At 46.4% G+C, this 62,362-nt stretch overlaps 1 protein-coding gene across 1 annotated transcript; it reads right to left on the minus strand.

Annotated features, from left to right (window-relative positions):
* Window positions 1-22,366: 22,366 nt before the first annotated feature.
* Window positions 22,367-60,071, minus strand: LOC132394812 (uncharacterized). Its single transcript, XM_059971219.1, has 14 exons — window positions 59,630-60,071; window positions 58,511-58,606; window positions 54,845-55,078; window positions 48,804-48,826; window positions 47,722-47,840; window positions 46,272-46,794; window positions 44,862-45,042; window positions 35,173-35,310; window positions 34,107-34,724; window positions 32,507-32,602; window positions 30,944-31,177; window positions 29,224-29,246; window positions 26,048-26,166; window positions 22,367-24,225 (listed from the first exon to the last, which is right to left on the minus strand). Exons 1-14 carry the CDS (start codon window positions 60,029-60,031, stop codon window positions 23,699-23,701), a joined length of 3,333 nt encoding a protein of 1,110 aa, XP_059827202.1. The 5' UTR covers window positions 60,032-60,071; the 3' UTR covers window positions 22,367-23,698.
* Between the last annotated feature and the right edge of the window lie 2,291 nt (window positions 60,072-62,362).

Below are 62,362 nucleotides of genomic sequence, written 5' to 3' on the forward strand. Positions count from 1 at the left end.
GGATGCTGCCTGGGTCAGAGAGCCTGTTATATAGGTGGAGTATGCTCGGGCTTTTCTCTTTGGAGTGAAGGATAATGCGAGGTGACTTGATAGAGGTGTACAAGATGATAAGAGGGATAGAGGCTTTTATCTTTTTTCTCCAAGTTAGAAATGTCTAGTATGTGGGAGCATAATTTTAAGGTGATTGGAGGAAAATATCGGGGGGGGGGGGTAATATCAGAGGTACGTTTTTTTTACACAGAGAGTGGTGGGTGCATGGAATGTGCTGCCGGGGTGATGGTAGTAGAAGATACATTATGGGAATTTAAGAAACACTTGGGCATATGAATGATAGAAAAATGGAAGGCTATGTAGGAGGGAAGGTTAGATTTACTACGAAGCTGTGTATATTTGAAACTTGTGATTCACGTTTTGATGCTGTGCCTTTGGGCTGACTGAGTGATCTGACACTTTGCTGCTTCTGAGGGCGTCCCATGAGGTTTGGCTTGGGGTGTGCAGCCTGGAAACCTGAATATGGGGCAAGAGCGCAAGATCGACTCGGCTGCTTCTCACTGATTGAGGCGTCGGGCAGGGTTGAAGTCAACAAGGATGAGAGCAGAGGACAGGCAAGTGTTGAGCACCATCTGCCTGCAGCTGACCTGTCCTCCTCTCCCTCTCACGAGATGACGTCGGAGGGAAGTGGGTCCATGTGGCAAAGGTTGATCAGTGAGGTTGTGGATGTGCTTTGGGGGAATCTGAGGTCCATGTTGCATGTGTCCCTGGATCCTGGATACTTTTCTTTTGCCGATTTTGTGTGGCTTGATCGGGACGATCGATGTGGACTGGGGCACTTCAGCGAAGAATGGCTCTGCAACCTGCGGTTGGCGAGGGGCGAGGTGCTGAACTGAACTAAACGGAACACTCCTGGTTTAATGTTTGATATCCTAAGTTTTCTGCCATTTGCACAATTTGTTCTTTCTTCGTGAGTTGGGTGTTTTCTTGAACAGATCCTGTGGTGTTCCTATGTTCTCTTACGGCCTGTAGGAAGACAAATCTCATAGTTGCATTCTGTATACATACTTCTATAATATATGTACCTTATATCCTTGAATATTTGGTTTTAGTCTAGGTTAAAAGGTCGGCATAAAACACTGAACCGCAGGGCCTGTACTGCGTTCTATTTTCCATGTTCTAAAACGTGCTGTGATAAGAAAGCTAAATGAGGAGATTTGCATGTATGTGGATGGCTGTCATCATTCTCTCAGCCCATGAACTGGAGAGGCTCAAGGCAAGACAACTTCCATGTTTATTCATCCAGCGAAGGCTTTATTCAGTCTTTTTTAAAGATCCTAGAAGAATCAAAACGATCAGGTTTATTGCCACTGACATACAGTTTGCTGTGAAATTCATTGTTTAGTGACAACATCCTTGCTGGACTAACTTGAAGAAATCACTGCCCAGTTATCACCTTTAGCACCTGAGGACCCAACATGCCCAGTCACTGCTACAGTACCATCAAGAACGCCTTAGCCACATTTTGGGAAATCTGGGATTCTGGCTGTCCACCTCCAACTTGTATATTGGCAGAGGCTGAAGAGCAAGGCACCAGAGGTAAGGGCAACAAAGAGGTGATCACACGGGGCAGATAGATGGTTATGGGATTGCATTGAGTCAGTGAACTGGGCCATGTTCAAGAACTCATCAGAGTACCTGAATGAATATGCTATGAATACGTCCCCAGAAAATCATCCTGTCTTACCTATCCAGAAGCCCTGGTGAACCAAGAAATTCAAGATCTGCTGAGGGCTAGGTTAGTGGTGTTCAGGACTGGTGATCCAGGAAAGTAGAAGAAGTCCAGGTATAACCTCTAGAAAACCATCTGACAATTCTCGGCCAAGCATAAATCTCAGAAAGATGCTCGAAAGCTGTGGCAGAGCTTGAATGCCGTAGCCTCCTGCAAAGCAAAACAAAGCAACGTAAATGACAACAAATGTTTAGCTCCCAGATGAGTTCAATGCCTTTCATACTCACTTTGACCGAGAAAACACAGAGGCACCTTCACAGCTCCCGAGATACTGTAAGTGCATGGATAGCGGCGGTATCGAGGACTAAGGTCCAGGTGCAGGGCGATGGAACTAGGTAGAATAACAGTCTAGTGTGGTCTAGATGGGGTGCGGTGCTCTGTGAATCTATGGCTCTATGACCCGCTGATCTCAGTCTGAGGCTGACGTGCGAGCATCTTTCAGAAGGGTGAATCCTCAGAAAGCTCCCAGCCCAGATGGTATAACTGGCCAAGTACTGAAGACCTGTGCTTACCGACTGGCTGGAGTGTTTACCGACACTTGAATCGAACCTGAGTGACAGGTTTTCCCACTTTGCTGAAAAGTTGTCTCTCAGGTCTCCTTTAATTTTTCCCCTCACCTTTAATCTATGCCCTCGGGTTCAATCCCCCCTTTTCCTGGGGAAAAATAAGATTCTATCTCTCCTATCTATGCTCACAATATTATAAACTTCTAGAAGGTGATGCTTCAGCCTCCCTGATTCCTATGTGAATGTAGTCAGTCTATCCAATCTCCCTTTATAACGCCAGCTTTCCATTCCAGACAACATCCTGGGAAATCTCTTCTGCATTCTCTCTATTGTGACCACGTGGTGACCATAGTGACCAGAACTGTGCACAATACTCCAGCTGTGGTCCCACCAACATTTTGTACAGCAGCAAGATGATACCCCAGCTCTTACTGTCAGTACGTCAGCCCATGAATGCCTTCGGCAACACACACACACAAAACACTGGAGGAACTCAGCAGGTCACACAGCATCTATGGAGGGAAATGAACAGTTGACATTTCAAGGCAAGACCCTTCATCAGGGTTATCCACTGCCTTTTAAACTACCCTATCCATCTGAGTCACCATGGTCAGGGACATATGGACTTCCATCCCACAGTGCTCCCTAGGTCCCTGCCATTTAACCTACACATCCTTACTGGAATTTGACCTCCCAAAGTTCATTACCTCACACTTGTCTGGATTAATTTCCAATCTGGATCTTTCTTCCCCACGCGAACATAGACAGGTAGAGGATGGCAGAGTGGTACAGCAACTACAATGGCTACCTCCCAGCTTCAGTGGCCCAGATCTCCAGGCCTATCGGTGCTACGGAGCGTATACCTTCTCCCTGCGGCTCCACGCTTTCCCCGGCTGCTCCGGTTTCCTCCCACATCCTAAAGGTGTGTAATGGAAAATAGTTTTGTTCTTTGTTCTTTCCTCAACAACAAGAGATACCGGCAATAAAAGAGGCCCTATACACAAGTTATCAAAGGAATGAAATACTGAATGGAAGTAGAATAATTAATGCCATAAAGAAAAGAATAAAATAATACAGATCAACCCATGAACTGACTCATATAATGTCAGCAAACCTCAGGTACCTGACAGCCTTTCTGAAGTCTCTCTCTCTTTCTCTTTCCTTCTCTATCTATCTCTTAGCACCAGGCTCAACCCAGCCTAAGAGAAGGTTTGAGCTTGCCCCTTTTTGTACCCTTCGAAACCCTAGTATAATTCTTATACCATCACTTCTCCTTTCAGTCGTGGTACCACTCTGCATCCCCTTTCTCTTGTGACTCTCGGCACTGGCGCATATCCCAAACAGAGTGACAGTGGGACATTCATCACTAGTGTCTAGTATCAAGAACGTGCACCACAAGTACATCTTCAACGTATTGGCACATTCAAGCTGACAACATTTTGTCCTACAACCAGCATTTGTTACACACTTTGCACATAGAGGAATCAAATTTCCCTTTTGTAAACTGTTCTTCTGATTGTAGGTTAGTTGGTTGGAGTGGGGAGATGGGTTTAGAGTGCTCACTGTTCGGTCTGGATGTGGTGGGCTAATGGACTGGTTTCATGTTCAATGTCTCTCTGGCTCTATGTGTAGGCGAGTGGCTGGAAAATGGGAGGTGATGGGAATGTGGGAAAATTTAAATAGGATTAGCGTAGACAGGGATGACTTCGTGTAAGATTGCCGGTGCTCCGACAGGCTTGTTTCCATGCTGTGTGAAGCTATGAGCTGGAGGTCTCCAGGGGTCAGAGGGAATATTGTGTTTCTTCGGGAATCTGGTGTTGGCCACGTGAATAAGGTGCACGTGAGTGAGCTAGACCATCTCGTTGAGTGGGGTCAAGAGAACACACACCAGTCCTCAGTGAGAGGCCAGCCGTGTAAAGGCTGAGCAGCTTCAAGTTCTCAGAGGACCCAAAGCACTGAGGCAGTCAATGAAGAAGGCACACCAGTGGCTCCACACCATTAGGAATTTGGGAAATTTGGTACATCGCCGAGAATTCTAGCAAATTTTTACGGCTGATGTTGCAGAGCATTCTGACTGGCTGCATGACTGCCAGGTGTGGAGGATCCTATGTACCTGAAGGACTGCAGAATGTTGTAGACTCATTTGGTTTCATCACAGAACAAGCCTCCCCACCATCGAGGATATCATCGAAATGCAACGCCTCAAAAAGGCAGCATACAACATTAATGACCCTCACCATCTGGGACTTGTCCTCTTCTCTTTACTACCATTAGGGAGGAGGTGCAGGAGCCTGAAGACACACACTCAATGTTTTAGACACAGTTTCTTCTGCTCCACCGTCAAGTTTCTGAATAGCCCATGACCTATGAATGCTATCTTGCTAATTTCTCTATTGCACAATTAATTTATGTATTTCCTTGTTTGTTTCTTTCTTTATTCCAATTACTGTAGTTTTTTATGTCTTGCATCATACAGCTGCCAGGCACAGAATTACATGACCTCCATCGGCGATGATAAACGTTGATGTGGCCTGTCCAATGTAGTGCAATGAGTGCAGCTCGGGCTTCATGCTGGAGATACTAGATTGGCAGTGGACGCTGAAGTTGGGTCATTTATTTTTCCTGTGGATATGCAGAGGCAGTGTTTTAGTGATAATGTCGCAATGCCCTAGCTTCTGTAGGTAACTCAGTGCTCAGAAACAACCAGGACAGTAAGGATCAACATTGTACGTCCACAGCTTAACAACCCTAACCCCTCCGACTTTGGAACGTTGGAGGAAACATAGTCACGAGAGAACATACAAACTCCTTACAGACAGTTAACCCGTTTGGTGAATGCCGGACAAGATTTAGAAATTTATAGACTAATTTCATTAGCCCACATATCACTTGGCTACATGATTAATAACTGTTGACAGACCAGCAAGAGGTGACAGTGAGAAATATGCCGAACAGGAGGAGGATGTGGGGAGGAAGTGGAAGTGAAACCTGGAGTAGCAATACAGTACACAGATTAATACATTTACTGGCAATGAAAATCTTCGCATCACTATTTCTACTATTCTCAGAGGCAAAAGAAATCCTGCTCAAAGTTCAAAGCAAATTTCTTACCAAAGTACCGTTCATACATACACAACAAATAACCCTGAATTTCAGTTTCTTCGGGCATACTCATGAAATACAAAACTCACAGTGGAATCAATGAAAGACAGCTGCCAACAGCGCAGACAGGCTTCCAGTTGCAAAAGACAACAAACTGTGCAAATAGAGAATAAATAATTAATAAATATATAAATAAGCACTAAATATTGAGAACATGACATAAAAAGTCCTCAAAGGTGGGTTGATAGGTTGCGCTAACAGTTCAGTGATGGGGCAAGTGAAGTTGAGTGAAGTGCTACATTTTGGTAGGAATAATCCAATTAGGACATACATGGTAAATGGTGGGGCACTGAGGAATGCAGTAGAACAGAGTGATCTAGGAATAATGGTGCATAGTTCCCTGAAGGTGGAATCTCATGTGGATAGGGTGGTGAAGAAAGCTTTTGGTATGCTGGCCTTCATAAATCAGAGCATTGAGTATAGGAGTTGGGATGTAATGTTAAAATTGCACAAGGCATTGGTGAGGCCAAATTTGGAGTATTGTGTACAGTTCTGGTCACCAAATTATAGCAATGATATCAACAAGATAGAAAGAGTACAGAGGAGGTTTACTAGAATGTTACCTGGGTTTCAGCACCTAAGTTACAGAGAAAAGCTGAACAAGTTAGGTCTTTATTCTTTAGAGCATAGAAGGTTGAGAGGGGACTTGATAGAGGTATTTAAAATTATGAGGGGGATAGATAGAGTTGACGTGGATAGGCTTTTTCCATTGAGAGTATGGGAGATTCAAAGAGGACTTGAGTTGAGACTTAAGGGGCAAAAGTTTAAGGGTAACATGAGGGGTAACTTCTTTACTCAGAGATTGGTAGATGTGTGGAATGAGCTTCCAGTAGAAGTGGTAGAGGCAGGTATGATATTGTCATTAAAAAAAAATTGGATAGGAAAGGAATGGAGGGTTATGGGCTGAGTGCAAGTCAATGGGACTAGATGACAGTAAGCATTCGGCACGGACTAGAAGGGCCGAGATGGCCTGTTTCCATGATGCAGTTGTTATATGGTTATATGGAAGTTATCCCCTCTGGTTCAAAAGTCTCATGGCTGAGGGGTAATAACTGTTCCTGAGCCTGGTGGTACGGGCCCTGAGGCTTCTGTACCTTCTTCCTTATGGCAGCGGCGAGACGAGAGCATGACCTGGGTGATGGGGTCCGTGATGATTGATGCTACTTCCTGTGATGTCGCTCTGAGTAGCTGTGCTCAGTGGAGGGGAGGGCTTTACCCATGATGGACTGGGCCACGTCCACTACTTTTTGTAGGACTTTCCATCCAAGGGCATTAGTGTTTCCATAGCAGGCTGTGATGCAACCAGTCCGTACACTTTCCACCGCATACCTATAAAAGTTTGTTAAAGTTTTAGATGCCGTGCCGTGCTTCCTTCACCATTCCACTTACTTCCTCAAGGCAGCTGTTGATCCCAGGGCCTCTGGTGGACTGGGTTAAGAAGCATCTGCTGTGACTGTGGGACAGACAGTCCTTGCCACACTGTGTACAGCAGAACACTGAGACAGCTCTGTCATCTTGGGCATGGAGCTTTCGGTGGCCTCTCTTTTCCTCTGCTTGCTACATCAGCGTGGTCTTATACCTCAAGAGATGCTTTTTCAACTCCCGCTTCCAGGCATACCTGTCTGAGGCGATTGGTTGCCATGTGTTGGAGCTAGTAAAGGGCCTCCCTGTAGCGCAGCTGGGGTCTTCCTGGTGGCCTCTTTCCAGACTCCAGCTCCCCAAAGAGAAGGTGCTTCAGTATGCGCCCATCTGCCATGTGCAGGACGTGGCCTAGCCAGGGCATACACTTCTGTTTGAGGAAGGTGAAGATGGAGGTGGTGCCGGCTCTCTCGAATCCTGTGTTGTTGGTAGACCTCTCTTCCCTGGTGATATCAAGTATGCGCCTGAGGTAGAGCATATGGAAAGCGTTGAGTCACTGCTGTTGTTTTGTGCTCCGAGTCCAACTTTACACCTGGACTTTGGTGTTCGTGGTGAGTCTGTCGTTGGCCCAGACTCTCTTGGTCAGCGTTGAGAAGGTTGTGTCTGCTTTTCCAATGTGCTTGTTGATCTTGCTTTCAACTGACTGGTTATCCAAGATCGTGGAGCCTGGGTATGTGAATTCGTGGACGACTTCCAGCTCATGGTCTACAACGCTAATGGACGGCTTGTCATCAACGTCTTGCCCCAGCACCTGTTTCTCCTTCAGGCTGATGGTCAGGCCGAGCTCTCTGCAGGCTTCCACAAAGCAGGCCATGAGATTGTTTAGCTGCTCCTGCTGTGAGTGAGTTGCGACAGCTGCATCATCGGCACTTGCAGGTTCTTCTCGCTCAGAGAGGACTTGTACGCTGTCCGTGCTTTTCTCCTCCTCAGTCAGAGGCAGCAGCACTTCAGAGTGGGCCTCAAACCAGTCAAAGCCTTGACTGTCTTTTTTCTGAAGGTGGGTTTCCCAGTGTTGTAGATGGTGTCCTGCAAGTTTTCCCATCTCTTGCTGACATTGGTGTCGGGAGAGACAGGCAGAGCTTCCTCCAGGGCTTGCACAAACTCAGCTATCTTTATAAGTGCTGGTGTCAATGCGTGGCCTTCTGGAATGATGGAGTCTTCTCGGCTGAAGTTTCACCGTGGGGCACACAAGGGAGTGAGCAGGGTCGCAAACTGCAATCTGGTAAATGCGTGTCGACTTGACTGCTGCATCTTGTCAGGATGACATCAAGTTGGCGCCAATGTTTGGACTTCGGATGTCTCCATGACACTTTGTGCTGGGGTTTGGTGTTGAAGAAGATGTTAGAGATACAGAGGTATGAAGGCAGCAGAGTTCAAGGAGGTGCTGGCCGTTTTCATTCATCTTTCCAGTTCCGAACTGTCCCAAACAGGAGGGCCAGCTGTGGTGGTCACCGCCAGCTCCTGCGTTAAAGTCACTGAGAATAAATAGTAGTTCTTGAGAAGGGACTTCTTTGATGCCAGTGCTGAGTTCATCATAGAATTTGTCCTTAGCAGAACCTGCTGTCTGCTCCTCTACCTGAGGAATCCTTACAACTGCACTCCTCTTCTCTTTCCTTCACTTCTGCTTGCCCCTGGTGGTCGTTTCCCCCAACAGTATTTAAACGGTATACGTATTATCAAGGCAAGCTGCCACTGCGGTCCTTGGCACTGTCTATCTATTCCCTTTACCTCCCCTGACAGTCACCCAGGTATCCACCTGCTGTAACCTAGAGGTGAGTACCTCCCTGTATCTCCTGTCTATCACCTCCTCGTTTTCCTGTATGAGTTGAAGGTCATACAGCTGCAGTTCCAGTTCCTCAGCACCCTCTCTAAGGAGCTGCAGCTTGATGCACTTCATGCAGATGTAATTATCAGGGAGACTGGACGTCCCACAAATTTCCCACATCTCACACAGGGGGCATACCTCTAACTCCAGATTCATTCTCAGTGCACTACCTCCATGTACTAACAGAGGGAAAAAGTTACTGGTAACTTTCTTACTTACCCAGAACTTCTGTTTGTGCTTGCCCAAGCCCGTTCCCACCCAAGCGTGTTGAGCCAAGTCCAAACTGTGGAACTGAGAATATATTAAAAAATCATTTTGAACCTATGTAACCTCTGGCTAAAAGAATAATTGGAACTGAACAGGAATTTTTGAACTGGAGTAAACTCTGTCTTCAGCAGTTCGCAAAAAATCTGGCTTATACTAGTTCTCTCTTAATTTGCAGAGAGGCATTGAGAATTTGATAAATTGTACATTGTACCCTCGTTTGAGTAGGCAGGAGGAGGACTCACCGATAACAACAGGAATGAATATCCATCTGTAATTAAGTCAGGGTCTAGCAAAAGGAATAACTGATAAGGACTGGATAACACATCCATCTGTAATTAAACCTTGATTTAACGGACTCTCTTATCCATAACTAAGTTTTGCACCAAAAGACTTGGTGGGCGTACCAGTTCAAATGACATCTTGCTACAGTAATGTATGGGACTTACTATGTATAAATATACAGCTGTAACCAGAGAGAAGTCATCCTCTTGTCAGATAGTGGCAGTGCTTACGTGCCTTCCCTTTGACAACTGGGACTCAAACTCCAGCAGGGGAGTGTGCAATAAACGGTGGTGACGATAAGAAGCTGGTCTCCCGGGTTTTATTCAGATTCTACTTTACCAGAACCACTCTAACATTGCAGCGCTCACACAATGGCCACTCTGCTTACAGCTGCTCACTTTTTACTGGCCCCAGGCTGATGACCACCATTTCACCAATGAACGACCTCTTACGCTTACACCAGTCGGCTGATATCTACCGGAAAATCTGCTGCTGTGCGCCCAAAGACCCGGGATCTTTGGGAACAGAGCTCGGAAAAAGCGGTGTAACTGGCTTTTAACATCGTAAACCAGTGGGTTGTAGTTACGTCTCCCGCCCGCTGGGGAAAAAACGGAGACACCTCCTTCTTCCTTATCAGGGAGTGAGAGAACCTGCGGTATGTCAAGTGTCGTGTGGAATGCGAAGTCTCTGGGGTAACTGCAAGTCTGTGTCTTTGCTCACACATGTGCGCGGTGGGTGCCAATGCTTTTTTTTGCTGGTGGGGGAATCGTTGTTCGCTGCCACTTATGCACGGGGGGAGGGGAGCTGGGGGGGGGGGAACTTTGGGGTTCTTAAGTTTAACTGTTGTTCGTTCTTTGGGGCACTCCTCTGTTTTCATGGATGGTTGCAAAGTAAAAGCATTTCAGGATGTATATTGTATACATTTCTCCGACGTTAAATTGGACCTTTGAACCTTTGAACTTTGGAAAGTTTTAAGTGAAACAGTTCTTTCTGCACTTTACGTGAAAGAGCTCCCCCTGCATTTTGTGTGAGAATATTCCTCCTGTGTTTTGTGCGGAAAAGTCCCTGCCACAATTTGTGCGCAAGAAATCACCCTGCATTTTTGGATTAAATATTCCCCCAAACATCTTGTGTGAAAGGGTTCTCTCTGCATTTGTGTGAAACAACTCCTCCAGTGATCCACGTGAAAGAATCTCCTCCAGCATCTCGTGTGAAGTTCCTCAAAAAACTGTATGTGACACCATTTCACCTGCATTTTGTGTGAAACAGTTCCTCCTCCATTTTGTTAGTGTTGACCCTTCACCCCTGTGTCCACACTGACCATCCACTAACACCATTTCATTCCCTCCGCATTACGATCAGCTCCCGTTTACCTACCCTCTGGGGACAGTTTACAGTGGCCAATTAGGCTACCAACCAACATGCTTTTCAGATATTTGTGGGTGGGGTGGGGGAAACCAGGTGGGTATAACAAGAATGCCAAACTCCACGCAGACAGCACCAATAAAGGTCTCTATTGAACCCTGGGTCATTCAAGCTGAGCTGCAGCAGCTCTACTCACTGTGTCACCGTGCTGCCCCACCCACACCAGCCCAGCCCTGCGGAAGTGCTGTGACTGTAATAGACAATAGACAATAGGAGCAGAAGTAGACCATTCAGCCCTTCGAGCCTGTACTGCCATTCTTAGATCATGGCTGATCATCTACTATCAATACCCGGTTCCTGCCTTGTCCCCATATCCCTTGATTCCCCTATCCATAAGATACCTATCTAGCTCCTCCTTGAAAGCATCCAGAGAATTGGCCTCCACTGCCTTCCGAGGCAGTGCATTCCAGACCCCCACAACTCTCTGGGAGAAGAAGTTTTTCCTTAACTCTGTCCTAAGTGACCTACCCCTTATTCTCAAACCATGCCCTCTGGTACTAGACTCTCCCAGCATCTGGAACATATTTCCTGTCTCTATCTTGTCCAATCCCTTAATAATCTTATATGTTGCAATCAGATCCCCTCTCAATCTCCTTAATTCCAGCGTGTACAAGCCCAGTCTCTCTAACCTCTTTGCGTAAGACAGTCCGGACATCCCAGGAATTAACCTCGTGAATCTACACTGCACTTCCTCTACAGCCAGGATGCCTTTCCTTAACCCTGGAGACCAAAACTGTACACAGTACTCCAGGTGTGGTCTCACCAGGGCCTTGTACAAATGTAAAAGGATTTCCTTGCTCTTGTACTCAATTCCCTTTGTAATAAAGGCCAACATTCCATTAGCCTTCTTCACTGCCTGCTGCACTTGCTCATCCACCTTCAGTGACTGATGAACAAATAATGCATTGGAACCACCTCCCTCTCATCTCCACCACTCCAGCACAGTCCAGCTGCCTCAGAGGAACGAAGGTTAGAAAAGACCCAACTCAGGTAGGAAAAGGGAGGAGGTCCTGCAGAGAGAATTTTGTCAGCTATGTCGAAACCTGAAAAACAGGACCTCCAGGGTAGTAATCTTTGGATTGCTGCCTTTGTCACACGCCAGGGAGTGTCAGAATAAGATGATTTGGCCGATTAATGTGTGGCTGAGGAACTGGTGAAGGGGGCAGGGTCCCAGATTTCTGGATCATCGGGGTCTCTTCTGGGGAAGGCATGACAGAGGGTTGGTTACACCTGAATGAGGGGGACCAATACCCTTGCGGGCGTGTTTGCTGGAAGTGCTGGGGAGGGTTTTAAGTAACTTGGCAGGGGAATGGGAAACTGAGTGAGTGGGCAGTTGGTATAAGACAGAGGCAGTGTATAGTGAGACTGTCAGGAAGGGCAGGCAGACAAGGGAGAAAAATTGCAGTCAGTGGAGTGAGTGCAGTGTATCAGGGGGACAAAATCATAAAGGGTGATGAATATTGATGGTGATTTGAATGCACGCAGTAAACGGAATAAGGTAGATGATCTTGTAGCACAGTTACTGACTGGTCATTATAACAGCATAGGTATCACTGAGTCATGGCTAAGAGGTCATAATTGGGAGCTCAATATCCAAAGGTACATATTGTATCGAAAGGACAGGCAAGTAGGCAGAGGGGAGGGGGTGGCTGTGTTGGAAAAACAATTCAAACAAAACCTTAGAAAGAGGTGATGAGATTGGAAGATGTAGAATCCTTATGGGTAGAGTTAAGGAACTCCAAGGGCAAAAAGACCCTGATGGGAGTTACATACAGGCCTTTGAGCAGTAGTCAGGATGTGGGTTCAAATTACATTGGGAACAGACAGGGGTAGGGAAGGATGGGGAGAGGAAGGGAGATGAGGTAAAAGGAGAGTAGGTTTGAAGGTTGCTTTGGTGGAGATCTGATCAGAAGCGGCCAGAGGTAAAAGCAGAGTTGGACATTCCACAGGAATGTGGGACTGGTTTTTGGGAGAAAGGTATCTGGAGAGGAAAGACATTATCTGTGTTTGTGTGGGCACGGGTAACAGGGCGGGTTTGCCGGTGTGAATCAGGACAGCCCATTTCCCCACTGGCTTGCAAATTTCTCAGTCAGTCCGGATCAGGAGCAGCATCTCCAACACCATCACACTGAGCATGGGAGCTCCTCAGGGCTGTGTGCTCAGTCCACTGCTGACCCACGACTGTGCAGCAACACACAGTTCGAACTACATCATCAAGTTCACCGATGACACGGTGAGTCTCACGGTGAGTGGTGGGTCTCATCAGCAAGAACGACGAGTCAGCTTAGAGAGAGGAGGTGCAGCAGCTAACAGACTGGTGCAGAGCTAACAACTTGTCTTTGAATGTGAACGAAACATGGAGCGACCACTCCCCACTGAACATCGACGGCTCCTCGGTAGAGATCGTTAAGAGCACCAAATTTCTTGGTGTTCACCTGGCAGAGAATCTCATCTGGTCCCTCAACACCAGCTCCATAGCAAAGAAAGCCCAGCAGTGTCTCTACTTTCTGCGAAGGCTGAGGAAAGTCCATCTCCCCCCCCCCCCATCCTCATCACATTTTACAGGGGTTGTATTGAGAGCATCCTGAGCAGCTGCATCACTGCCTGGTTTGGAAATTGCACCATCTCAGATTGCAAGACCCTGCAACGGATAGTGAGGTCAGCTGAGAAGATCATCGGGGTCTCTCTTCCCACCATCACGGACATTTACACTACACGCTGCATCCGCAAAGCAAACAGCATTATGAAGGGCCCCATGCACCCCTCATACAAACTCTTCTCCCTCCTGCCGTCTGAAAAGACACCGAAGCATTCGGGCTCTCACGACCAGACTATGTAACAGTTTCTTCCCCCAAGCTATCAGACTCCTCAATACCCAGAGCCTAGGCTGACACCTTACTGCCCCATTGTCCTGTTTATTATTTATTGTAATGCCTGCACTGTTCTGTGCACTTTATGCAGTCCTGGGTAGGTCTGTAGTCTAGTGTAGTTGTTGTGTGTGTTTTTTTCTCTGTGTTTTTTTTTACGTAGTTCAGTCTAGTTTTTGTACTGTGTCATGTAAACCATGGTCCTGAAAAACGTTGTCGCATTTTTACTATGTACTGTACCAGCTGTTATGGTCAAAATGACAAAGTAACTTGACTTGACTTCTGGCAAGAGCCAAGAGAAAACCCATGCGCAGACAGGAATTATGCACAAACTTCTGCTAGGCTACCATGGTGACCCCATGGTAATTATTTGGGCTGAATCAATCCTCACTCACATGGTGCTGAGGTCGCCATCTGGTGCTACATCAAGGAACTGCACTGGGATTTCCACACCTGACACATGATTGGATTGTTACCAATGGCAGAGGACCATCTCAGTTCCAGCAATCACACAGGGGTCAATCCCAGGGCCGAAAAGGAAACGGCAGGGTGTGAAACACCGCTGCCTACGCCTGAATGTTTTGGACTTTCTACTGAAGTAACTGTACTTAGGAAGGTGTTTTGATCTTATTTGCCAAGATAATTAATTTCACTCACAGTTATTTAAGACAGTTTGTATCCCCCAGACAAGGAAGTACCCTGAGGAGCACTTGGAGATCTTGAAATTCCAATGTCACTTTTACATCTTGTATTGCTCCTTCAAGAAAAGAGATTTCATCGACAGTTCTCTTTAAATTGTTTCCCAGTTGTGTTAGGATTTTGTCCGCTTCTCTCCGCAGCTCTGCTTCCATCTGCTGTTGCTTCTCATGCAGGAACTGGTGCATCTTCTCAAATCCAGCCCTGATCTCACAGCTCCGTCCATCCACCTGGTCCTGGATCACATCGGTTGTCCCATCTTGGATGGAGTTCCAGTAGGTCTATGGATCACAACCATTTACAGCCAGAACCCACAAATAGATGGTTAAGGAGATTTGGGTCTCATAACACCGACAAATCTAAAGAAATGTTGCAACTGCTTGATCCCAACAATCCTACACAGAATGAGGCATGGGTACTTAGGAAAATGATCAGAGCATGGGAGAAGGAAATGCGGGAGGTAGATTTTAACTTTAGGAATACTCTTGTGGCAGCTAAAGTGTTTTCTCTTTGAGAAAATACACGGGATATCTTGGGGGATTATGCAGGCCAGGACTGAAGCCAGCAGAGAGAAGCAACACAACACTGGAGCGCACCTTCACCCCATCAGGGAAGCTGTTGTCGGGGGCAGTACAGCCCTGAAATCTGCTGTTTCTGATGTGGTCAAATGGGTCATTATGCCCAGAACTGTAGAGCTGACAGTTCCTGTAATTTAAATCCTAACAAAAATCAGAGATTGGAGTCACAGAAGGGTCAGAGTATGTTGGAAATTTGGTAAATACTTCAAACTTGTTGAATGCTGTTTCCATGTGCATGATGAATAACTTCCGACATTTCTTTGTTTTAAAGGCTTGGAGGCATGCATTTCCTCAATGGTATCAGATTTTTACCGTACATTCTGGCAATGGTTTAACACTTAGGAACAAGAGATTTTCTGTAATGGTTTAAAGTGTGAATGGTTTGTATGCTTTAATTTTGTAAAATGTGGCCACATGTGGGTTCGAGAGAGAGTGTGTGTTAGAGAGAGGGACGAAAGAGGGAGGGAGCAAGGGAGACAAAAATCATGAACAGGAGCTGTTTTAAGAGACCATGCCCTTAAGAGATTGAATCAATGTGTTAGTGTGTCAGGGCCCCCACCAGGCAGTTTTTTTTTTCTTCTCCTTGTTTCTTGGAAAATGTGTAAAAGTTTTTCATAATGGGAATTAACTGCTTGTTCCAAGTTTTGCTGTTACTCATGGAAGTTTCTGAAAGAAGAACAGCGCAAGCATAGATTTTTGGAGAGGGGTAAGGAGATTAGAAAGCAATACACAAGAAAAAGTCAATAAACAATGGGTAAACACAAAGGAAAAAGCCCTGCTTTAATTTTTTTGTAATGGCTCCTCATCAGTACCGATAGGAGAGATGAGAACTGGGGGCAGTGTATATGTAGAGGTTGAAGATCACCAGGACAGGCCTGGTATAACCTCAAGGTTAATCAACACCATGAGTGCACAGGCAGCAGAAGTGACAGGTGCACCAGATGTGGTTAGCACCAAAAATATTCTCTGCTCGAATCTGTCATACTTTCTGATAGCATGTATGTTTGTAATAGCCTTACAAAAACATTTGCCTCTTTGGGAAGTAAGTGGGTTTGTTTCAGCCAACAGAAATCCCCTTCCATCTGCTGCTCTGCTGTGGTATGCACTTAAAGAAGCGAAGGGGAGTCATAAAGGTGAAAGTCCACTCAAAATTATCCCCTGTGGGGAATAGGAAGGCTGATGAGTTAGCAAAGCAAGGTGCTTTAAATGGGCAGAAATGGCAGCTGCAGATTGGGGAGATGGGAAGGCAGAAAGAACAACAGGTTGAGGGTATGGATTTAACTGAGTAAAAGAAAGATAAAGAATTTGAAAAAGCAGAAGGAGCATGCTCAGAAACATACAAAGAGCACAAGGGTGCACATGTTAACGATGGAGTAGTCCTGTATGAAGGAGAGCTTGTGCTCCCACAGGGAGGAAGAAATCAGATGGTCTATTGGTACCATGATCTATGGGGACACCAATAGCACCCTGGAAAAGAGAAGGAGGTGTGTTGGTGGCCAAGGATGAAGGACAATATGGAACACTATGTCAAGACTTGCTTGATTTGTCCACAATATAATCCTGATAGAAATGTAAAGAAAGGAGCCCTCCAACATACCACACTGGTGGAGGGTCCTTGGACAATTTACAGATATATTATGTTGGACCTTTGCCGCCCACCCCAGGGTGGTACAAGTATCTCGTCATGGTAGATTCTTTCACCAAATGGGCGGAAGCTTTCCTAATTAAGACTAACATGGCCAAAGCCATGGCAAAAATCTTATTGGAAAGGGTTTTCCCTCACCGGGGATTAACTCAGTCTAGAATCAGATCAAGGCCCATATTTTACAGCCCGGATAATGCAAGATGTCATGGCACTGTTAAGGATCAAGGTGAGATTTCATGTACCCTGTTGACCACAGTCTGGAGAAATTGTGGAAAGGATGAACTGAACTTTGAAAAAGTATGATGGCCAAAACGGTGAAACAACATGGTACAACAGGGTAGGTAGTTTTGCCTTATAATAAGGAATACAGTGGCATCATCGACAAGTTACACCCCCCATAAATTCATGTCCAGAAAAGACATGAGAGGGTTGGAGGATTTGTTTGGATCAGACTTGTGGGAAACTGAATTAGATGGGAATTTGTTGAAAAAGTGGTTACAGTAATTGGTGGAGATAGTGAAAGAGGCCAATTATGTGTCAGCCCATCAATTATGAAAGACAAGGCCACAGAGTAAGCCTATTTTGACTCAAGTCAGTCCCATAGAATTAAGTCGAGGACTAAGTGATGATTAGAATACAATAACCTTTTTAAATCCAAGGTTTGCAGGGCCATAAGAAATTATAGACAAAGTCCATCAGTATACAGGGTACTGAGTTCTCCAGAAAAAAATGGATGGTACCACATCACACAGTTGAAATTGGTGGGGGAGAAAGAGGGAATGTTATCATCATTGGCACGTAACAATCGATGTACATGATGGTCCCAATATCAGAGACCTGACAATCGATGTACATGGTAATCCTGGTTTGGAAGATTTGAGACTGGAACAGCTGTTCAAGTAGATTGCAACAGAGTTGACCAAGGAGGAATAATTTTCATTCTGACATTCTGAGAATCAGGGGAGTTTGTAAAGAAAAGGAAAGAAAAAGCATGTTGGTTCCTGCCTCCCCTGTCTGGAAACAAAATTAGGTAGGGGAGAAAAGATGGGTGGATTGAGTCCAAAGACAATTAGGACTGCATGGAATAGAATACAGACAGAAAATATGGACTTAAAATGATTTATGATTGAAACTTGAAACTGGAAATAAGAGCAGAAATTACCAGGTGTGTTACAGGTTTAATTCAATAAGATGAGAGTAATGTAAAATTGACTACCTGCAACTGCAAGTAGCTGGAATTACACCAGAGTCCAAATGCAGTGAGATCCAGTGTAACACCAAGGGGGAGGATTAGTGTTAGAAGATACAGGGGAAGTTGTCACTTTGGTGCCAGGGTGCCAGCATATGCAGGTACTTTGTAATCTAACAGAAATAATGGTGTTTGAATGGTGCTTGTCCACAACTAGACGGCTATTTACTCATTTCCTTGGGAGACAACAAAGGGGGAGTGAGTTTGAACTCAATCAAAAATAGAAAAAGAGAGAACTTTTGGAATTAGTGGAAATATGTCATGCATCAAGGTTTGCAATGGCCAATACTTCAGATATAGCAGAGCTAGGAAACCAGATAACGCCCCTTCTGCAGAAAATGCAGGATATTACTGAAGAAAATTATCAGAATCAGAAACAAACTAATCAAATTAGTTTGTAGTGCATCTCTGGTAACTCTGGATTTAGTTAAATTTCTGAAGTCCCTTCAAGATGCCACAAATCTGATAACTGGCCACACAGACCTCATATCTAAGGGAACGCATAAAGCTGAGATCTATGTTACATGTACTGGTTGGTTGTTTGACTTCGTTGGTATGGCTCAATGTACATCAAGTACAAAATTGGATATCAGACAAGCAACTAAAAAGGGGTTGGGGAAAAGTGCCCTTGTGTCATATCAGAAGATTTACACTAATCAATAGAGTACACTAATCAATAGAGTACTGGGTATGTGTAATGATGGTAAAGGGCAGTTCTACGTCGGTGTGGTATTTTCCTTTTCTGACACGGAAATAATCTGACCTACTCTTTGAAAAGGGTTCACAATGTGGGCAAATATCATGAGAGTTCTTGGATATTTTTGAGTAATGCACCAACACATGCTATTGTTGTGAATGGTCCCAGGAAAGGGATAAATTTATCAAGATGTCATCAAAGGCCCCTACAATTCGCCTACTGATGGAACCGGTCTATTAACTGCGCCATAGCCACAACACTACACACCGTCCTCACTCAGCTGGAGAAGAGCAATGCATACGTTGGAATGCCATTCCTGGACGTCCCAGAATGCCATCCCTGGACGTCCCAGAATGCCATTCCTGGACGTCCCGGAATGCCATCCCTGGACATCCCAGAATGCCGTTCCTGGACATCCCGGAATGCCATTCCTGGACATCCCAGAATGCCGTTCCTGGACGTCCCGGAATGCCGTTCATCATTCAACATAAAAGTTCCCTCCAGATTTGACAGGAAGCTCAGAGGCCTCGGCCTACACCCCACCTTGTGCAGCTGAATCCTAGACTTCCTACTGGATCACCGACAGGTCCTAAGGATGGGCTCCCTCAACTCCGCCCCTCAATGCAGGTGCCCCCAGACTTGTGCCCTGAGCCCCCTCCTCTGCTCCCCATACACCCACGACTGTGCTGCCACACACAACTCCAACTGCCGATCAAATTCGCAGATGACACGATTTTGATTGGCCTTATTTCTAATAGTGACAAAACAGCCTACAGAGCTACCCTGACACAGTGGTCCCAAGATAACAAGCTCTCCCTTAATGTCCAAAAATAATGAGCTGATGGCCCCGAGGGCCAGATGGCCTAGTTCCGCTCTGATGTCTTATGAGAAGAGAGAAAGTCTGGCGTGTGGCTGGTTGACCAGTGGCATTATCACAGAAGGAAAGTTGTTAATTCAAGTCTGGGCACCAGCAAATTTCCTCGCATTCCCAAGGAATCTCCTGCAAACTGCTGATTTACTAATCTGAGACCTGTCTGCATTGTGAGTGGGTACTGAAATCCATCTTGGCGTAAATTCTGACATTGTCCCCAGTGTCCTGGCCAACAATTATTACACTGTCAGACCTTGTGATAGCCACACCACATTCTGTGGGGATTTGCAGCCCAGAGAACAGCAACATCCCAGTCCTTTTCCCCAGGGGCAGCAATGACCAATATCAGAGGGCATCTGTTTACGGTGAGTGGTGGAAGCCTACCCGAGATGTCTGTTGTCTATCTGTACACAGAGAGTGGTCAGTGCCTGGAATGCATTGCCAGAAGAGGCTGATACAATAGGGACATTTATAAAACACTTCTATAAATCCATTGATGTGAGAAAATTAGAGGACAGGGTTAGATTATTTGTCGACTGGTCTTACTTAGGTTGGCACAACGTGCTGGGCCAAAGGGCCCATACTGTACTATACAGTTCTGTGTTCTGTCTCTTCCATAATCACCTGGACTTTAAAAGTAGCTTCACTGTGTGTGAAGCACTGAGATGCAAACTGAGGAGGGGAAAGGGGCTATGGAAATGAAATTTCCTTTTTCCTTGTATTTATTCTCATTTTCGTTGAGTGCCGTCAAGTCGTCATCAATTCATGACGGATATAGTTTTCCATAGGATTCTCATTGCAAGATTCGGAAGTAGATTGTCAGTTCCCTTTTCCACATTCCTGCTACCCAGGTTGGGTTCCGGCTGGTCTCGAACTCGGGACCATCTACCTCCACTGCTAATGCCGCTACACCACCAGCCTGCCCAAACCAAAGGGAAACCCTAGTTCAGATTTTATACGTCTTCTCAAATGGGAGAAAACTGGGCTCGGAGCATTAGTAACGACAAAGGTTCTCAATGTAAAGGTGGATCATCTGTTTCTTCCTGTCTCCTACACCTTTCCCTCCAGCATCCCAGTAGTTTACTTGACGGATGCCAGGAAGAAGTGGGTTCAGTCGGCTCAGAATTTCAAAAGTAAACACAGCACTTTCTGGAATTCTGAAATGAAAATGGAAAGTGGCATCTGTGGAGAGAGAAACTGGTTGAATATTTCTGATCAGCTTGAGTGTTTGCAGCATTTTTTTCATTTCTCTTGGACGCCCTAGGCTTTAGTGCAGAAGCGGGAGAGGTGACTGGATTGGAATTGGTTTATTTTTCTCACATGTACTGAGGTGTACTGAAAAGTGTGACCTGTATACTGTCTATACAGTTTAAATCATTACACAGTGCATCGAGGTAGAACAAGAAGAACTACAAAGAAAATCCAATGCAGGTAGACAATAAGGTCCACATGGATTGACAGTCACAAACCAAAGTCCAAGACAGGACACCCTCTGGCATCAGATGCTGGTGTTTCTGTCTGCCCTTTGTGCCATGTGGAGCAACCAAAGGAGTTCCAAGTGAGTCCCCCGGCCATCCAGTCAGGATTGTCACTGGAATGGAGAGAAGTCTGTGGGTTTGTCATTCTTGGTGGTGCCCAAAGATTGGCACTTGCAGAGCTGCATGGGGTTGGGGATTGGCATTGATGTTCTCCTCTTGTTAGAAGAATGGGAGGTTGGAAGCATAGAGACTGTGGGAAGGAAACCCAGGGCTTAGAGTGCGGGTGTCTGAAGATATTGATGAGTTGTTGGACTGGATGAGCTTACAAAATAGTGAGGGGGTGATGTTGAGGAAGGGATTTGAAATTAAGAGTTTGATGAATCACTTCTAATCTAGGGGGCAGTGTATCCTGGTGAGAGGAGCAGTGATGGGTGAGGAGGATTTGGTGGGTGTTAACTTCTAAGCAATGGAATCTTGACCAGATCCAGTAAACGGAGAGTGGGAGGAGGAGATTGGCTCAAAAAGTTGGAATCTGGCAGGGAAGAATTGGATGAGAATCTGAACAGATGGTCTGAATCGGAGTGTGGAAAGGGACGGCTGGTCAGCTGGAGGTACTAGGGGTCTGAGCTCAACTGTCTATCTCAGAGTGAGATTGGACAAGGACTGCAGGACCAGGGTACCTGGTTCAGTCTCAGGTGGTTGTGGTGTCAGGAGAAATGGAGTTGGGAGGCAAGGAGAGGGGCTTGTGTCGGGCATCAGAAAGGATGGATGGCTCAGATCTTGCCTTTTCCCAGCTGCAGCAGTTCACGTTGTTACAGCGCTGGATACGGGATAAGCCATGCAGTAATCGAACAACAGGGCAGGAACAATGACAACGGTGGTGTTGTGAGGATGGTTGTCCCCTAACTCTGGATCCAGATGTTGTCACTAAGTTGGTGCGACACAAGAGGAGTCTAAGTACTGAGTCTTGCAGGGATATCAGAAACAAGGTGTGTATGTTGTGGGAGTGGGGGGGTAAGAAGACATTGATCACAGTAGTTATAGATCCAACTTTGGAAGTCTACAGACCCTCACTTGCATCTGTTTTACAAGCTTCACTCCTTCAGGTGTCTTATCTGTGCAATGGAAGAAAATGTGTCCTCATTCATCGGCTCATGCTCTTCATACCTCCACTGACATCTGGAGATATTTCATATTGGGATCGGAATTCTGGAGATACTGGGAATTGGGGAGTATCTTCTCAATGTCCGTTGTCCAATTACCCACCTTCTGATTTATACACAGTGAACTCTCCCCATCCTCAGCTCCAACACTATCCATTGGGAAAGAAACCTGTACTGTGGAGGGGTAAGTCAGCTTTGTGAGGGTAACACAGGCTGCTAAACAGTTATTGGTAAATCTTTGGGTGCAATTGGTGGGGGTGGGGTAGCGAATAATTCAACTCAGAATGAGAAAATGATCTAATAGTGTTAATACTGGAAAAACTTCCCCATCACTGGAGAAACTGAGAACAAGGGAGAATTCCTTCTTGATGGAGACGGTCAGCAACGTCTAATTCATATGAGATGACTTATCCTAGGTTCAGCACATAAACACAATCACGGGGAAGTTGTGTCATTGTCTTTACTTTATTTAGAGCTTCAGCGTCACCAAACACTTTAACAATGTTCTACAAAAGTCCTATTGAAAGTGTCCTGACTGGTTGCATTATGGTCTGGTAGAAATAAGCGAACATACAGGAGTGTAAAAAGATGCATCACTAGCATACCCCACCCCACCCACCTTTGGAAGTATTTACATGAGGCACTGCCTCAAGAAAGCAACATCTAGCATTGAAGATCCTTGTCCAGGCCAAGTCATCTTCTCACAGCCACCATCAGACAGAAGGTACAGAGACCTGAAGTCCCACACCACCAGATACAAGAACAGTTACTTCCCTTCAACCAGTCAGTTGTTAAACCAACCTGCAAAACACTAATCACTCCAGATTAGCAAAACCTGACTCCTCTGATCAATTAACACTAAAATGGACTTTGCTTTTCTTGTCTTCATATTGTATTCTTTCCTGTAAATGTTCTTTTCTTGTGAAAGCCGTTTCTGTGATGCCGTGTGCCTGTGATGCACCTGCAGGGTTTTCATTGACCCTGTGCAGACATGTACTTGTGCATGAGACAATAAACTTCACCTTGACTTTGAGAAAAGTAGTCTTCATACACCGGGACTGGTTCCCATTACGTTTCTTCCTATACAGCATGCTGAGGTAATCAATGATCATTAAACCCAATTTAAACTGACTTTCTGAGATCCACATTGCCTTCTCCGGGAATTAAAGAGTGCACTGTTTAATTGGACCAGCCCCTCTGCTTTTCATAGACGCGCAGGATCGAGAGCATGTCTCTTACAGAGCGAGGCTGCAATATCCCCAAAAACTGAGAAGCAATGACTCCCCGCTCTCCCTCCAGCACGGAACCCGAGTAGCCATCTCCCATTTTGTTCCCATTCCATTCCCTGTTTCCCCAAAGTTACCAGCTCAGACACACTGTTAGTTCACTGTGCAGGTTAAGTGTTTATGACACAGAGAATATCTGCACATATTCATTCTGATTGCAAGGTTCAGATATCACAATTCCTGGGAACAGTCCACTTCACTGTATTCTAACACCACGTGCGCCTGGTCTGCAGTCGGTAGGAGAGAGAGTGTGACAGAGCTGGGAAGGAGACACTGAGTCAAATCTACAGATTAGACGTCAATATAAACATCCTCACCTGTCAGTAGCAATGGCAGAGAGTCAGTTCTCACATGGTGGTCTGGACCTGAAATATAAACCATGTTTCCCCACTGCTGAGTGCTCCGGCTTTTTCTGGATGTATTTCAGAGAATCGGTGCAGTGAGATCTGCTCAGTGGGTCCAGAGAAATCTGAGACCTCGGAGAACGTGTCCCACTGTGTTACGTTGTGAGCAGAGTGAGTGGTTCAGAGTTGTCACCTGTGTTGTTATTACATGGGTTTAAGATGAGATGAAGCTTCTCAGTGAAACTGTCTGTGTAAGTGTGGATGTGACACATGTTGTCAGCATTGTAAAATGACACTTGACCCCGCTCGTAATCCAGGTAAACCCCCAGTTTTCGTAGTTTTATTTCCAGCTGGGAGTTGACCTTTGGTATCATCACTGAATTAGAACAGACATGAAGAACCCAGTATCCCTCTTCCAGTGTGTAGGAAATGTTTCTATCCCTGCTTACAGACTCTCTGCAGACACCCACAATCCAGCTAGTCTTATTTCCAACATACACCTCCCAGTACTGCCTCCCAGACATGAAATTCTGTGAACTCAAAACACAAAATTCTCTTAGGAATCTTTTCGGGTGATCCTGAAGATTTTGATTCCTGATCATGTACTTCACACTCATCAGATCCTGAGAGAGGACGAGCCGATTGGCAGCTGTATCCGGGTCCAGCGTCAGCCGCTCTGGCACTGAAACAAAACGGTTACGATAAGAAAACCAGGTGGAACGGCCAGGATCTGAGCTGACAGTGATGAGCATCGTCTCCTCCCTCAGCCCAGGAAGTGTGGAGCCCCTGGAGGAGATTTCAATCCCCACTGCTCCCTCCGTCCGGTTTAACACCGTACGTCACAGTGATTTATTTGTTACAGGCAGTTCAATCCCCTTCCTCTGCCCAGGAAGTGTGCAGCCCCTGGAGGAGATTTCAATCCCCACTGCTCCCTCCGTCCGGTTTAACACCGTACAACGTCACAGCGATTTATTTATTACAGGTAGTTCAATCCCCTTCCTCAGCCCAGCTGACTGGATTCTGTGATGTTTTATGTGGCTGCAGTTCTCTTTTTAAAAGCTAAATGGGACAAGCCATGACAGATTCATTCCTAGTGACGCAGCAGCCCGTGAGGGGCCAGGGCCGAGTGGACTTCTATTATTTAAACTGCAGATGCTGGAGACGTGAATCCAAAACAGAAATGTATCGGTACAGGCAGCGTTTCCCATGGGAGAGTGATCAAAAACAAGAGGGTGGAGGTTTACGGGGAGAGGAAGGAGATTTAAAGGTGATCTGTGGGGTAAGTGCTTTACACAGAGAGTGCTTGCTATCCGGAACATTCTCCCAGAGGAAGTGGTGGGACCAGATACAATTGCCAGGTTTAAGAGGCATTTAAACAGACATGTGAATAGGCCAGGCAAAGAGGGGTATGAGCCAAATGTGGGCACGTGGGATTAATGTACAGTAGATGGCCAGAGTGGACTGAAGGCTTGCTTCTACACAGTAGAACTCTACGACTCTGTGAATAACCAGGACTGGGTGACAAAATCTGTGCTCAAATAAAAATCAAAAAATGCAGATGCTGGAAATTTGAAATGAGAACAGAAAACTCTGGAATCATCAGATCAGATTGGAACTGTGGAAAGAGAGAATTGATGTTTTAGGTTGTAACAAAGATCTGCACTTACAAGTTGATTTGTGGCAAATTCAACACCAGATATCAGATGGTGTCACTACTTCAAAATACAGGTCAGTGTCAGAATAAGGGGCAAAGCCTTCAGATTTGAGAGGAGGAGAAATTTCTTCCCTCAGAGGGTGATGAACCTCAGGAATTCTTGTTTTGCAGAAGGCAATGCTGGTTCGGTCACAGAATTTCTGAAGGATGGAGGTGGATCAATCTCTAGATATGAAATATATATTGGGGGTAATATGAAACATGACAGATGCTGAAGCAGATCTGATTGGCCGAGTGGCCTAATACTATTCCCATTTTTTATGGTCTATTAAGAGAGAGCAGGACCAAAGATTTGAGACTGAGGATCATCCAGTGTTATGCGTGTGGATCAGCGATGATGTTCGCATGCTCCAGTGTTTGCTCACAAATGTGATGGTTTGCTGAGTTGGGCTTCTGAAGGTCCTGAAGGTTTCTACTGGGCTGCACAACAAGGTGCAATGGGTTCACCTGTAAGCTGCCTCATTGGAGGCAAAACTTTGAGCGATATATATTGCCAAGGGTGAGTTATCCATCAGCTGAGTGTCCCAGTCCATGGATCAGTGATGGAGGGAATTGAAGCTGCCTCAACTAGGGTATGAGTTAGGGAAGGGTGTAGGGGAGGTTCTGGACACAAGACGGTGCATATGTCAGGTTGTTGGTGTTAGAAGCAGAAATGTTGCACACTCTGAACACATGCCTGATAAGGAATGGTGACTGATAAATGTAGAGAGTTGCATCTGGAGTTTCAGGAATTCCAGGGGAGAAGGTGGGGCAGTGGGAGAAGGGGAATCACAGAGAAAGAGGAAGGTACCTGGTGAAACCACGGCTCTCATTTCCTTCCACACTTTGAGATACCTCAACCTTCCTTCAGCCACATCCTCAGGAAGATCGACAGACACCACTCCAGGATGGGAAACCGGCAACTCACACCTACAGAGTCACGGACAGGAATCAGTGACACACATTACCAAAGACTCTGTCTGCACTTCTCACTGCCTCAGCAAAGCAGGCAACGTCATCAAAAACCCCACCCACCCCGGACATTCTCTCTTCTCCCCACCCCTCCCTTCAGATAGAAGGTACAAAATCATCAAAGCTCACCTCCAGGCTCAGGGGGAGATTCTATCCTGCTGTTATAAGACTATTGAACAGCCCCTTGTGTGATATAATGGACTGAAAACCTCACCATCCATCTACTACGTCATGGCCTTACACCATATGGTCTGCCTGCACTGCACACTCTCTGTAACTGTGACACTTTAATCTGCATTTTGTTGTGTTTTCCATTGTAATACAATACTGTGCATAAGCTTCTGGCACATTTACAAAGCTAGAGTGCCTCAGACTTTACACAATACTACAGTAACTTTGGGTATCACATTGCACTGCTGCCGCAAAAGAGAAAACACATTTCACCAGCTATGTGAGTGATGATAAATGTGAATCTGATATGGGTTTCTGTTGTGGACTGCGACTGGGAAGGGGGCAGGGGGAGGGGAATCCCTGTTGGGAATGGGGAAGGGAGAGGGAGGGACTGGGAAGCACCAGAGAGACATTCTGTAATGATCAGTCAACCACTTGTTTGTAATCAAATGACCTTGCTTGGTGTCTCAGGGCTGGGTGTGTCTGTGCCCGTGCTATAATTCCCCCCCCCCACCCTCAGCACCCCTGCTGTCCCACCTACGCCACACACTTCCCATGACTCTCCACTCCCAACCTCCTTTGCTGCCACCACACTTACAAACTCGCTCTCCACTCCAAATCTCAATACTCTGTTGTAAGGAAATAATCTGCATGGAAGACATGTAAAAGGAAGTTTCATGTAACAATAAATCAATTGCCAATATATTTTCGAGCAGCCTTTCTCAACCTTTTTGCCCTGGAGGAATCCTTGAAATACTTTTCAGGTCTCAGGGAACCCCTGCATAAAAATTATTATATTTAGAGCTCACTGTACATTGACGTGATCAATAATCCAAAAATAATTGTCAATGCTCTTTTGAGTAGAGAATGAATTTATAGCCAACTTTTTGGGGGGAAAAAACAGAGTTAAGCTTAGCTTAACTTTCTTGAAATTACTCTTTCTTTCTCTTGCAAAAATTTTTAAAAACTCATAAGGCAAGCATAATAAATTTCTCAGTTCTGGGTCGAACTTGAGATCAGCACAAACGGATTTCACCTTCAGCTGAAATGAGACAATCTCTATCCTTGCTCATGATGCTTGTTCACACATGTAAAAAGTTGAAAACTGTAACAAAATGTTCCTTGCTCTCCTATGAATGGCAGGATACTCTTCTTTCACAGAAATCCGGAACTTGTCCAGGGGCAGGTCAGTAAATCCCATCTTGAGTGCACGATCAGACGGCATCTCACAAAGATCCTCCTCTTCTCTCAAAGTCAAGTTCTCAGGCTGAGCAGGAGATTCAGAGAAAGGGTCCCTCACCCAGTCATACACTTGTGTTGAAAGGGAGGAAAAACACTGTTCAGGTTTGTTCTGCAGTTATTCCAGGGGGTTTTCAATAAGACTCGAGACTTTCTGATCCTTGCTCACTCTCAAGCCCAAACAGCAGTGGAAACATTTCAAGGTTTCCTTTTGCAACATGATTTTTCCAAAGATCCAGTTTCCTTTTAAATCTAAGATTCTTGTCACTTGAAGTCAAAACATTTTCTCCAGCACTTTGCAGAGACTTGTTCAGCTGGTTCATATGATGAAAAGTGTCTGCTAAGTAGACCAGTTTCTGCAGACATTCTTCATCTTCAAGGCACTCAGCAAAACCTGGCCTACTAGTTTCTTGAAAGTACTCCTGCAATTCAACATTCTGCTTAAACACTCTTTTGAGAACTCTTCGTCTTCTAAGCCACAGGATTTCTACACATAACAGGAGACTGGTTTGCTCTTTGTCCAGGTTTTCACACAGTTCTTCAAACATTCTTGAGTGAACTAGTCTTAAAGCTACTAAATAATTTGCTTCTTGTATCATTTTACTGACCGTGACTTTATATTCAAAAGATTTAAAATCTTTGATTCCAACAGTCATTTAAAATAATCAGCACTCTTACGTGTCATATGGTTGTGATTTGTAGTTGGGTGTCTTTTCAATGTTGCTGGAGCCATTGCTACATTTGTAAGCTGTTTACCACAGACTAGGCACAATGGAACAGGACAACTTGGATCACCGGTCCATGTTTAGACTCCATCTTTAGAATGAAAATTTCCCACCAATTTTCTACTGCACTGGTACATTTTTGCTCCCGTCAGTCAGTTGGCAGCACGTCAGGGGAAGTTGCGGGAGGTAATTCAGGAGGGAGAGGCTGACGTCACAGCCCAAGTTCGGGGAGTCTATTCAATGCTTGGAAAATGCACTTCACACTCAACAAACTACCGTCCTCCCCTCTGTGCAATACACGCTCACTAATTATCAACCTAACGTACTACCCTCCGTGTAATACAGCGCTTACCAACAATCGGCCTACAGTCCTCCCCTCCGTGCAATACGGTACTCAACAATTATCAACCTACCATGCTTCTCCCGTGCAATACAGTGCAAACCAATTATCGGCCTACTATCCTCCCCTCCGCACAATGCTGCACTCAGCAGTTACCAGCCTATCATCCTTCCCTCCGTGTAATACATCACTCACTAATTATCAGCCTACCGTCCTCCTCTCCGTGCAATACAACACTCATCAATTATCAAAGACCTCCCTTACCTTGTGTTAAAAACTGAGAATGGACTCAAACAAATAAAAATAGCCCTACTGCACCTTGCCATACTGGGCTGAACGACCTATAACAAGATTGCTAACAGGCGTGCTCAGTCACTGCCCACCACTGTGAGCACGAGCATCGCGTGTTGCACTTTGTTCAAAAAACAAGGTTTCTTTTTACGTGATCTCTTGCCAAATCCTAGTGAACCCCAGTTGAGAAACCGTGCATTAGAAATACAAAAGCGCCTGGCGTCAGAATTTCAGCTAAAATTTGCTCACCTTTTCAAAAGGGCTTGAATATCCTGAGGGGAAAGAGAGAGAATAGAATTGAGTGAAACTGTTGCTGAAAATCTCTGGAAGGGTTGGAGATTGAAGGCTGGACATTCAACCAGAGGAAAGACTTCGAAACTAATGTGATTGTTTTCCACAGCAAAACCCTCCACTCTGAGGTTATTTCTCTACGTCCTCCAATACATTCTTCTCTTCTCAAAACCGAACTGTTGAACAGCTACTTCCCTTCAAGCATTCGGTTGAAATCAGCAAAACCTGAATCACTACAGTTTATCATCACTGCGACCACTTTGATCCCTTGCAGCAAAATGGACTTTGTTTTAACTATATTCTTCCTTATAAAAATAGTGCATAATTTATGATTCAATTATGTTGCAAGGAGGGGCCACTTTCTAGGATCAGAAAAGTCTGCAGAAGGTTGCAAACCCAGTCGGCTCTGTCACAGGAACTTGCCTCCCCAGTATTGAGGAGTTCTTTAAAAGGCAATGTATCAAAGAGATGGCATCCATTATTGAAAAAAACAAAATGCTGGTGGAGTGTCTCTGTTAGTGAGGCATCGCCTCTCTCTCTCTCTCTCTCTCCCCCCCCCCCCCCCATGCAGTGAAGGGGAATGGGAACTAGCACGGAGTCTGCTGTAGGCTGCAATGCACAGTGGGGAGGGACTGAGACTAGGCCTGGAATGGGGACAGGTGGGAGGATGAAAGGCAGGGTAGTGGGATGCAGTGGAGGGGAAAGAAGAGGCAGAGGGTCCAATGCACAGTGGGGAGGGACTGAGACTAGGCCTGGAATGGGGACAGGTGGGAGGATGAAAGGCAGGGTAGTGGGATGCAGTGGAGGGGAAAGAAGAGGCAGAGGGTGTTTTAGGGAAGAGTGAAGCACAGAGAGGGGGAAGAGGAAGGGACGATGGAGGTTGGGGAGGGGAAGGGAGAGAAAGGTGGGTGATGTGAGACTGCATTGGTGGTGATATCATCGGCAGCAGCCAGGGGCAAATACAGCGTGGGTTGTTACACACGGGACCGGTTTTGTGAAAGGAGCATTTGGAGAGGAATGACATCATCTGCGTCCGTGCAGAAATGGGAAACATGGGGATGCCATTGTGATTCAGGACAGCTCATTCCCGGCCCCATTTCCACACTTATTTATTTAGACACACAGTGGGGAACAGGCCGTTCCAGCCCAGTGAGCCGTCCCACCCGGCAACTCTCCAATTTTAACCCAGCCTGAACTGGCCTACTTACTGGTATGATTTTGGACTGTCGGAGGAAACCCACATGCACATGGGAAGAATTTCTTTCTTACAAAGGACACTGGAATTCAACTCTGAACTCCAACAGCCTGAGATGTGATCGTGCCACTCTCTTCGCTACCAAGCCACCCCTCCCGAATGGTATTTATCTGGGCTAAATCAATCCTCACTCACATGGTGCTGCCGGCGCCATCTGGTGATGCTTCCAGCAACTGCACTGGGATTTCCACACTCGGGACAATCTCCATTACAACATTCACACAGGGATCAAACCCAGGGCCGGGAAGGCAAGGGCAGGGTGTGAACCCACCGCTGCCTAGTCTCTGAATGTTTCTGAGTTTCTATAGAACTGACTGCACTCGGGAAACCAGATTTAACCCTAGTTGCTCATATAATTAAATTCATTTACAGGTATTTAAGACAGTTTGGATCCCCCAGACAAGAATGTGACTAATCCTGTACCTTGAGGAGCCCATGGGGATCGTGAATTTCTAATCTCGCTTTTACACCTTGTATCACTCCTTCAATGGAAGAGATTTCGTCGACTATTCTCTTTAAATTGTTTTCCAGTTGTGTTAGGATTTTGTCCGCTTCTCTCTGCAGCTCTGCTTCCATCTGCTGTTGCTTCTCACGCAGGAACTGGTGCATCTTCTCAAATTCAGCCCTGATCTCACAGCTCCGTCCATCCACCTGGTCCTGAGTTAGAGTGAGGTTAGCAGAGAGTTACTGGCCAAACATAATTCATCGATTTGAATGATTTATTTTCTAAATAACAAATTCGGTGCTGCTTGGAGTGGTTATTTACACTGGGGTCAGGGATGCTTTATTTTTTAAGGTAAAAAATGGATGCTGATTGGAGTTTTGGTGGGAGTGTGGTCAGAGTAAACAATCATGGACACAATAATCAACCAAAATCCAATCCCGCGGATCTGACTGGATCTCTGGGATTGATCCCCATTCTGGAATCGAAGAGAGAACAACATGCAGTGATGAGGACAGTTCAAGTTGTCCTTTGGGAGTTCAGTAAAGTGTTTGACAAGATTCCACATGGGAGGATGTTTGGGGAGGTTACACCATAGGATCTGGGGTAAGGTGTCCAATTGTATCTATAAACTTGGCTTGGCACCAGGAAGCAGATTGTGTTGTTTCAGTGATTAGAAATTTGTGACCTGTGATGCATCACGAATATCGCTGATGGGTTTCCTACAGTTTTGTTCTGCAGATCATTTTGGATAGGAGTGTACAAGATATGATTTGTAAGTTTTCAGTTAACATGTAAATACTTGTGTTGATAGAGTGGAGAACAGTTATGGCCTAGAGGATGACATTGATCTGTTGGGAAATGAGGCAAAGCTGTGGCATTGGAATTTGGTCTTTGGATGTGTGAGGTGTTACAGGTAGGGTGGACTAGTAAGAGTTGGATAGAGACAATAAAAGCAATGTCTTAGAGATACACATTCAAAATGATGGAGGAACTCAGCAGGTCAGTCAGCATCTGGAGAGGAAAAAGAATAGTCAAGGGATCAGGTTGACTCTCTTTATCAGGACTGGGATATCTAGGTGTGAGTTACAGACTGGAATCTAATCAATAGGTTCAGGGTGGTCTATATATAGAAAAGTGGATCCTTGGATTATGTTGGAGGCTGGGATCTAATCAACGGGTTCAGGGCGGTCTATATATAGAAAAGTGGATCCTTGGATTATGTTGGAGGCTGGGATCTAATCAATGGGTTCAGGGTGGTCTATATATATCATTGTAGTTATTATTTACAATCAGCTGCTTACATTTTGCTGTGGGACAGCATCGTACAGCTGGAAGGGGCCTGTCACTGTCAGTCTCTTTACTTATTTATTGAAATGCAGCGTAGAAAAGGTCCTTCGAGCCATGACGCACAGCAGCCCCCAATTAACCCTAAACTAATCAGGAGACAATTTACAATTACCAACTGAAAAGTTTTTGGACTGCAGGAGGAAACTGGACACACAGCCCAGGAAACCATCCAAAAACACTCAATGATTCCTTACCTTCAGCCCCCGGATTGCAGCCTCCCCTTCCTGCTTATTCTGAACACTCTGGTTCATTTGCTCTTTCAGAAGCTTCAGTGACTCTTCCAACTTTTCCTGAAAGTCAGAAGATGCAGAAGAAGATCTGAGAAAGGAACCTTCCAAAGCTGCTGACCTTGAAACATAGAAAGGAGTAGGCCATTCGGCCCTTTGAGCCTGCACCACCATTCAGTATGATCATGGCTGATCATCCAACTCAGAACCCTGTACCTGCTTTCTCTCCATACCCCCTGATCCCTTTAGCCACAAGGGCCATATCTAACTTCCTCTTAAATATAGCCAATGAACCGGCCTCAACTGTTCCCTGTGGCAGAGAATTCCACAGATTCACCACTCTCTGTGTGAAGAAGTTTCTTTTCCATCTCGGTCCTAAAAGGCTTCCCCTCAATCCTTAAACCGTGACCTCTCGTTCTGGACTTCCCCAACATCGGAAATAATCTTCCTGCATCTACCCTGTCCAATCCCTTTAGAATTTTATACGTTTTAATAAGATCCTCCCTCAATCTTCTAAATTGGGGGGCTGGTGACTGGGGGGATAATTCCTGAACCCGTGGGGGAAATAGAATCATTCTTTCAAACCTTCCCACCAGTCATGTTCACCTCCCATTTACCTTCCATCTCCCAGTCCCTCTCTCAGTCCCTTCCTCAATATTGTCCTTACCCCACTCTGCCCCTCCCAATCATGCTGTATTTTCCCATTCCCCCCCCGTCCGATCGTCTCCAATCTGATTCTATTTGTCTTCTTTCTACCGCTGCCTCACCTCGACCTCTCCCCTCCACACCTCCCAATTCTGCCCTACGAAGCTCAAAATAAATTTATCGAAGTGTTTCTACATCTTATGTTAGCTTGAGATTGATTTTCTTAGAAGCATTTACAGGAAAATAAAGATATAAATAGAATTTATGAAAACCCACGAGTCCATTGGATGTGGAATCAGTTCAGTGTTGAGGTGACTGAGGTTATCCACGCTGGTTCAGGAGCCTGCCTGACCCGGTGACAGGTCGTACCTCTTGTACCTCCTTCCCAATGGCAGCAGCCAGAGAGCATGGCCGGGATGAGAACCCATCTCCCCTCCCTCCAGCCTCTCAGCTGTCAGACATCCCTCATCTCCACTCCTCTCCCCCTCTCCCCATTCCTTCCCTTACTTTTGACCTTTTCTTCGTTCCCTTTCTCTTGCCATATAGAAACATAGGAAATAGGTACAGGAGTAGGCCATTCGGCCCTTCGAGCCTGCATCGCCATTATTCTCCGATTTTCTTCCCGTTCAAAACCTCTTTCTTCGTTCTCAAACATCTCTCTTACCCTTACCCCGCCCTCCCCTCACCCACCCCCCAATGTTGTTAGTCCAACTCTGTCACACCCTCGCAGCGTCCTGTTTCTTAACGGGCCATTCCCCTTTCTCCTGCTCTGTGCCTATCGTTTTCCTTCCTCCCCGACCTTCATCGCCCTCTCTCTACGCTCTCCACCCTCTCAAAGTTTCCCTTCTCCGTTTCCCTGTACTTACCCACCCGCCCCTCTCCCCGACCGCACGGCAGGGAGGGCAGGCGGGTGATCTCGCACCTTGAGCGCCTGGGCTGCCTCCTTTATCGGGATGACATTGTGCATCTTGTGCTGCGCCGACAGGCCACACACCAGGCAGATCATCTCCTGCTCCACCAGGCAGAACAGTTTCAGCTTCTCGTCGTGCTCCCGGCAGACAAACTCCTCCGTCCGCTCGGCCGTCACCCTCAGCTGCCTGACCTGCTCTGCGACGTTGCTCAGGATGTGAGCGGGCCTGGTGTTCCTCTGGACGAAAACCTGCCGGCACTGGGGACAGGAGACATCCCCCGAGACCCTCCCCCAAACCTGAGAGATACACGCTCCGCAGAAGTGATGTCCGCACTCCAGGAAGACCGGATCGGCGAACACCTCCAGACAAATGGGACACGTTAATTCCTGGACAAGGTTTGCAGAAGCCATCTCGGTCCTCTCTCCCCCACTCGGAACTTTCACTTTCAACTCTGAGCGAAAGAGTCCGACTTCCTGTTTTGACCCCGTGGGTCCTCTCAGAGGCCGCAGACGTGGAATTGCTGTTGGTTTCTTTTGCCACAAGTCCCGAGCCTGTCTTGCAGACTCTTCACACAGATCAGACAATCTCACCGTGTATAGAGGTATAACAGAATGCAGAATAAAGTGTAACAGCTACAGAGAGAGTGCAGAGCAGGTAAGCAGCGTCTTTCTGCAGATGCGCAGTGGAGAGCGTTCGAACGTGTCGGTGTGAACGGTGTCGACTCTCCACTGCGGGGGGCAGAAGACTCTGTAAGGGTTTGTCAAAACTACCCATCGGCAACAGCCTACTCGCCATCAAGGACGTACATACAGAAAGGGGCCGGAATTATCGTGAAGGATCCGACCCAATTTGTCCCTCTCCCATGAAAGGGGGGGGGGGGGCTGCGTAGCATCCACGCCAGGGGCACCAGGCTCAAAAACAGTTACTTTCCCTAAGCAGGTAAACTGATCAACATCTCCACCCATTTACCCATATCTGCCCCTCCCCCATCACCACTATTTTTCAGTGATGGATCAGGTCCAGAGTAACAATTATCTTGTTCCCCTTTACATCTGTGTACTGGAAATAACATTAAACTATCGTGAATCTTCTCATAGCTGCGAGCCCGTTATTGATCTTTTCACTGCGGCAGAGAAGCTGTCCTGAAGCCTGGCGGTACATGCTTTCAGTCTTTGTACCGTCTGCTGATGAGGGCGAGGAGTTCCCGACACCATGCTGAAATTCAGAAGCATGAGAGAAGATCTTATAGCAGCACATTTTTCTTTTTTATTATTTATAGAATCATATTTTAACTAAATAAACTGTATTCGTGATAAAAATATTTACAAGATTGAACCCTGCGATGACCTTTCATTTGTCACATTTACTGTCAATACGTTCTAAACTGATGTCTATGAATGATATGATTTACATTCAGACGCACCAACAGCCCTGCGGCCGCTCCTGTGGCTCTCCGGGACGGTGTACTACCACGATAATTAAGGGGCTTCCTCTCCCCCGCCTGCCCCTCCCTCTCCAGTATCAGGAGACCCCTACACCGTGTTCCTGTCCCACCGGGCCCTTGCGGTGGCTACACCGAGTGTCAGTGCGTCCCTTAGCACGTTCCCCTGCGGCCTGGAATGTGCCGGTCGACAGCTTCACCTCATATACCGTCTGGGTCGTCTCCTGCCCCTTGGCATGAACATTGAATTCTCCAACTTCCAGTAATTCCCTCCCTCTCCCTTCCCCATCCCAGTTTCATCCAGTCGGCAGCTTCACCTCATATACCGTCTGGGTCGTCTCCTGCCCCTTGGCATGAACATTGAATTCTCCAACTTCCAGTAATTCCCTCCCTCTCCCTTCCCCATCCCAGTTTCATCCAGTCGGCAGCTTCACCTCATATACCGTCTGGGTCGTCTCCTGCCCCTTGGCATGAACATTGAATTCTCCAACTTCCAGTAATTCCCTCCCTCTCCCTTCCCCATCCCAGTTTCATCCAGTCGGCAGCTTCACCTCATATACCGTCTGGGTCGTCTCCAGCCCCTTGGCATGAACATTGAATTCTCCAACTTCCGGTAATTCCCTCCCTCTCCCTTCCCCATCCCAGTTTCATCCCTGCTTCCCCTCCCCCACCCCTTGACCTTTCCCCTTACTGGTCGTTCACCTGCCACCCTTCTCCTTCCCACCCTCCCCCCACCTTCTTTATAGCGCCCCTGCCCCCTCCCTCTTCAGTCCTGACGAAGGGTCTCGGCCCGAAACGCTGACTGTTCGTGTCCACGGATGCTGCCCGACCTGCTGAGTTCCTCCGGCGTGTTGTACGTATCCCTCACGGACATCTCAATGTGCTGCCTGACCTGCTGAGTTCCTCCAGCATGTTGTACGTATCCCTCACGGACATCTCAATGTGCTGCCTGACCTGCTGAGTTCCTCCAGCATGTTGTACGTATCCCTCACGGACATCTCAATGTGCTGCCTGACCTGCTGAGTTCCTCCGGCGTGTTGTACGTATCCCTCACGGACATCTCAATGTGCTGCCTGACCGAAGCAGATGTTTTTATTAACAAGATATGTTCAAAAATAAAATTATTTACAATAAATCATTCGATGACACTTTACAGACGTTTCCACTATGTGCTATACATTTCCACACTTCCAGCCACTCACGTGGCACTCTGTTGGTTCATCGTCACTCACCATTGAGGTGCAGGAGTAGGCACTGCCATTCAATGTGATCATGGCTGATCATCCACAATCAGTACACCATTCCTGCCTTCCCCCCATATCCCTTGACTCCCTCTATCTTTAAGTGGTGAATCTGTGAAATTTTTTGACCAGGGAACCAGTAGAGGCTGCCTCACTAACTACATATTTAAGATATTGTATTTGCATAGGAAGGGAATTGGGGTGATGGGGAAAAGGCAGGTAGGGGGAGGTGGAGCTCACTCATAGAAGGTCAAAGATCTCGGGAACTCTTCCTCAAAGGTCATAGAAGAGGAATCTTCAAAACAGTTATGAGGGAGGCAAAATGTTGCCATGATCAGGTGGGACTGCAGAGGTGAACTGATCAGCTGGGACTTTGTTGATCGAGGAATAGCTTTATTCACCAGCTACATTTCCATGTTTTGGGAATTTGCTGAGGTGTGCTGATCAGGACGTGTCATGAAACAGAAAACAGCAACATTCAACAGTAATGTGCACTGAGGTAAACAGTAAAGTCAGAGGTGAAATATGAATATAGAAGTAAAATGTGCGTAAATACATAAATGCCAGCTTGTATTTGCACCGTGAACAGGACGATAAGGAAGTGTTTGGAAGTCCTTTCAGTGCGGTGACAGGGATAATAGACGGAGGCGGCGTGGAGGCTCACCGGACTGGTTGGTCAGATTAACTGTGTAACGAGAGAAACATTTTTTACATGGCATGAAATTTTGTCTTAATAGCCCTATGGAGTTTTACAGATTTTCCTGTCCACATGCAAATATGGCAGTACAGGACTGAGTGGACAAATCGTCTGAACCTGTTCTTCATCCACAATTAGGCTCTCAGCAGGTTTGCCCGGGGCCATCCGTGTAAAGATAACCCCATCTTGGGGTAAAGCAGTTTCTCCTGAATTCCTCGGCCGACTGACTGTCGGCTTACTGTTTGGAGTTTGTGGTGACAGTCTTGCTGTGGTCATATTCCGTACAGACACCAGGTGACAGGGTTGCAATTCCTGTTTTGACCCTCTGGGACCAGAGAGAAGTCTGCAGACATGGAATTGTTGTTGGTTTCTTATTGCCACATGTACTGAGTGTTACGTACCCCATAACTGACCAGCTGAGAAAGAAATATCCATTGGAGTCTGGGATTGAGGTTCTCCTGTTGTAGGAGGAACGGGAGGTTGGAAGCATAGAAACTGTGGGAAGGAAACCCAGAGCTTAGAGTGTGGGTGTCTGAAGGTATCGGTGAGTCGTTGGACTGGAGGAAATTACAAGATAGTGAGGGGGTGATGTTGTGGGAGGGATTTGAAAACAAGAGTTTGGTGAAGCACTTCCAATCTAGGGGGCAGTGTAGATTGGTGAGAGTGGAGATGACAACACTGTTGTTGTGGACATCGTCGTCCCGTAACTCTGGAGCCAGATGTTGTTTTTTGCAGGTGTTGTCACTGAGTAGATGAGACACAGGAGGGGTCTTGGCAGGGGTATCAGAGACAAGGAGTGTCTGTGGTGGTGGTTGAGGTAAGAAGACATTGATCTCTGCAGTTTTAATCTCACCTTTAGAAGTCTCAGACCCTACACTACCTGTTTAATAGGCTAAACACCTCAGGAGTATTGTCAGTGTAATGGAATGTTCATTACCTTTTCCATGCATCCACTGACATCTGGAGATATTTCATACTGGGATTCGGAATTCTGGAGACACTGGGAATTGGCGAGTATCTTCCCGACATCCATTGTCCAATTGCCAACCTTCTGATCTGTACACAGTAAACACTCCCCACCCTCAGCTCCACCACTGTAGGTACATTGGGAAAGATACCTGTACTGTGGAGGGGTAAGGCAGCCTGGTGAGGGTATTAGAAACACAGACTGCATAACAGTTATTGGGAAATCTTTGGGTGCAGTGAGTCAGGGGAAGGGGGGGTGGTGGTGAATAATTCAAATGTGAAAGAGAAAACTATCTGGAAAAGTGATACTGGAAAGATGTCTTCATTGGGGGGAGATCAATAACAAGGGAGAAATCCCTCTTGGTGGAGACGGTCTGCAACTTCAAATTCCTGTGTGTTAACGTATGAGATGAATTATTCTCGGCTCAGCACATAAATACAATCACAAGGGAGGCATGTCAGTGTCTTTACTTCAATAGGAGGGTCAGATTGTTGCCAAACATTTTAACAAACTTCTACAAATGTCCTGTTGAAAGTAGAGCTATTTGTCCAATCAGGAATCTATCAATCTCTGCCTTAGATACACCCGACGACCTGGCCTCCACAGATGCCCGTGGCAAGGAATTGCACTAATTCAGCACCCATTGGCTAAAGAAATTTCTCCGCATTTCTGTTTTAAAAGGGCACCCACCCCTCTATCCTGAGGCTGTGCGCTCTTGTCCTAGACTCCCCATCATGGAAAACATCCTTTCCACATCTACTCTGTGTAGACCTTTCAACACTCGAAAGGTTTCAATGAGATCCCCCCTCACCCTTCTGAATTACAGCGAGTACAGACCCAGAACCATCAAATTTTCTTCGTATGATAGCCCGTTTATTCCTGGAATCATCCTTGAGAACTTCCTCTGGACCCTCTCCAAAGCCAGCAGAGCTTTTCTAACATGAGGGACCAAAAACTGTTCACAATACTCAAGGTGAGGCCTCACCAGTGCCCTGTAAAGCCAGAGAGTGTTGAGTCTGTGGAATCCTCTGTCCTTGGAAACAGTAGGGGCTACCTCATTGTATAAATATTTTAGACACATTTAGACTGATGTGTGCATAGCAAGAAAATTCAGCCGATCAGCTACGACCCTGTTGATCAAGGAGCAACTTTATTCATTTACATGTATTAGGAATTTGCTGTGGTGTGTTGGTCAGGATATGACATGAAACAGGAAACAGCAACATACAATAATAATATAGAATGATATAAACAGTAAAGTTAGAAGATAAATAAGTATACAAAATAAAATGTGCGTTAAATGCATAAATTCCAGCTTGAATTTACAACGTAAGTAGGATGATATAAAGTGCTTCAAAGTCTTTATTCTGCAGTGCAGTAACGGGGGTAATAGAGGAGGCATGGCGGCTCACTAGAATGGTTGATCAGATTAAATGTACGGGGGGGGGGGGAACTTTTTACATGGTGTTAACGGTGTTTGTATGGTGGGCGGTGTCCAGAATTATCTTTCCTGCCCGCTTCTTTGTTCTCGACACATGTGAATACAGAAATTAAGGACTGAGAGGACAAATGGGCTACACTTGTTCTTAATCCACAATATTGGTATCAGCAGGTTTGGCTTGCACCCTCCATGTAAAGACACCCTCCGGTCTCTGGGTAAGGCTGTTTCTCTTGAATTCCTCGGCTGATTTATTATTTTGATTCTGCCGTGACAGACTTTGTGTCCTCGTGAAAGGTCACGGCTGGAAACGTCGTCTCTTTGCTCTTTTCCATAGATGCTGTCTGGCCCGCTGAGTTCCTCCAGCATTTTGTGTGCGCTGCCGGGGTCTTGGTTGGTTATATTCCGCACGGACACCAGGTGGCGGTATTGCACCGAGTGTTTTGACCCTGAGAAGGCTGCACACGTGGAATTGATATTGACACAGGTACTGAGACCCAGAGAAAGGACACAGAGCCCTGCACACCCTTCAGACACATCAAATATTACACCGTGTTTCGAGGCAGAACAATAACAGAATACAGATTAAAGTTACAAAGTTAACATTTACAGAGAAAGTGCATGCGGGCAAATGATAAGATGCGAGGTCCTAACGGGGTAGATAGTGATTTACAGAGTTATCACCTACAAACTTCTGCTTCATTAATCTCAGACCTGCATTGGGAGTGGGTACCAAGTACTGAACTCCATGTTGTAGGGAATTCCGACACTGACCCTGGTGTTCTGGCCGACTTTTACTTATTACTACCGTCAGACCTGGTCATACCCACACTGCATTCTGTGGGGTCTGTCTGCCCAGAGGCTGCCCATGGCCATAACCATGGCAGAGAAGCTGTCCGTGATCCTGGCTGGAGGTGCTTTCAGGCTTTTGTACCTTCTGACCCATGGGAGGGAGGAGCCCTGTGGAACTCGCTGGAATGGCGGATAACTTATAAAAACATAATATTATGAAACGCATATATAATTTCTTCAGTGGTTATTCAGCGGTTTGATCGGGGCACGACTGCGCAAGCGCTTGCAGCTCAGCCAATGAGAACAGTGAAACGAGTTTAAAAAGAAGACAGATTTATACAGTGGGCCTCGGAGAAGCGGGCGAAAGAGGAGAGGGAGACAGAGTAGGAAGGCTTCGGCGATAACAGGTCGAGGCAAGGTAGGTTATCTGTGTCGAATACAGACAGAAAGTATGTGTGTGAGGCCGGTTTTCTGTGCTCGGTGATCTGGAGACTCCCAGCCTCCCGGACGACCACATCCGCACCAGGTGCGCCGAGCTGCAGCTCCTGAGGGACCGTGTTAGGGAACTGGAGATGCGGCTCGATGACCTTCGTCTGGACAGGGAGGAGGTGATAGAGAGGAGCTATAGGCAGGTAGTCGCTCCGGGGGCTGGGGAGACAGATAAGTGCGTAACAGAGGGAAGGGCAAGAGACAGACGCTGAGAGTATGTTCCACGACATTCGAAGTAACTCCTACAGTGATTTGCCACGGGGGTGCCTTTCTTCAGTGAAATACCTCACCCAAACAAGGGTAACACACAAGTGGTGATCACAAAGGTTCCCCCTCACCAGAGAACCCACTCCTGTGGATTAGCTACATGACAGTCACACCCTCGTATTCGCCGGCTGGCGGTGTAGTGGCATCAGCGCTGGAGGTTCTGAGTTCGAATCCAGCCGGCGCCCTTGCATGCTCTCCATCTGTGCTGGGTTAAGAGCTGGTGATCTCTTTTTTGAAAAACTCGCCGGGCAGAAGGCATTGCTGGAACTTGCCTCATATGCGATTTCCCCGTCCGTCAGAGCGGGCGGCATGGAAGGAAATCGCCAGTAACAGGAAAATTCCAGATGCAACATACCCTCGTATTCGAATGGAACTCAAGCTCACCCTTGCGGGCTACAGGGGAGAGAGTCCAAACAGTGACCCCTTTGTCACTGGGTTTCTTCTGTTTCAAACCTTCTCCCCTCTTCTCCTCCTTTAAAGTCACCGAATGTGACCACAAACAAAGGTGACTGTTCTTCAGTGGTGGAACTGGATAAGTGGCCATCACAGTTGTGTGTTTGGAAACGACCTGTGTGTGATAATCCCGTCCTGGGTTGGTAGTTTTACCACTTGAAGATGGTACCTCGGTGATACTGCTACTACTCAGTGCTACTGTTGGTTGTAATCCACATGTGGATTCTGAGGGAGTCTGTGAAGGCCTTATCCAAGCTGGTCGGCACGCTGATCACGTGAGGGTTAAGTGGAAAAGGGGCAATGGGTGACCAAACACCACATTGAATAAGAGGATCTGGTTTTGCGGGAATTTGACTTTTTTTTTTGTAACAAACCATGTGAAAGATAAAGACAATATCATGGTAGATTGACTGAATGTTGAGTTTAAAAGTGAAATATAGATTAGTATTTGTATATGCTTCTGTAATGTGCTAAATTGTAATCACATATGTATTGCTTTATATTCTGTAACGTACACTTAAGTTTAAATTTTCCCTCCGTAAAAAATTTCTTTTAACAGGAAGGGGGTTTTATGTACCCGTAGGATTCATATTTTCTGTGGACAATGTTTAAAATGTCAGGAGAATGAGACTGCCTGTGGAGAGAGGAAGGGGGAGAGGGAGAGAGAATCGGCCGATGATTTACCTTTCTCCAAGGTCACTTTTGCCTGCTTTTTAAGTTCCCTGCAGAAGAGCAGGGAGGAGCCAGTTGACGGGCCGGTGTCCAGCATATGGAGACAAAAAGCTGGTCTGCTAAGACACAGATAGACACACCACGGGACACTGAACGAGCTTTGTGCACCCACGTGAAGGTGGGGTTTTGGAGGATCGATTCAGGGAATCGATCAGCGGCTCACAGTGTGAGAAGGTGTGACCGGTGGGGAACTGTCTGTGTGTCCTCCCATGCTTGGGTGATAGTTTTACCACTGAAGAATGGTCGTACGTGGTAGGGTCATAGTCGGTGACCACAACAGGAAGATCGATGGCAATGGCTTCAATTCTCATCGTCCCTATCTCTCTCTTTCCAACATTACTCAAACGACGACCTCGACCTGAACTGAACTGAACTCTGCATCGTATCGTAAGACTGTATCCATTTACCCCTAGCTCTGAAAGAGCCTGGTTTTGGTTCCTATTTCTACAATTCTGTATATATCATTGCTAACCTGTTTCATATATATTTGCATCTATATTGCTGTACTGCTTAGTTGACTAATAAACACTATTAGTTACTAGTAGTACCTGACTACAAAGTGTTTTCCATTTCTGCTGGTTCTTAACCCGGTCACAGGGTACGTGACAGTGTGGAGGGCTGTCAGAGGTTACAGCTAGACATCGATAGGATGCAAAACTGGGCTGAGAAGCGGCAGATGGAGTTCAACCAGATAAGTATGAGGTGCAAACAGGAGGAAATCTGCAGATGCTGGAAATTCAAACAACACCCACAAAATGCTGGTGGAACACAGCAGGCCAGGCAGCATCTATAGGGAGAAGCACAGTCGACATTTCGGGACTGACGAGGGGTCTCGGCCCAAAACGTCGACAGCGCTTCTCCTTATAGATGCTGCCTGGCCTGCTGTGTTCCAGCAGCATTTTGTGGGTGAAGTGTGAGGTGGTTCATTTTGGTAGGTCAAATATGATGGCAGAATATAGCATTAATGCTGAGACTCTTGGCAATGTGGAGGATCAGAGGGATCTTGTGGTCAGAGTCCACAGGACACTCAAAGCTGTTTTGTAGGTTGACTCTGTGGTTAAGAAGGCATATGGTGCATTGGCCTTCATCAATCATGGGATTGAGTTTAAGAGCCAAGAGGTAATGTTGCAGCCATATAGGACCCTGGTCAGACCCCACTTGGAGTACAGTGCTCAATTCTGGTCACCTCACTACAGGAAGGATGTGGAAGCCATAGAAAGGGTGCAGAGGAGATTTACGAGGATGTTGCCTGGATTGGGCAGCATACCTTATGAGTGTACTCAGCCTTTTTTCCTTGGAGTGATGGAAGATGAGAGGTGACCTGATAGAGGTGTACAAGATAATGAGAGGCATTGATTGTGTGAATAATCAGAGGCTTTTTCCTGGGGCTGAAATTGCTAGCTTGAGCCCCGATTGTTATGATGCTTGGAAGTAGGTAGAGAGATGTCAGGAGTAAGATTTTTTTATGCAGAGTGGTGAGTGCGTGGAATGGGCTGTCATTGGCGGTGGTTGAAGCGGAAATGATAGGGTCTTTTAATAGACTCCTGGGTAGATACATGGAGCTTAGAAAAATAAAGGGCTATGGGTAAGCCTAGGAAGTTCTAAAGTAGGGACATGTTCGGCACAGCATTGTGGGCCAAATGGCCTGTAGGTTTTCTATGTTTCTAACAGAGGCAGGAAGGTTTTTTTCACAGGTAGGTGAGACTAGAAATAGGATATAGCCGTATGATAGAGGTGGGGGGAGGGATGGATTCAGGATTTTGAGGAGAAACTTAAGAGAGAGTGAATCTGTGCAATTGTCTGCCTGGGGAAGCAGTAGGGACCAACCTCATTAAATGCATTTTAGACAGTTAGATTTGATAATTGCATGTCAGGAGAATTAATCATCATGGGGGGGAAAAGTATTTGGGTGGATCTGAATCTGCAGCCAGATCAGCCCTAATCTTATTGAATAGTGGAGCAGGTTCAAAGGGTCAGATGACCTCCCTCTGCTCCGATGTCTTACGAGAAGAGAGAATGCCCGGCATATGGCCGGTTGATCAGTGGCAATATCGCAGAAAGAAGGTTATTAGTTCAAGCCTGGACTCCAGCAAAGTTCTCCGCAGAATCACCTACAAATTTCTGATCTATTAGCCTGAGACCTATCTGCACTGTGAGTGGGTTCCAAGTACTGAACTCCATGTTGTAGGAAATTCCGACACTGACCCTGGTGTCCTGGCCAAAACATTTGCTTGTTACCACTGCCAGACCTGGTCATACCCACACTGCATTCTGTAGGGTCCTGCTGCCCAGAGGCTGTCTGTTTTCTGCACAGTAACATCCCGGTCCTTTTTCCCTGGGGCGGCAATGACTAGTATCAGAGGACATCTGTTTATGGTGAGTGGTGGAAAGTCCAGTGGAGATGTCGGATGTCTGTTTTTCAACAGGTGCCTGGAATATCAGAGGACATTTGATTATGTCCTAATCAAAGGACAGGGAACCTTTGATTATGGAAATTGGGGAGTATTTCCTCAACATCTATTGTCCAATTACCCACCTTCTGATCTGTACACAGTGAACAGCTCCAACACTCAAGGAAAGATGCGAAAATGATCCACTAGAAGTGATAATGGAAAAGTATCCTCATTGCAGGGGAAACAGACAGCAAGTGAGAACATCGTAGTGGAGAGGGTCAGCAACTTCAAATTCCTTGAGTAACATAGGCTCAGCAAATGAATGTAATCACAAGGAAGGTGAGTCAGTATCTTTACTTTATTAGGAGGGTCAGACCGTCACCAAACATTTTAACAAACATCTGCAAATGTCCTGTTGAAAGTATCCTGTGGTTGCATTACGGTCTGACACAGCTATTCGAACGTTCAGGAATGTAAGAAGCTGCAGAGCTGTGGACTCTGCCCAATGCATCACTAACACTCCCCTCCCCAACACTGGTCGTATTTACACGCGGTACTGCCTCAAGAAGGCAACGTCTATCATCAAACCCCGTTCAACCGACTTTCTCAGTTCCACCTTGGCTCCTCTGGGCTTCAAAGAGCTGTTTAATTGGATCAGTCTCTGCCTTTCACACAATCCACCAAGAGAAGTACATGATCAAGAACATGTCTCTGCCAAAACCTGGGCTGTAATCTCCCAAAAAACTGAGAAGCAACAGTTCCATTCCTCCCTGCGGAGCAGAACCCAAACCTCCGTCTCCCATTTTGTTCCCATTCCATTCACTGTTTCCCCAAAGTAACCAGCACAGACACATTATCAGTTCACTTTCAAGGTGAAATGTTTATTATATAGAAAATATCTGCACATTTTTACACTGATTGCAAGGAGCAGATATCACAATTCCAGAGAACAGTCCACGTCACTTTATTCCAAAACAACGGGCACCTGGACTGCAGTCGGTAGGAGAGAGAGTGTGACAGAGCTGAGAAGGAGACACTGAGTCAAATCTACAGATTAGACGTCAATATAAACATCCTCACCTGTCAGTAGCAATGGCAGAGAGTCAGTTCTCACATGGTGGTCTGGACCTGAAATATGAACCATGTTTCCCGACTGCTGAGTGCTCCGGCTTTTTCTGGTTGTATTTCAGAGAATCGATGCAGTAAGATCTGCTCAGTGGGTCCAGAGAAATCTGAGACCTCGGAGAACGTGTCCCACTGCGTTACGTTGTGAGCAGAGTGAGTGGTTCAGAGTTGTCACCTGTCTCACAATCACATGGGTTTAAGATGAGATGAAGTTTCTCAGTGAAACTGTCTGTGTAAGTGAGGAGATGACACATGTTGTCAGCATTGTAAAATGACACTTGGCCCCGCTCGTAATCCAGGTAAACCCCCAGTTTTCGGAGTTTAATTTCCAGAGGAGAGATGACATTTCCCATCTTAATTAAATTAGAAAAGACATAAATGACCCAGTATCCCTCTGCTGGTGTGGTGGTGTGATCTCTATCCCTGCTTACAGACTCTCTGCAGACACCCACAACCCACTCAGTCTTATATCCAACATACACCTCCCAGTAGTGCCTCCCAGATGTAAAACCCTGTGAACTCAAAACATTTAATATTTTCTCAAATCTTCTCGGGTGATACCGAAGATTTTGTCCGCTCTCTGTGTACTTCACACTCATCAGATCCTGAGAGAGGACGAGCTGATTGGCAGCTGTATCTGGGTCCAGCGTCAGCCGCTCTGGCACTGAAACAAAACAGTTACGATAAGAAAACCAGATGGAACGGCCAGGATCTGAGCTGACAGTGATGAGCATCGTCTCCTCCCTCAGCCCAGGAAGTGTGGAGCCCCTGGAGGAGATTTCAATCCCCACTGCTCCGTCCGTCCTGTTTAACACCGTACAACGTCACAGTGATGTATTTGTTACAGGTAGTTCAATCCCCTTCCTCTGCCCAGCTGACTGGATTCTATGATGTTTTATGTGGCTGCAGTTCTCTTTTTAAAAGCTAAACGGGACGATCCATGACAGGTTCATTCCCAGTGACACAGCAGCCTGTGAGGGGCCAGGGCCGAGTGGACTTCTATTATTTAAACTGCAGATGCTGGAGACGTGAATCCAAAACAGAAATGTATCGGTACAGGCAGCGTTTCCCATGGGAGAGTGATCAAAAACAAGAGGGTGGAGGTTTACGGGGAGGGGAAGGAGATTTAAAGGTGATCTGTGGGGTAAATGTTTTACACAGAGAGTGCTTGCTATCCAGAATGTTCTCCTGGCAGAAGTGGTGGGATCAGATACAATTGCCAGGTTTAAGGGGCATTTAGACAAACATGAATAGGCCAGGCACAGAGGGATATGAGCTGAATGTGGCCACGTGGGATTAGTGTACAGTAGATGGCCAGAGTGGGCAGAAGGGCCGACTGTACAGTAGAACTCTATGACAACAAGGGGCAGGAGGTGGGGGCTGTAGTGGAGGGTCAGAAAGCATTTCAGAACATTGTTTATGTCAGGTTTGTGTGTTAGTAGCAGAAATGTTGCACAGTCTGAACACATGCTTGATGAGGGATGGTGACTGATAAGTGTAGAGTGTGGATCTGGAGCCTAGGAGTATCAGGAATTCCAGGGGAGAAGGTGGGGCAGTGGGAGAAGGGGAATCACAGAGAAGGGGAAGGTACCTGGTGAAACCACGGCTCTCATTTCCTTCCACACTTTGAGATACCTCAACCTTCCTTCAGCCACATCCTCAGGAAGATCGACAGACACCACTCCAGGACGGGAAACCGGCAACTCACACCTACAGAGTCAGGGACAGGAATCAGTGACACACATTACCAAAGACTCTGTCTGCACTTCTCACTGCCTCAGCAAAGCAGGCAACATCATCAAAAACCCCACCCACCCCGGACATTCTCTCTTCTCCCCACCCCTCCCTTCAGATAGAAGGTACAAAATCATCAAAGCTCACCTCCAGGCTCAGGGGGAGATTCTATCCTGCTGTTATAAGACTATTGACCCATGTATAATATAATGGACTGAAAACCTCTCCATCCATCTACCATGTCATGGCCTTACACCTTATGGTCTGCCTGCACTGCACTCTCTCTGTAACTGTGACACTTCAATCTGCATTTTGTTGTGTTTTCCATTGTAATACAATACTGTGCATAAGCTTCTGGCACATTTACAAAGCTAGAGTGCCTCAGACTTTACACAATACTACAGTAACTTTGGGTATCACATTGCACTGCTGCCGCAAAAGAGAAAACACATTTCACCAGCTATGTGAGTGATGATAAATGTGAATCTGATATGGGTTTCTGTTGTGGACTGCGACTGGGAAGGGGGCAGGGAGAGGGGAATCCCTGTTGGTAACAGGGGAAGGGAGAGGGAGGGACTGGGAAGCACCAGAGAGACATTCTGTAATGATCAGTCAACCACTTGTTTGTAATCAAATGACCTTGCTCTGTGTCTCACGGCTGTGTGTCTACACCTGTGCACTCCTTCTCTGCCCCCTGTCCTGCTCCCCTCCCATGGCTCTCCACACTATCCATTCCCAACATCCTTTGCTCCCATCAGGTATACCTAGGCTGCCTGAGACTTTTGCACAGTACTGTATCTCAATACTCTGTTGTAAGGAAATAATCTGTATGGAAGACATCTAAAACAAAGTTTAATGCAACAATAATAAATCAATTGCCAAAATACATCACAGACATAACAGCACCTGGTGTCAGATTTTCAGCTAAAATTTACTCACCTCTTCAAAAGGGCTTGAATATCCTGAGGGGAAAGAGAGAGAATAGAATTGAGTGAAACTGTAGCTGAAATCTCTGGAAGGAATCACAGTGAGGGCTGGAGTATGAAGGCTAAACACTCACCCAGAGGAAAGGCTCAGAAACACTTGATTGTTTTCCATGTTCCATCTTTTCCCAAATTAGCTTTTGAGGGCTGAATTTAACTACTGTTCCACAGCCAGACCCTTCACTCTGAGGTTACTTCTCTAAATCCTCCAAAACCCTCTTCTCTTCTCCTCAAGAACTGAACTGTTTGAACAGCTACTTCCCTTCAACCATTCAGTTCCTGAAGCAATCAGCCAAACCCGGATCAGTTTAGAATCACCGTCACCACTTTGATCTCTTGCACCAAAATGGACTTCGTTTTAATTATATTCTTCCTTATAAAGGTTGTGTACAATTTATGTTTAAATTTTGTTGTGAGGTAGGGCCACCTTCTAGGATCAGAGAAAAACTGCAGAACGTTAGAAACTCAGGCAGCTCTATCACGGGCACTCCCTTCCCTTGCATTGAGGACATCTTCAAAAGACAATGTACCAAGCAGACAGCATCCATTTTTAAGATACCTCTCACTTGGGGCATGCTAAATGGTGCAGGCAGCAATTCAGAGATTTCTACCCTGGAGCTTTTCAGCTTTCTGCCTAAATCTCTATATTCTCTCTTCAGAATCTCCTCTCTTTTCCTACCTACGCAGTCTGCACCAATAAGCACCACCACCTCCAGCTGTCACCCTCTCCCTTTAGGATATTGTGGAACAGATTGGACACATCCCTGACCTGAGCACCTGGGGGGCAACATACCATCTGGGAGTCTCTTTCATGTCCGCAGAACCTGCTGTCTGCTCCTCTAATCATGGAATCCCCCACTTCACTCCTCTTCCCCCCACTTCCCTTCTGAGCCACAGAGACAGACTCAGTGCCGGAGATTTGGTCACTGCAGCTTCCCCCTCATGGTCACCCTCTTTCCCCCGCCCCCCCCGGCCAAAACTGTATACTTATTATCGAGGGGATTGGAAGATTGCCCATCCACAGACCACAGAACCAAGCATCTCCAAAGCCATCAGGCCCGGACGTCTCCAGACCGCGATTTCGGCTACCGACCTCAACGGCTCTAATGAACCAGAGCAGATTCAAAACCCGGACTCCACCGCCATCAGTGCGGGTTCCAGTGACCTCGGACATCTCCGAAATGCCGACTGCGCAACCTCCATCTCCGACTCCAGTGATGACCTCCAGGCCGGGTGTTCACACGCTGCCGCAGGACCCCCGTCTCCCCTTCCCCCACTACCACTCCGCAATCCCGTCTCTCTCAGGTCTCACCACCCGCTCTTGGGTCCTCAGAGACTGCATCTTCCTCCCACCCCACCATCCCTGAAACACCCCAAACCACCCTTCTCCTCAGACACTACCAAGCCCCATACCCCTCCGATCCCAGCTCCCATGCATTCTGTCCTCGGCAAGGGCCTCACGTTTGTCCCCTTGTGCCCGAACCTCAGTGAGTTCCTCGCCCGTCACAACGTCGAGCTTTTCTTCTGCAGCCTCTGTCTCCAAACCTATTTCTTTGGCAAGGACTCCCCACCCCACACGGATGACCCCTTCGCCTGTCTTCAACCCTAATCCTCTATGTGGAACAATCTGTGTTCCAAGCCTACACTGGTATCACTCCCCAACTTTTCCTACGCTACATCGATGACTGTATTGGTCCTGCTTCCTGCACCCACACTGAGCTCATCAACTTCATCAACTTTGCCTCCAACTTCCACCTTTCCTTCAAATTTACCTAGTCCATTTCCGACTCATCCTTCCCCTTTCTCGATCTCATTGTCTCTATCTCTGGAGACAGCTTATCTACTGATGTCTATTATAAACCCACTGACTCTCACAGCTACCTGGACCAAACCTCTACCTGCCCTGTTACCTGTAAAAATGCCATCAGCTGCTCTCAATTCCTTCATCTATGCTGCATCTGCTCTCAGGATGAGGCTTTCCACTCTACAACGAGGGAGATGTCCTTCTTTTTCAAAGAAAGGGGCTTTCCTTGCTCCACCATCAATTTCACGCACCTCTGTTTTTACCCTATCCTCCCGCCACCCTACCAGCGATAGGGTTTCTCTTGTCCTCACCTACCACCTCACCAGCCTCAATGTCCAGCACATAATTCTCCAAAACCTCCGACACCTCCAACGGGATCCCACCACCAAACTCATCTTTCCCTCCCAACCACTTTCTTCTTTCCACAGGGATTGCTCCCTATGTGACTCCCTTGTCTTCTCATCCCTCACCACTGATCTGGCACTTACCCTTGCAAGTGGAACATGCTACCCCTGCCCCTACACGGCCTCCCTCACTAACATTGATTTTTACCATTGATGCTGCCTGGCCTGCTGAGTTCCTCCAGCATTCTGTGTGTGTTGCTTGAGTTAATATATGAGGATTGTTTGAATGTTTGGGCCTGTACCCTCCGGAGTTTAGAAGAATGAGAGGGGATATCAGTGAAACCTATTGAATATTGAAAGCTTTCAACAGAGTGGATGTGGAGAGGATGTTCCCTGTCGTTCAGGAGTTTACCACCTGAGGGCCCAGCCTCAGAATTGAGAGACTTCCATTTCAATAGACAATAGGTGCAGAAGTAGACCATTCGGCCCCTCGAGTCTGCACCGCCATTCTGAGATCATGGCTGATCATTCACTATCAATACCCAGTCCCTGCCTTGTCCCCATATCCCTTGATTCCCCTATCCATCAGATATCTATCTAGCTCCTTCTTGAAAGCATCCAGAGAATTGGCCTCCACCATCTTCCGAGGCAGTGCATTCCACACCTCCACAACTCTCTGGGAGAAGAAGCTCTTCCTCAACTCTGTTTTAAATAACTGACCTCTTATTCTCAATCCATGCCCTCTGGTACTGGACTCTCCCAACATCTGGAACATATTTCCTGCCTCAATCCTATCAAATCCTTTAATTATCTTAAACGTTTCATTCAGATCCCCTCTCAATCTCCTCAATTCCAGCGTGTACGAGCCCAATCTCTCCAATCTCTCTGCGTAAGACAGCCCTACCATCCCAGGAATCAACCTAGCGAATCTACGCTGCACTTCCTCAATTGCCAGAATGTCCTTCCTTAAACCTGGAGACCAAAACTGTACACAATATTCCAGGTGTGGTCTCACCAGGGCCCTGTACAAATGCAAATAACATCCTTGCTCTTGTACTCAATTCCCCTTGTAACAAAGGCCAACATTCCATTTGCCCTCTTCACTGCCTGTTGCACTTGCTCATTCACCTTCATTGACTGGTGAACTAGGACTCCTAGGTCTCTTTGCATTTCTCCCTTACCTAACTCTACACCATTCAGACAATACTCTGCCCTCTTGTTCCTGCTTCCAAAGTGGATAACTTCACATTTATTCGCATTGAATGACATCTGCCAAGTATCTGCCCACTCACCCAGCCTATCCAAGTCTCCCTGTATTCTCCTAACGTCCTCTTCGCATGTCACACTGCCACCCAGTTTAGTATCGTCAGCAAACTTGCTGATATAGTTTTCAATGCCCTCATCTAAATCGTTGACATAAATCGTAAAGAGCTGTGGTCCCAATACAGAGCCCCGTGGTACCCCACTAGTCACCTCCAGCCAGTCCGAGAAACACCCATTCACTGCTACCCTTTGCTTTCTATCTGCCAACCAGTTTTCTATCCATGTTGAAACCCTGCCCCCAATGCCATGAGCTCTGATTTTACTCACCAATCTCCTAAGTGGCACCTTATCGAATGTCTTCTGAAAATCTAGGTACACAACATCCACTGGCTTACCCTCGTCTAACATCCTTGTTACACCCTCAAAAAACTCCAACAGATTAGTCAAGCATGATTTGCCCTTGGTAAATCCATGCTGGCTTGGCCTAATCCTATTTCTGCCATCAAGATGTGCCACTATTTCATCCTTAATAATGGACTCAAGCATCTTGCCCACGACTGACGTTAGGCTAACAGGGCGATAGTTCTCCGTTTTCTCCTTCCCTCCCTTCTTGAAAAGTGGGATAACATTAGCCACTCTCCAATCTCCAATCTTCAGGAACTGATCCTGAATCTAAGGAACATTGGAAAATGATTACCAATGCATCCGCAATTTCCTGAGCCACCTCTTTTAGAACCCTCGGATGCAGACCATCTGGACACGGGGATTTATTAGTCTTCAGTCCTACCAGTCTACTCATCACAGTTTCTTTCCTAATGTCAATTCCTCTGATATCTTATGACCCTGGCCCATCCATACATCTGGGAGATTGCTTGTGTCCTCCCTGGTGAAGACAGATCTAAAGTACGCATTAAATTCTGCTGCCATTTCCCTGTTTCCCATAACAATTTCTCCCAATTCATTCTTTAAGGGGCCAACATTGTTCTTAACTATCTCCTTTCTCTTCACATAACTAAAAAAGCTTTTGCTATCCCCTTTTATATTCCTGGCTAGACTGAGCTCATACCTGATTTTTTCTCTCCGTATTGCTTTTTTAGTTAAGATCTGCTGTTCCTTAAAACTTTCCCAATCATCTGTATTCCCACTCATCTTAGCCCTGTCATACTTCTTTTTCTTTAATGCTATACAATCTCTGACTTCCTTTGTCAACCACTGTGGCCCCTTCCCCCTTTCAAACCAAGATGAGGAATAATTCTTCAGCCAGAGGGTGGTGAATCTGTGGAATTCATTGGAACAGACGGCTGTGCAGGCCAAGTCACGGGGTATATTAAAAGCGGAGGTCGACAGGTTCTTGATTAATCAGAGCGTCAAATGTTACGGGAAGAAAGCAATAGAATGGGGTTGAGAGGAAGGATCAGAGTGGTGGAACAGACTCGATGGGTCGAATGGCCTAATTCTGCTCCCATGTCTTATGGTATTATGGTTTTAAAATGTAGCAGGAACCTTTACACACAAAATGCTGGAGGGTGGAGTGTCTCTGTCAGTGATGCTTCGCTCCAGCTCTCTCCCTCTCATGGTCCTAATGCAGTGGTGCTATACACTGGGGAATGGGAACCAGCACGAAGTCTGCTGTAGGCTGGGAGTGTAGAGCGGAGAGGGTCTGGAATGGGGCAACTGGAGGCAAATGTGGCAGGATGAAAGGCAGGGTAGTGGGATGCAGTGGAGGGTGTGTTAGGGAAGAGTGAAGCACAGAGAGAAAGGGACAGGGGAGGATGGGGAAGAGAAGGGAGATCAGATAAGGAGAGAGGAAGGTGGGGGCGTTTGGGGACTGCATTGGCGGTCAGAAGCAGCCATGGGCAAAAACACAAGGGAGAGGTAGGGAGGACCGGTTTTGGGAAAAGAGTATTTGGAGAGGAATGACATCATTTGTGCCTGTGCAGACACGGGGAATGTGGGGTTGTCATTGTGATTCAGGACAGCTCATTCCCGGCCCCATTTCCACACTTACTTATCTGGACAGACAGTGTGGAACAAGCTGTTCCAGCCCAATGAGCCGTCCCACCCAGCTACTCACTAACTTTAAACACAGCAGAACTTGCAATTACCAACTCGCCTTCTAACCGGTATGTTTTTGGACTGTGGGAGGAAACCCACATGCACGTGGGAAGGATTACAAACTTTCTTACAGAGGACCTTGGAATTCAACTCTGAACTCTGACACCCCGAGATGTAATCACGTCACTTTCACCGCTACGCTACCATGCCAACCCCCCCGCCATGATATTTGTTTACGCTAACTCAATTCTCACTCACATGGTTCTGAGGGCAACACCACCTACTTACTGATGCTTCAAGCAGCTACACTGGGATTTCTACACCTCGGAGAACCATGTCCATTCCAGCATTCACACAGGGGTCAAACCTCGGGCCAGGAAACCCCAGTCTCTGTATGTTTCTGAATTTCTATTAAACTGACTGCCCTCAGGAAATCTGCTTTAACCCTCTTTTCCAACATATTTAAATTCACTTACAAATATTTATCAGACAGTTTGGATCTCCCAGACAAGAATGTGACACATCTTGTACCTTGAGGAGCCCTTGGGGATCTTGAATTCCCAATCGCACTTTTACACCTTGTATCACTTCTTCAAGGGAAGAGATTTCGTCGACGGTTCTCTTTAAATTCTTTTCCAGTTGTGTCTGGATTTTGTCCGCTTCTCTCCGCAGCTCTGTTTCCATCTGCTGTTGCTTCTCACGCAGGAACTGGTGCATCTTCTCAAATTCAGCCCTGATCTCACAGCTCTGTCCATCCACCTGGTCCTGAGTTAGAGTGAAGTTAGCAGAGAGTCACTGGCCAAACCGAAATCATCAAGTTGAATGTTTCATTTTCTAAATAAGAAATCAGATCTGCTTGGAGTGGTTATTTACACTGGGGTCAGGGATGCTTTATTTTTTAATGTAAAAAATGGATGCTGATTGGAATTGTTGAGGGGATGGGGGTGGGGTCATAGTAAACATTCACATTATTGATAGACAGATTAATCAACTAGAATCCAATCCCACGGATCCGACTGGATCTCTGGGATTGATCCCCATTCTGGAATCGAAGAGAGAACAACATGCAGTGATGAGGACAGTTCAAGTTGTCCTTTGGGACTTCAGTAGTGTTTGACAAGGTTCCACATGGGAGGATGTTTGGGGAGGTTAGACCATAGGATCTGGGGTGAGGTGGCAAATTGCAGCTATAAATTTAGCTTGGTAATAGGAAGCAGATTGTGTTGAACAGTGATTAGAAATTTGTAACCTGTGATGGGACTTGTGTATGTGACCGGGTTACACAACAAAGCTATAAATAAAAATGGAGACGAGAGCTAAGATAAACAGGGTTCTTTACTGACTGAGAGTGAATTGAACACACACGTGCAGATCAATACGTCCCTAATAGCACATTCAATGACATGTTCCTACATCATCAAGTAGTCCCATATTATACAGTAGGCTATATGGTACAGGACTCCTGCTGTTTTGTTCTGCAGATCATTTTGGATTGAAGTGTACAAGATCTATGATTTGTAAGTTTGCAGACACTGTAACACGAAAATACTTGTGGAGAAAAGTCATGGCCTACAGGAAGACATTGATCTGTTGGGAAATCTGTGGCATTGGAATTTGGTCTTCGGAAGTGTGAGATCTTACAGGTAGGGTGGACTAACAAGAGTTGGATACAGACAATAAAAGCAATGTCTTAGAGAGACACATTCAAAATGATGGAGGAACACGGCAGATCAGTCAGCATCTTTAGAGTCAAAAGAATAGTCAAGGTTTCAGGTTGACTCTCTTTATCATGACTGGGATATCCAGGGGTGAGTTACAGACTGGGATCTAATCAATGGGTTCAGGGTGGTCTATATATAGAATAGTGGATCCCTGGACTATGTTGCAGGTGGGATCTAATCAACAGGTTCAGGGTGTTTTTTATTTTGAATAATGGATACCCAGGAGTGGGTTACAGGCTAGGATATAATGAAGGGATTCAGCTGGTATCCATACCAATCTGTCATGGTGAGCGCTGGCAATGACTGAAGTCAGGTCAGGAGGAACGACAGAGTCCCATGTAGAGACTGAACACAGAGTTAATACATTGGAATTCCAAAAGTACTTCAGTGGCTCAACCGAGCGACACCCTGAGACGAAATGTTCTCAAAACTTGACCCACTGAAATAATCACAGAACGCAGAAAGCCCTTGCCAGTCAAAATCAATTTGTGAGGATTAAACTGACCAGGGATTAAGAACTCGCGTCAAGAGAACAATTCACAATTCAGCTGCTCTTTGTAAGCGTCGGAGCACAGTGCCCTCCGGCTCCCCACTCAGGCCGGAGGAGCTCATTACAGACAAAGCTCAATATCTGGGAGCAAGAAACAGGCTGGAGCAGGCATGGGCAAACTACGGCCCGCGGGCCATATGCTGCCCGTTAAGCTTTTTAATCCGGCCCGCAGAACTTGATGAAATTATATTAATAAACCTTGTTAACGTTTTTTCCCCGCAATTCTGGCGTTTTCCCAATAGATGACGCACTTCATATACATTTGTGGCGACCCATTTCCTGGCACATCCGAACCGGCTCACAATTAGCCAGCGTTCCGGCTAAGGGAGATAGCCTGCGGGGATTTGCGAGCACAGAGCTTTGGAGCCTCTGCGCCACGGGGACGGGGTGGGGGGGGGGCAGGTTGAGGGAGGCTTAAAAGTGAGGCTGGGGATTTCGAATAAAGTTTTTTTCTCCGACTGCAGTTACTGACTCCGTGTCGTAATTTTAGCACTGCATGTAGCACACCACTACACATTGACCTTTGTTGAGGTGCAGCGTATTACTCCACATTTGCGCTTTACTCTTTGTTCGGCTCGACCTATTTGTGTGAACAGGCGTTCAGCGTCATGAACATCAACAAAGCCAGCCACAGATCCAAGTTAACTGACCAACACCTCAGATCCATCCTGAGAATCGCCACAACAAAACTAAATCCAGACTTTGATGCGCTGGCTAAAAAGGGAGACCAACAACACTGTTCCCACTGAAATTAAAAATAAGTTTCTTCGTTGTGTTATGTAAAAAATGCATTTGAAAATATTTTTTTCAATAAGCCTTACATGTTACATGTCATTTCTGTTAAGTGATGGACATGAGTAGTGCGCAGGTGCACGTAAGTTCTCAAAATAAAAAATGCGCTCCAGATCAAATAACGCGCTCCGCATACTGGCGCGCTGTCACTGTTCTCTCCTTGTGCTGGTCGTTGTTGAGTTTTGGCACAGGGGACAATTGAATAAGAAGGAGCAGGACAAGTAGACCTGCATCTCCTACCGTCTTTGAAATAAAGACAGTCAGGAGGAGAGTGATGATGATAATATCTTGAAGGATACAGCATTTTCAGTGCTTTAAAATAATAACTGTTACTATTAAAAAAGCTGTATTTTATTCATTTAATTTTCAGTGTTTTAAAAGTTATTAGCTAAATACCATGGGACTTCAAAGACAGATATTTTTGTTGTAATGCATTTGTCCATTTTCAATTGAAATTAAAGCACATGTTTTCTACATATCCCATGATATTTTATTTTCTCTTATGAGGTGTATTATCAAAACACTCCGTCCATCTGCTCCTGGTCCGGCCCCCCTGTCAAATTTTAGAACCCTTTGTGGCCCACAAGTCAAAAAGTTTGCCACCCCGGGCTGAAGTCTGATAAAGAGGTTACGTGGTTTATATGTAAAATAATGGATACCCAGATGCTTCAGATTCCAGTATCTATAGTCTCTCGCATATCCAAAATGTACCCAGGAGTTGGGTGAGCAGTAAGGTATGTTTGGATGGAGACAGAGACCAGGTAACACTGGACATTTCACAACATGTAGAACCCAGTCTTCTCATGTCAAACGATAAGGTCAGGTGATAAGAACAGTCCACACATTCCTTTCATTGTAGTTATTATTTACAGTCAGCTGCTTGCATTCTGCTGTGGGACAGCATCGTAAAGCTGGAGGGGGCCTGTCACTGTCGGTCTCTTTATTTAATTGTTGAAATACAAAAGGTCCCTCGAGCCATGACGCACAGCAATCCCTGATTAACCCTAGACTAATCAGCAGACAATTTACGATTATCAATTAAACTACCAATTGAAGCATCTTCTCTCTGGCCTGTGGGAGGAAACTGAACACACAGCCCAGGAAACCATCCACAAACACCAAATGATTCCTTACCTTCAGCCGCCGGATCGCAGCCTCCCCTTCCTGCTTATTCCAAACACTCTGGTTCATTTGCTCTTTTAGAAACTTCAGTGACTCTTCCAACTTTTCCTGAAAGTCAGAAGATGCAAAAGAAAATCTGAGAAAGGAACCTTCCGAAGCTGCTGACCTTGAAGTGGGGGTGGGGGGGGCAGAGGACTGGGGGGGGGGGTAATCCCTGAACCTGTGGGGGAAATAGAGACATTCTTTCAAACCTTCCCACCAGTCATGTTCACTTCCCCTTCACCCTCCATCTCCCAGTCCCTCTCTCTCACTCACTCAATATTGTCCATACCCCACTCTGCCGTTCCCCCCTCAATCATGCTGTATTTTCCCATTCTCCCCTCCCCCCCGTCCGATCGTCTCCAATCTGATTCTATTTGTCTTCTTTCTACCGCTGCCTCACCTCGACTTCTCCCCTCCACACCTCCCAATTCTGCCCCAGGAAGCTCAAAGTAAATTTCTCAACGTGTTTCTACATTGTCATATGTACAGGAAAATAAAGGTAAAAACAGAATTTATGAAAACCCACGAGTCCGTTGGATGTGGAATCAGTTCATGTTGAGGTGACTGAGGTTATCCACGCTGGTTCAGGAGCCTGCCTGACCCGGTGACAGGTCGTACCTCTTGTACCTCCTTCCCAATGGCAGCAGCCAGAGAGCATGGCCGGGATGAGAACCCATCTCCCCTCCCTCCAGCCTCTCAGCTGTCAGACATCCCTCATCTACACTCCTCTTCCCGCCACTCCCTATTCCTTCATTCGCCCTTGGCCTTCTCTTCATTCCCTTTCTTTTGTCATATTCTCTGATTTTCTTCACGTTCAAAACGTCTTTTCCTTCGTTCTCAAACACTTCTCTCACCCACCCACCAACGTTGTTAGTCCAACTCTGTTACACCTGGCAACGTCCTGTTTCCTAACGGGCCATTCCCTTAACACCTGCTCTGTGCCTATCGTTTTCCTTCCTCCCCGACCTTCATCGCCCTCTCACTGCGCTCTCCACCCTCTCAAAGTTTCTCTTCTCCGTTTCCCTGTACTTACCCACCCGCCCCTCTCCCCGTCCGCACGGTAGGGAGGGCAGGCGGGTGATCTCGCACCTTGAGCGCCTGGGCTGCCTCCTTTATCGGGATGACATTGTGCATCTTGTGCTGCGCCGACAGGCCACACACCAGGCAGATCATCTCCTGCTCCACCAGGCAGAACAGTTTCAGCTTCTCGTTGTGCTCCCGGCAGACAAACTCCTCCGTCCGCTCGGCCGTCCCCACCCTCAGCTGCCTGACCTGCTCTGCGATGTTGCTCAGGATATAAGCGGGCCTGGTGTACCTCTGGACGAAAACCTGCCGGCACTGGGGGCAGGAGACATCCCCCGAAACTTTCTCCCAAACTTCAGAGATGCACGCTCTGCAAAAATTATGTCCGCACTCCAGGGAGACCGGCTCGGTGAACACCTCCAGACAAACGGAACACGTTAATTCCTCGACGAAGTCTGCAGAAGCCATCTCGGTCCTCTCTCCCCTACTCGGAACTTCCCGTTTCAAGTCTGGGCGGAAGAGTTCGACTTCCTGTTTTTGACCCCGTGTGACCTCTGAGAGGCTGCAGACGTGGAATTGCTATTGGTTTATTTTGTCAAAGCGGATCGCTGATACTGAGTCTGGTTCTGCAGTGCAGAATGGAAGGGGGAAAAAGAGAGTGGTAGTGATCGGGGACTCGATAGTCAGGGGTACAGACAGGAGATTCTGTGGTCGTGACAGGGACTCCCGGATGGTTTGTTGCCTCCCGGGTGCCAGGGTCAGGGACGTCTCTGATCACGTGCACGGTATTCTGAAATGGGAGGGTGAGCAGCCAGATGTCACGGTACACATCGGTACGAATGACGTAGGAAGAAAGAGTGAGGAGGTCCTGAAGAGTGAGTATAGAGAGCTTGGTAGGAAGTTAAATAGCAGGGCCTCGAGAGTGGAAATCTCAGGATTGCTACCTGTGCCATGTGCCAGAGAGGGTAAGAGTAGGGTGCTCTGGAGGATGAACACGTGGCTGAGGAACTGGTGTAGGGGGCAGGGTTTCAGATTTCAGGATCATTGGCACCTCTTCTAGGGCAGGTGGGGCCAGTACAAGAGAGACGGGTTACACCTGAACTACAGGGGGACCAATATACTTGCAGGGACGTTTGTTAGTGCTATGTGGGGGGGGGGGGTTAAACTAGATTTGCAGGGGGATGGGAACCAGAGTGCTGGACGAGATAGTGGAGTGGGGGTGAAAATAAGTGATGTCAAAGTTTCATGCAAAGTCACAATTAGAAGGGTTGTGCAGTGGTAATAATCTACTGAGGTGTGTCTATATCAATGTGAGGAGTATTGTGGAGCTTTTCGAGGAGGTTACAAGGAAAGTGGATGAAGGGAAGGCAGTGGATGTTGTCTGCATGGACTTCAGTAAGGCCTTTGACAAGGTTAGTTAGGAAGATTCAGTTGCTAGGTATACATGGTGAGGTAGTAAATTGGATTAGACATTGGCTCAATGGGAGAAGCCAGAGAGTGGTAGTGGAGGATTGCTACTCTGAGTGGAGGCCTGTGACTAGTGGTGTGCCACAGGGATCAGTACTGGGTCCATTGTTATTTGTCAACTATATCAATGATCTGAATGATAATGTGGTAAATTGGATCAGGAAATTTGCTGATGATACAAAGATTGGAGGTCTAGTGGACAGTGAGCAAGTTTTTCAAAGCTTGCAGAGGGATCTGGACCAGCTGGAAAAGTGGGCTGAAAAATGGCAGATGCAGTTTAATACAGACAAGTGTGAGGTATTGCACTTTGGAAAGAAAAGCCAAGGTAGAACATACAAGGTAAATGGTAGGGCACTGTGGAGTGCAGTAGAACAGAGAGATCTAGGAATATAGATACAAAATTCCCTAAAACTGGTGTCAGAGGCAGATAGGGTCATAAAGAGAGCTTTTAGTACATTGGCCTTTATAAATGAAAGTATTGAATATAAGAGTTGGAATGTTATGGTGAGGTTGTATGAGGCCAAATTTGGAGTATTGTGCGCAGTTTTGGTCACCAAATTACAGGAAGGGTATTCATAAGGTTGAAAGAGTGCAGAGAATGTATACAAGGATGTTGCCAGGACTTGAGAAACTGAGTTACAGAGGAAGGTTGAATAGGGTAGGACTTTGTTCCCTGGAGCGTAGATGAATGAGGGGAGATTTGATAGAGGTATATAAAATTATGATGGGTATAGATAGAGTGAATGTAAACAGGCTTTTTCCACTGAGGCCAGGGGAGAAACAAAACCAGAGGACATGGGTTGCGGGTGAAGGGGGAAAGTTGAAAGGAAACATTAGGGGGGGCTTCTTCACACAGAGAGTGGTGGGAGTGTGGAATGAGCTGCCAGATGAAGTGGTAAATGCGGGCTCACTTTTAACATTTAAGAAAAACTTGGACAAGTACATGGAGGGATATGGACATGAAGGTGCAGGTCAGTGGGACTAGGCAGAAAATGGTTCGGCATAGCCAAGAAGGGCGAAAAGGCCTGTTTCTGTGCTGTAATGTTCTGTGGTTCTATATACCGAGCCTGTCTTGCAGACTCTTCACACAGATCAGACCATCTCACCGTGTTCAGAGGTAGAGAATAACAGAATGCAGAATAAAGTGTAACAGCTACAGAGAGAGTGCAGAGCAGGTAAGCAGCGTCTTTCTGCAGATGCGCAGTGGAGAGCGTTCGAACGTGTCGGTGTGAACGGTGTCGACTCTCCACTGCGGGGGGCAGAAGACTCTGTAAGGGTTTGTCAAAACTACCCATCGGCAACAGCCTACTCGCCATCAAGGACGTACATACA

Source organism: Hypanus sabinus, chromosome 5 (assembly GCF_030144855.1).
Source record: "Hypanus sabinus isolate sHypSab1 chromosome 5, sHypSab1.hap1, whole genome shotgun sequence".
Classification (NCBI taxonomy): Eukaryota; Metazoa; Chordata; class Chondrichthyes; order Myliobatiformes; family Dasyatidae; genus Hypanus; species Hypanus sabinus.

Coding starts and splice junctions, on each gene's coding strand:
- LOC132394812 (XM_059971219.1), bottom strand. CDS start 60,031: ATGGCTTCTGCAGACTTCGTCGAGGAATTAACGTGTTCCGTTTGTCTG. Junction 58,607..59,629: donor AGGCAGCCCAGGCGCTCAAG/GTGCGAGATCAC, acceptor TCTGACTTTCAG/GAAAAGTTGGAAGAGTCACT. Junction 48,827..54,844: donor ATCCCCAAGGGCTCCTCAAG/GTACAAGATGTG, acceptor CTTTCCCCTCAG/GATATTCAAGCCCTTTTGAA.